Here is a 59,335-nt window from a genome sequence, read left to right as displayed (position 1 = left end):
CAGAGGGCCGTATTACACCCTGTGGCTCAAATATATATATATATATATATATATAAAAAATTGTAAAATATATATGTATATTTTTAAATTAAGCTAAATAAATATACTGTATTACGAAGTTACATTGCAAACACTTGACGTTGGTGTTGCCTGTGTTTAGTTACCTGAGTGTGTTTTCTTTTGTGAGGTTGTGTTTGTGTGAGTGTGTGTGAACAAGTGTTGATAATGACATTTGATAAAAAATGCTTTACTGTGTAAATATTCATATTTTATTGACTTAATAATTAATTATTCTTGCAGATTAAATCCAGACAGAAATGAGTTTGCATGTTCTCCCTGTGACTGCATGGGTTCTCTCCAGGTACTCCAGCTTCCTCTGTCCAAAGACATGCTCGTTAGGTTAATTGGTGATTCTAAATTGGCCGTAGGTGTGAGTGTGAATGGTTGTTTGTCTCTCTGTGTTAGCCCTGCGTTAGACTTGTGACCTGTCCAAGGTGCACCCCGCCTCTCGCCAGATGACAGCTGGGATAGGCTCCAACACCCCCCGTGACCCTTCACAGGACAAGCGCTTACAGAAGATGAATGAATGAATGAATCATAATAAAAATTGTAAAAACGCCAGAAAATGTATTATAATTAAAAAATAAATAAATAAAACACATCTCACCTGAACACTTTAGGTAACCCTTTATTCCCTCCCATAATCTTTTTGAAGGTATCCTATATTTCATTGTTGTTCATTTCAAATTGTTGTCGGAATTTTCTGGCTCTAATCTAAATTATTGCTGAAGTATAAATATAGTTGATATATCCTTATATTTCTTTACACTGACAAACTACAGAGGATGATGTCTCCCAACCTTTTTGGCAGACAGAGGTTTCTGTTTATGTCACCTGGTCCAGTCTGTTCTTGTAGACAAAGAACCACAGCACTGGAGACCGTGAGAATGAGACAGCTGAGAATGAGAATCTTAACACAGATTGGTATGTTCCACCCTGGTACCACAGCAACGCCCTCAAGGTTATAGCGGTCCTCTAAACATAAGGTGTGGAAGCTGAGCTATGAGGAGTGCTGCGCAAGATCGCCAACATAGGTCATTGTACTTTCTCCAGTTATATTTCTCCAGTATAGGGTCACATTATCACTCTGTAGACAGACTGGACACTTACCTACAGCATACTTTACAACTCAGATGACCACATTTGTACCAAATGACTAAGCAAAATAGTGTAAAATATGCAAAATACCCTAACAAGGAGAACTCCTTTATTCCACAATGAGATATACCAACAAATGATATGGATTGTTATGTAGTTTGAGTCCCTAGAGGCCTAGGGAAGAAAGAAGAACCTTTTTAATTCATCATTAAAAGAGTACAGCAATGCACAGGTTCCATTACACTCTGACAAAAAATGTTTTCAGGGAACGTTATGTAAAGGCTTATAAGACTACTCGAGGTTAAGACCTTAAGTATGGAGCCATCAAGTGTTGAAAAGGTCTTGTTATACGGTGCAAAGGTCTTGGAGGAGAAGATTGTCTGACTCTGAGACGGTTTATCACCTTGTAGACAGCCTCACACTTTGCATTGCTCAGAAATAGCTCTCTTGATCCTTCTGTTGACTGCAGACACTTGAGCATCCAAATGATTTCCTCAAAGGAATCCATGATGATATATTAGACTTCTGACCCTTTAATGGCCTTTAGTCACTGGAAGTTGATCTAAGACACAATGCTCCTTCTGTTCTTGAGTAAAAATGTCTCATATACAATTACTTAGGGCTGGTAGCTTCTCACAGCGCAAGCATGCCTTTAGCGTTTAATTATATGATAAGATCGTAAAAGCAAAACAACAATCTTTTTTGTTCCTGTTTAATAGCTTAGACACACAGACACACAATGGTGTCACTGATGAGAGAGACAAATGAAAGTGAGGAGGGCCTCATTTCACCTAAGCAGAAGGAATGCCAAAACAATTTCACAGGTTTATCTTTGTCCTCAAGGGTAGACGGAAGGAAACAATGCCAAGCCAACAAGATGGCCGGTGAAGTATGAAGTAACACTCAGTGCCAGCATATACGGCGATGACCACGGCTTGATTAACAACAGCTGCAACTGTCCCTGAATGTCCCCTTGACATTCAGAGACAGTAAATAAAGAAAACTCAGCATAGAGCTAGAAAGATTTTCAACTACATCATGCACATACACAGGGGGCCAAGAGCTTTGCTAAGGGTATGGAAAGAGCTGGATGGACCAAATATAAAAATGGTTTTATTTTCATTTAGTTGAAAGAGCTTTCTTGTCTGATGTCATCCTTAGAAAATAGAAGGTAAAATGATGTGTCATCAGTGTAACAAGTGATATGAGATATTGTATTTTTTTGATAAAGTCATGGTAACATGTGTGATGGGAATGTGAGCTGGGGATGATCAACTATTTTGACCATTTTACACTGAAGACCCATTCAGTCTTTGATGCATGAATCAATAGTATTAAATGTTCGAGCACAACTGAAATACCATGAGAACTCGAACCGGCATCATTATGGACACTGAAAAGAGTAGACTCTGTGCGATAGAACTCTAAAACCATAGCATTTGTCTGCAATCATATTTCAAGACAAAAAGGGAAGAAAACTTGTTTAAAAATCTTCTACATGAACTGAAGCTTAGCTATCGGCCTTATTATTATGTTATTAAGGTTATCAGGGCCTAGGGTTTTTAATTTTTTCAGTAAGTTTTAACAATTCGAACCTTTAGAGAAGGTTTTGTTAAATAGGTGGGAAATGTATTGCTAAAGAAATTCAGAAACATTTTTACAGGCTTCAGTCCAGGGAGATGAGGTGGCCACAGCAGCAGCAGCAGGATTTAGGAGTCAATAAAGGCATATTCAGTGTTAAGAATTCAATTTAAGGATTGTAAATGCAGAGATGGGAAGAAGAAGTAAGTCTTAATTAAAAAATAAAACGAAACCTTCATCAATACAATATTGAGGCAATAGTCAAAAAAAAAAACTTAAGATGTCCTGACCCCTTGTCTCTAGTTTGGGTCATAGTCTCTTCAAGTAAATGAGGTAATCATGAGGTGATGTTCATTTCTTGTAGAGTTAGATGGTGACTGACATCCCTGTCATGTAAGATAAACAACCACAAGGCCGTTTCCCTGAGCATGAAGCAGGGGGAAACAACTGGCTGCTCAGAACTTTAGAGTACCCATGAGCCTCAGCTTCTGTTGCCATAGAAAAGATGCCAGTCAGAGTCAGCGGTCTTCAACGCTGCAACTGACAACAAAATCTGGTGCTAGCATTATTCATGTACACCTGAAATTAAAGTAGTTGCAGACATTTAAGCAGCACATTTGAGTTTTACAGCAAGTGTTGTTTAATCTACAAAACAACACAAAATGGACACCTGTATGTTCACCTTCGTTATGTGGACAAACAAACCCACTACATGAATCCATCATGTCTCATGAATCCGAAGCTCCATCAACAAGTGTCGACTGCAAAAGGACACAAGACAGCTGGGAATGAAAGCCTGATTGCTGGCCTGAGGAGTGGTCTGTCGGGTGCAGACAACCAACTGTGAAGACTTGTAAGGTCACGGTGAACCCCTCGAGTGTTAAGTTGTTGACGTCAAAAGGGCTGGTGTGCTTCTTGAGTAGCTTCTTGACGTAGCCCGTTCAATAAACACGTCACTAAAGGATCTCCTCCGATAATGCGACAGTTATTACAAGTACTAACCTTGCTGCCATTAGTAATGTGCACGGGGGGGGGCTTCTAAATGTATTTATCTTCAGTATGGGTGATGAAACCTTTCAAAGGAGGCAGCTGTCATGCTCGATCTTTCATTATAGTTGGACGAGGGTCAGCTAAGGTCTACTGGGAGCCAGAGAGGGTAAAGGAGTCCAAGTCAGAGTCCACAGGTTTATCTTTGTCTTTGTCTTCTAGGAAAATAGAAGTCAGACAATTGTAGACATCCTGCTTGTTGTAGCTATGACTACAATGTCTTTTTACTTTTATTTATTTTTTCTGTACAGCACTTTGGTTCCCCTTGGGTTTTTTTTAAAGTGCGTTATGAATAAAATTGGATTGGATGAATAACTGTTTTATAAGTAAATAAATTCATCTCACTTCTATATAGGAAATATTGCCACAAGAATTGTTCTCAGAAACAAATGACAACAAAGCCACATTCACAATTCTCCCTATAAAATGTGTTGGATTTTATTTTTTCTTTAATATAATGAATTGTTTTGTTTTCTGGCTTTTCGGTCTCTTGAAGGACAGAACTAAAATAGATACTGATTTAGTTTCAGCTAATAGGCTTCAGTTTCAATAGCCAATAGTAACGGGACAGTTACAGTTGTCCACACCTTTATCTCCCTATACAGATGTTCCTTTTTTATCCTTTGTATTGTTGCTCCGTCCTAATAGGGCAGCTGTGTGTCAAAGCACTGCCTCCCTGGTGTATAAAAAGAGTTCAGAAAGGGGGATAAGGACAGGAACACAACACCTGCAGGTAGGCTTACATATATCTGATGACAACCTTATACCATTACAAATTAAAAATACAGTGTTACTTTTGTTTTTCTAGAGACTCAACAAAGAACTCTATCAAGCGGAAGAGGAACAGTAAATAGGTAAATAGCTCCATTCTGTTTCTATTTCATAACAAAGTGAACAAGCTGGATGGCGACAACATTTTTTCTTTATTTAATACCAATCACAATCCTTGTAGTTTAGAATATGTTCATTTTTACCATTTACTATCTATCTAGATATAAATAGATATATATGAAATCAAATCGAAGAAAAACAACAGTAGAACTCAGGGCTATGTATTAATAGTGAAAGTAAGAGTATTTTCACACAATGCAAAGGGAATTCAGGGGATTGGGACTGAACAGCTGTGTAGCCTTAAGAAAACCACTAATCAGTGACGCTAACCGGAAAAAAGGCTTCAATTTGCTAGGGAGCATAAAGATTGGATTCTGGAGCAATGGAAGAAGGTCATGTGGTCTGATGAGTCCAGATTTACCCTGTTCCAGAGTGATGGGCGCACCAGGGTAAGAAGAGAGGCAGATGAAGTGATACACTTAATGTCTAGTGCCTACTGTACAAGACTGCTATGATCTGGGCTTACTGCAGTTGGTCAGGTCGAGGTTCAGCAAAATTATGTGCCCATAACCGGTCTTAGTCTCGAGACCGAAGAATAGATAGATAGATAGATAGATAGAAGAAGATAACTTCTTCTCCGCCATTACATTTTTAATCTCGCGCACCCCCTAGAGGCAGCTCGCGCACCCCCACCAAACTTTGGGAATCCCTGCCTTAGATGATCAGCTGTTATCTGTCATAGAAGATGTGGGATTTCGTTGGCATAATAATTTCTTTCGGTGTTTTGTTTTTCGGTTTTCGGCCTTGGTTTCCTCACTTCTGGTTTTCGGTTCCGGCCAAGAATTTTCATTTCAGTACATGCCTAATATAAAGCAATAACATAAAGATAATTCAAATTGTTCAACCAATGTATAGGCCTATGTCTGTGTATAACCATCTGAAAAACTTGGTTATACCCAGGGCTCTCAAGTTATGAACTTAGCTTGGAGATTTTCTTTTTGTTTGTTTTTTGACGGGGCGAGGGTGAAGTGTATTTGAAGATTGGCCAGCTGGCCTTACCAACAGTTTGAAATAAATGTATTTTTCAATATGACAAATATACTAATGCTTCTGTTTATTCAGTTCGGTCTCGGTCTTGGACTTGGTCTCGCCCCTCCTCGGTCTTGGTCTTGACTCGGTCTCGCCCCCTCAAAGTCTTGGTCTTGTCTTGGTCTTGGTATGCTCTGGTCTTGGTCTTGGTCTTGACTCGGTCTCGGGTTAGGTGGTCTTGACTACAACACTAGGATTTATTCTTCCCTGATGGCACGGGCATATTCCAAGATGACAATGCTAGGATTCATGGGGCTCAAACTGTGAAAGAGTGGTTCAGGGAGCATGAGACATCATTTTCACACATGGATTGGCCACCACAGAGTCGAGACCTTAACCCCATTGAGAATCTTTGGAATGTGCTGGAGAAGGCTTTGCTCAGTGGTCAGACTCTCCCATCACCAATACAAGATCTTGGTGAAAAATGAATGCAACACTGGATGGAAATAAATCTTGTGACATTGCAGAAGCTTATCGTAACAATGCCACAGTGAATGTGTGCTGTAATCAAAGCTAAACGTGGTCCAACGAAATATTAGAATGTGTGACATTTTTTTTATTTGGTGGTGACTTTTCTTTTGGCCAGGCAGTGTATATATACTTTCTTTTCTTTATGGAAATGTATGAATTTATGGTTCACAGCTTTCAAGATGTCGGGCGATGCCTTGATGGCGGAGTTTGGGGCGGCAGCTTCCTTCCTGAGAAAGTCAGACAAGGAGCGCCTTGAAGCCCAGACCCGACCCTTTGACATGAAGAGGAATTGTTTTGTGCCCGACCCCGAGGTGGAGTACGTCAAAGCCGTAATATCCAGCAGAGACGGCGACAAAGTCACCGTTGAAACTGAGTTTGGAAAGGTAAGTGGAAGTGGCTGTGAGATGATTAACCTAAACCTTTGGTGGCTTTTACAGCAGTATAAACTAAGATATTACTTAAATCCTTGCAGACTGTAACCCACAAGGAGGCAGATATCCACCCCCAGAACCCGCCAAAGTTTGACAAAATTGAGGACATGGCAATGTTCACCTTCCTTCATGAACCTGCTGTGCTGTTTAACCTCAAAGAGCGTTATGCAGCATGGATGATCTACGTAAGTATTGACCACAAACCTGCAGATCTCAGCACAGCATGAAACCTTTAGTCCAGTCAAAAAACAAAGTTGTTGTGTGTCCACAGACCTACTCTGGGCTGTTCTGTGTGACTGTCAACCCCTACAAGTGGCTGCCAGTGTATGACCAATCGGTGGTCAACGCATACAGAGGAAAGAAGAGGAGTGAAGCTCCTCCTCACATTTACTCCATCTCTGACAACGCCTACCAGTACATGCTGGCTGGTGAGTTCATCTCTGGCCATTTTCAGACATGCTATTAGCATGCGTCTTGACTGATTCGATCATAAATATCTAGCTTTAAGTATGTGTGTTCTCATAGACTGATCAGGTATAACATTATGACCACCTTCCTAATATTGTGTAGGTCCGCCTTGTGTCTCCAAAACAGTTGTGACCCATCATAGAATGGACACGAGCCTTGTGAGGGTGTCCTGTGGTGTCTGGCAACACAATGTTGTTAGTGGGGGCCTTTGGGTCCTATGGGTTGAGGGGAGGAACGTCTGTGGATCATTCCACAGATACTTGATCAGTTTGGGATCTAGGCCAGCATCAACACATTGTTCTGATCTTTTTGTTGTTGTTGTTTTTTTTTTTTTTTTAGTTGTTCCTAAACTGTTTTTGTGTGTGTGCCTGTGTCAGGCTGCATCCTGCTGGGCAGTGTTGTGCATGAACGCATTCATTCAACATTCATTCAACATTCATTGAACTAGTTCTTGTTTAATGTGAACTTGCACAACACTGCTGACCATCTTACACTGCAGGGGATGGCTGCTGACATCAAGGAGTGCCATTGCTATGGTCTCCTGTCAGTGGTTTTAATATTGTGGCTGGTGAGTGTTGGATATATCCATATAAGCATATAAACTGACATACGGATAAGCCACGACATTAAAACCACTAACTGTGAAGTCAGTAACATTTATAATTGCATTACGATATAATGTTCTTCTGGGAAACTTGGGTTCTGGGATTTATGTGGATGTTACATTGATGTTACAACGTAAACACAACCCCATGGAGCCATATGTGCACATGATGTAAAAGAAAACGTGTTTCATGAGTCTGGGCAACATTCCTACATGAACCTGGGGTCCAGTTACGATGCTCACATGATCATTGGAGGCACTTTCGGCATCCTGATTGATCCACAGCTAGGCAGCCCTGCACAAAACAAACTATGATGCACTGTGTGTTTGTACACCTTTCTATAAAAAACAGCTTTAATTTTTCACCTACGGTAGCTCGTCTGTTGGATTGGCCCACACAAACCAGCCTTTGCTCCCCACATGCCTCAGTGATTGGTTGCATATCTCCCACTGCAAACCAGTAACATTCCAGAGCTGCAGTTTTTGGTGATGCTCTGACCCAGTCATATATGGTCAAAAGTGGCCCAGACGCCCTTCTAATTTTGGTCTGAGTGATTGGATTTCAAATGCGTCCACAGAGTAACTTGTTTACACCTGTATGGTCAGTTACTTAACATTGGATCTGTTAAGGTCTGAACAGGTCCTCTGCCACACTGCTTCACGTTGTAATGACTGGTCTAATACATCCAGACATTTAAAGAAAGCTGTCCTAAGGCTGAATGTTTTCTTACATTTTGCAGACAGAGAGAACCAGTCAATCCTTATCACGTAAGTCAGTCCTGATATGCCATTATCATGTTTCCATTATGAAGGCCATGTCTACGTTGTAAGAGGGGTTTCTTACATGTTGACCTCACATATCATTCACAGTGGAGAATCTGGTGCAGGAAAGACTGTAAACACCAAGAGAGTCATCCAGTACTTTGCCAGCATTGCAGCTGTTTCTGGCAAAAAGGATGCAAATCAGGAGAAAAAGGTGATATTGCATGTATGATTTGATATATTATATGTATAATAAATGCAACTGTAGTGACTAAATTCTTACAACAATGGTATCCACAGGGCACCCTGGAAGATCAAATCATCCAGGCCAATCCTGCTCTGGAGGCTTTTGGGAATGCCAAGACCATCAGAAATGACAACTCCTCGAGATTTGTGAGTTTCCTAAATTCTTATTCATGATAAACTTTGTTTATTGTTATGTTCAACAGTGTCCCCAACCTCCTAGCGTCTATTTGATGCTTCATGTATCAAGGAATCTAAGTTTCAAACCATCAATACTGAGGAAAATGTGTGAACTTGATTAGTCCTATGACAAAGTCACTGGTTACAACTTTATATAACTATTTGATATCGAACTGCCTCTTGTAGGGTAAATTCATTCGAATCCACTTTGGAGTCAGTGGAAAGCTGGCTTCTGCTGACATTGAGACATGTAAGTAGACTGTGACATGACAGAATCACTTGATGAAGCAAGCTGCCAAACGTTTAAAAGGTTTCTAGCAGTAACCTCTACCTGGGGACTGCAACGTTTTAACAAAGCACAAAATCAAGTGGTAACATGAAGAAGTGCACAATATATACTGTAGTTGTCAATACAGTGACTTAAAACTGATGTTCTTCAGATCTGCTGGAGAAATCTCGTGTCACCTACCAGCTCAAGGCTGAGAGGGACTATCACATCTTCTACCAGATTCTGTCCCAAAAGAAACCTGAACTCCTGGGTAAGTATTGAACAAAACACAGAACATAATTGTTGCTAAAGTAACATCAAATACACATTAACTGCAAGTAATTTTCTTTGACAGAAATGCTGCTGATCACCAACAACCCCTATGACTACGCCTACATCTCCCAAGGAGAAACAACCGTAGCCTCCATCAATGATGCAGACGAGTTGATGGCCACTGATGTGAGGAAGAAAAAGATTCACAGTTTTCTTTTAAAAAAAATCCACACATGCAGTTGCACCACTAACTGCAATTTGGTGTTTAAGGAAGCTTTTGATGTCCTGGGCTTCACCCAAGAGGAGAAGAATGGCATCTATAAGCTGACTGGTGCCATAATGCACTACGGAAACATGAAGTTCAAACAGAAGCAGAGGGAAGAACAAGCAGAGCCTGATGGCACAGAGGGTAAAGAAACATTATTACACTTTTTGGCATAACATATTAAAGTGCATGACAATGCAACCCAAAATTCATTACAGATGTCGACAAAGTGGCATACCTTATGGGCCTAAACTCTGCTGACCTCATCAAGGGACTGTGCCACCCCAGAGTGAAAGTGGGCAATGAATGGGTCACCAAAGGTCAAAATGTGCAGCAGGTGAATTGAAAGAAAAAAAAGAGGTCACTCTGTTGAATTCTGTGTTAAATAGTGAATTCATATATTTTCATGCCATTGTTTTAGGTGAACTACTCTATTGGTGCTCTGGCCAAGTCAGTGTATGAGAAAATGTTCCTGTGGATGGTGGTGAGAATCAACCAATCTCTGGATACCAAACAACCTCGCCAGTACTTCATTGGTGTGCTGGACATTGCTGGATTTGAGATCTTTGATGTGAGTCTCAACAGTTTGGTGGATTTCTGACATATTCATAATATGTCAGAAATAGAAATAGAATTTTTTCCTTTAAATTTTCCTTAAAGGACTTCTGACATATTCATGAAAAAAATGTTGGAATTCATATATGGAGTCTTTCTCTTTGCATGTGGTCTCTAGTTCAACACCTTTGAGCAGCTGTGCATCAACTACACCAATGAGAAGCTGCAGCAGTTCTTCAACCACCACATGTTTGTGTTGGAGCAAGAAGAGTACAAGAAAGAGGGCATCGTGTGGGAGTTCATTGACTTTGGAATGGACTTGGCAGCCTGCATTGAACTCATTGAAAAGGTTGGTGCTTTCAAACTTGCTTATTGGCACAGTATTTCTCAATATGAGTCTAACATGAGATGTTCTAACGTGTCTCTCCCTGTAGCCTATGGGTATCATGTCAATCCTTGAAGAGGAGTGCATGTTCCCCAAAGCCAGCGACGCAACATTCAAAGCCAAACTGTATGACAACCATCTTGGTAAAAGTCCTAACTTCCAGAAGCCCAGGGTTGTAAAGGGAAAACCAGAGGCCCATTTCTCCCTGGTTCACTATGCTGGCACTGTTGATTATAACATCACTAATTGGCTGGTGAAAAACAAGGACCCACTGAATGAGACCGTGGTTGGACTCTATCAGAAGTCCACTCTGAAGTTACTGGGTGTGCTGTTTGCTGGGTATGCTGGAGCAGAATCAGGTAAGGGGTCTTTGGTCATAAACTATTACTGTCTTTCAATTGTCTAGAATATCATGAAGACGACAAATATTAAAATCTATGTAACTACAACTTCCATCCAGCCCAGGAATCCGGAGGCAAGGGAGGAAAAGGAGGAAAGAAGAAAGGTTCTTCCTTCCAGACTGTGTCTGCTCTGCACAGGGTAAAAATGTCTCAGGTTTGGTGCATGATCTCTTTTGGGTATACAGTATGGAATTGTTGCTTATACATGGTTTACATGTACAGGAGAATCTCAATAAACTGATGACCAACCTCAGGTCAACTCACCCGCATTTTGTACGCTGCATCATCCCCAATGAGACCAAGACTCCTGGGGCTATGGAGAATCCTCTGGTCATGCACCAGCTGCGCTGTAATGGTGTGCTGGAAGGCATCAGGATCTGCAGGAAGGGATTCCCCAACAGGATTCAGTATGGAGACTTCAAACAAAGGCAAGACAAGCAAAGTTTAGTCATTGCTCTTTCACATAATATCAGCATAATATCAGGGATACACAGACTTAGTATTTCAGGTCTTTAGATTACATGTCTTCATCCAGGTGACCCATTTTTAATGACAGAAATGTGAAATATTGCGAAGTTGTTTAGCTAAATGACCAGTATACACAATGAATCCCGCTAACTTGACTTGCATCCCACTATCAACCTGCCATAAGGTGTCCCCTGTGAAAAGGGTTATGAAGGACATCATCAGTCAAATGCTATGTAGTTCTGCCTCTCAGGAAACATCTTTAAAAATATATTTTCAAATTTCCCCAGAAACTGTAATGATGTTGTACATGTGTCATTTCAGATATCGTATCCTGAACCCTAATGCTATTCCTGAGGGACAGTTCATAGACAACAAAAAAGCCGCAGAAAAGCTTTTGGGCTCTCTGGACATTGATCACGAGCAGTACAAGCTGGGACACACAAAGGTTGGTTCTATAAATACATAAACTAACAAAATGCGAATTGACTGTTGAAGAAAATATAAAAACCTTTATGTCTCAGGTGTTCTTCAAAGCTGGTCTACTGGGTGTTCTTGAGGAGATGAGAGATGATCGTCTCGCTCTCATCATAACTGGAATTCAAGCAAGAGCCAGAGGATTACTGGCCAGGATTGAGTTCCAGAAGATTGTTGAGCGCAGGTTGATGTTTAACTTCTTACATTTACCATAAAAGATTCTTTTGAAGAATATTTCAAATTCAAACAAATGTTATCCACAGGGATGCCTTGCTGGTGATCCAGTGGAATGTGCGTGCCTTCATGGGTGTCAAGAATTGGCCCTGGATGAAGATGTTCTTCAAGATTAAACCTCTGCTGAAGTCAGCTGAAACTGAGAAAGAGATGGCAAACATGAAAGAGGAGTTCACAAAGCTCAAAGAGGCTTTTGCAAAATCCGAAGCCCGAAAGAAAGAGCTGGAGGAAAAAATGGTCACCCTTCTCCAAGAGAAGAATGACCTACAGCTCCAAGTCCAATCTGTAAGATAAGTCAGTCTTATTTAAAACAAATATGCAAATAACTTTTATGAATTAAAACATTGATTTGATGTTCTGCCTTTAGGAACAAGACAATCTTGCAGATGCAGAGGAGCGCTGTGAGGGTCTGATCAAAAGCAAAATCCAGCTTGAGGCCAAATCCAAAGAGCTGACAGAGAGACTGGAGGATGAAGAGGAGATGAATGCAGAGCTGACTGCCAAGAAGAGGAAGCTGGAGGACGAATGCTCGGAGCTCAAGAAGGACATTGATGATCTGGAGCTAACTCTGGCTAAAGTGGAAAAAGAGAAACATGCCACTGAAAACAAGGTATAACTTACATAACATAACACGATTTGCCAGTGTCCACAGCAGGTTTGAAGATGTTTTATGGATTTTCATGAATAATCTTTCTATAAAGTAAACTGGATGCAACTGCGTGATATATTTTCCAAGGTAAAAAACCTGACTGAAGAGATGGCAGCTCTGGATGAAATCATTGCTAAGCTGACCAAAGAGAAGAAAGCTCTTCAGGAGGCTCATCAGCAAACACTGGATGACCTGCAGAGTGAAGAAGACAAAGTCAACAGTCTGACCAAGGCAAAAGTCAAGCTGGAGCAGCAAGTTGACGATGTGAGTACTTTAATTAACTGCAATAAATTGCATGGCCAGGAGATGTGAAGTAAATGTTTGTGATGTTTTGTTAATTAGCTTGAAGGATCCCTGGAGCAAGAGAAGAAATTGAGAATGGATCTGGAAAGAGCCAAGAGAAAATTGGAAGGGGACTTGAAGCTAACTCAAGAAAATGTAATGGATCTGGAGAACGACAAACAGCAGCTGGAGGAAAAGCTCAAAAAGTAAAACTAACCATTTGAAACCTCAAAAATATCATACAGTGTGCTACATAAACTGGTTGCTAAAATAAAAGACTTTGTTGTTCAATGTAGGAAAGACTTTGAAATTAGCCAGCAGCTTAGTAAAATTGAGGATGAACAGGCCATAGGGGCTCAGCTCCAGAAGAAACTGAAGGAGCTACAGGTAACTGTACAGACAGGATTCCATTTAATGAAGTTTTTTTTTTCTTGATTATGTGAATTCATATTTAAAGTTTATAATAATCTGGTGAATATCATCAAGGCCCGTATTGAAGAGCTGGAGGAAGAACTGGAGGCAGAGCGAGCTGCCCGAGCCAAGGTGGAGAAACAGAGGGCCGACTTAGCCAGGGAGCTGGAGGAGATCAGTGAGAGGCTGGAGGAGGCTGGAGGAGCCACTGCTGCCCAGATCGAGATGAACAAGAAGAGGGAGGCCGAGTTTCAGAAGATGCGCAGAGACCTTGAAGAGGCTACTCTGCAGCATGAAGCCACTGCTGCCTCCTTGAGAAAGAAGAACGCAGACAGCGTGGCTGACCTGGGAGAGCAGATCGACAACCTGCAACGAGTCAAGCAGAAGCTGGAGAAAGAGAAGAGCGAGCTCAAACTGGAGCTGGATGACTTGGTCTCCAACATGGAGCAGATCGTCAAAGCGAAAGTAAGATGTACAAATCAAACAAATGTTGCATTCAACCATTGCAGTATAATAGTGTAAAACTCCAGTAAACCACAATCCATTTACCTTACTGCAGTGTTAATTTTGACAGCAAATTTTGATTTAGTTTTAGTCATAGTCTTTTGACGAAAATATCATTTTAGTTTTAGTCATAATTTAGTCATTTAAATCATTTTAGTTTTAGTCTAGTTTTAGTCGACTAAAAATCTTAGGATTTTAGTCGACTAAATATAAAGTTATTTTAGTCGGCTAAAATATAAAGTGTTAACGGTAATCCATGTTTTTTAGATTAACTTGTATTTCTGAAGATAAAATAAAAAACATCTGTTATGGAATGGTATTAATGTTTAAATGTGCAATGCTTATTGGCATAGATTCCACTCATTCTATTTGAACAAACTGCTATGACTAACATGCTAACATGCTGAGCTACAGCTCGTTAACGTAACCAGAGTTGCTAGTTATTGCACCTGACCAAATTCGATTTGGGCCTCAGTTGTATTTGCACTTGATAAACCAAAACTAGCGAGGGTAGCAACTCTTAACAAACTTAAAACACTGAACAGCACATAGTAGTAGATACCGTAGACAGCCATGACATGCATTTTGGAGCTAACGAGCTAACTAGCTTACCTTCGTATGGATTTCAGGATAACTCGCTTGCAAGTGTCGCTTCAAGTTCGTTGTGTTTTTACCGGCGATAGTAGGTCCACACGGTTTGCAATGCATCTTGTTTTCAGTAATGGTAAACTGGAAATGAGTCCATATATCTTGCCTCCGTTTTCTCCCCGGCTGTGACATATCGCGGTGTTAATAAAAAACTTTGAGTGCATGCATATGATGACCCTTGTAGCAGTCTACCGACCATCAATGAGCGTCTTACCGCTCTCCAGAGTTTGTTCTGATTGGTTGTCTTTCCAAGTCGTCCTGATTGGATTTCATCCTTGTCAAATATTTTAGTCTCGTTTTTATTCGTTGACGAAAATGTCAATAACTTTCGTCATAGTTTTAGTCTTTGAGCATATTTTTTTATTTAGTTATCGTCTCGTTTTCGTCAGAGAAAAAAAGGTCGTTGACTAAAACTATGACGAAAAATTTTCGTCAACGAAATTAACACTGCCTTACTGCTTGTGGACTTTGGCTGTTTGACTTTTGTAAGTAGCAACTTCTTAAATTTGTACAATACATTGTTTTATGGCTACACAACCAAAAAACAAATTAAATCTCGTTAGCCTCAGCTATATTTTGTGTTTAGTGATATTTAGAAAATGCTATCATGCTACCACACTAAAGTAACATCACTAAGGTAACTGTTGTTATATTGCTAGCGATAGCATTTAGCTCAAACCCGTTAGCCTTGCATGAAGTTCCCAAACCAATGATTTAGATCATAGTGAGTCAGATTTATATTTAAATATGAAACTTCTTTTACTCAGACCAACGCGGAGAAAATGTGCCGCACTCTGGAGGATCAAATGACTGAATACAAGACAAAATCAGAGGAGGCCCAGCGCACCATCAATGACTTCACAATGCACAAAGCAAAGCTTCAAACTGAAAATGGTAAAAAGATACACTCATAAGTGGAAGAATTTACTGTTAATGACATGTACCTTATGTCCGGATGCTACAACAGAAATATGTTTAGGATATGGGTTTATCTGTTCAAAAGAAACTCTGAAACCTAAACATTTACTCCACAGGTGAGCTTTCAAGACAGCTGGAGGAGAAAGACTCCTTGGTCTCTCAGTTGACCAGAGGGAAGCTGTCATACACTCAGCAGGTTGAAGACCTCAAGAGACAACTAGAAGAGGAAGTCAAGGTAAATAAAACTTAAAAAATACAGATCCCACAGTTTCCAAGCAAAATAACTTGACTTCATGTTATTTTATCAAAGGCCAAGAATGCACTTGCCCATGCGGTGCAGTCATCTCGCCATGACTGTGATCTGTTGAGAGAGCAATTTGAAGAGGAGCAGGAGGCCAAAGCTGAGCTCCAGCGTGGCATGTCCAAGGCCAACTCTGAGGTGGCTCAGTGGAGAACCAAGTATGAAACTGATGCCATCCAAAGGACAGAGGAGCTGGAAGAAGCAAAGTAAGGACTGAGTAAATTGAGAATGGAGTCTTCTGTAGCATTTTTAATGTTTAGGGAGGTTATACTAGAGGCATTGATATTGTGCTTTTATTGTTTTATCCCATTAGGAAAAAGCTAGCTCAACGCTTGCAGGATGCAGAGGAAGCTGTTGAAGCTGCAAATGCCAAATGCTCCTCCCTGGAGAAAACCAAACACAGGCTTCAGGGGGAGATTGAGGATCTCATGGTGGATGTGGAGAGATCTAATGCTGCTGCTGCAGCTTTGGACAAGAAACAAAGAAACTTTGACAAGGTGACATTACGCGGGAAAGAAGAAAACATATATAAAAATATATTTCAACACATGACATAACTGAACCATCTGTTTCTTGATCAGGTCCTTGCTGAGTGGAAGCAAAAGTATGAGGAGTCCCAAACTGAGTTGGAAAGTGCCCAGAAAGAGGCTCGTTCTCTCAGCACTGAACTCTTCAAATTGAAAAACTCCTATGAAGAATCTCTGGATCATCTGGAGACCATGAAACGAGAAAACAAGAATCTTCAAGGTTGGAAGATATCTTTGAACATAATTTGTATCTTAAGGTACACTGAATAAGACAAGTTAGGTAATGGTAAAAATAATTAATATTCCTAAAACAGAGGAAATTTCTGACCTGACTGAGCAACTTGGTGAGGGAGGAAAGAGCATCCATGAGCTGGAGAAGATCCGTAAACAGCTGGAGCAGGAGAAGGCTGAGATACAAACTGCTCTGGAGGAGGCTGAGGTGAACACATTTTGAATATTTTTATGTGCTCTTTGATACTTTTCTGTAGGATCTTACATTAATTTACTCTTTTTACAGGGCTCCCTTGAGCATGAAGAGGGCAAGATCCTTCGAGCTCAGCTGGAGTTCAACCAGGTTAAGGCTGACATTGAGCGCAAGCTGGTGGAGAAGGATGAGGAGATGGAGCAGTCCAAGCGTAACCATCAGAGAGTGGTAGACACTCTGCAGAGCTCTCTGGAGGCTGAGACTCGCAGCAGAAACGAGGCTCTCAGAGTGAAGAAGAAGATGGAAGGAGATCTGAATGAGATGGAGATCCAGCTGAGTCAGGCCAACAGGCAGGCAGCTGAGGCTCAGAAGCAGCTCAAAGCTGTCCATGCTCACCTGAAGGTGACACTAAACAATTCAAACTCATCAGTCAGTCAAGATTTTTTTTATAAAAGCATAAAATTCATTCTCTGAAACACATTTTTAATATTTTGCATCGACAGGATTCCCAGCTGCAGTTGGATGACGCTATCCGTGGCAATGATGATCTGAAGGAGAACATTGCCATTGTGGAGCGGCGTAACAACCTGCTGCAGGCTGAACTCGATGAGCTGAGGTCTCTGGTGGAGCAGACTGAGAGAGGCCGTAAGTTGGCCGAGCAAGAACTGTTGGATGTCAGTGAGAGAGTTCAGCTCTTGCACTCACAGGTATCATCAGCTATTTTGTAATCACTGTATTATAGTTTGCAAATTTTATAGTTTTGCACACTAAAGTTTCCTGATCTTCCCAACAGAACACCAGTCTGCTGAACCAGAAGAAGAAGCTGGAAAGCGACACCGCTCAGCTTCAGAATGAGGTGGAGGAGGCTGTGCAGGAATGCAGAAACGCTGAAGAGAAGGCAAAGAAGGCCATCACTGATGCTGCCATGATGGCTGAAGAGCTGAAGAAGGAGCAGGACACCAGCGCTCACCTGGAGCGTATGAAGAAAAACATGGAGCAAACCATCAAGGACCTGCAGCACCGTCTGGATGAAGCCGAGCAAATAGCCATGAAAGGTGGCAAGAAGCAGGTCCAGAAGCTGGAGGCCAGGGTAAATTTTTCTAACCACTAGGTTAAATTGAATTACAGGTGTACAATACATGAAATTAAATATGTTGTTTTCCAGGTGAGAGAGCTAGAAAATGAGGTGGATATGGAGCAAAGGAGAAGTGGTGACTCAGTAAAAGGTATCCGCAAGTACGAGAGACGTATCAAAGAGCTAACCTACCAGGTATGATCTACAGGCTCAGTTCCCCTGTGATAAACCTTAATTAAAAGGTAGAAAGTTGTGGTTTAATGATCAATAAGTCTTGTATATCAATAATTTCTGTCAACAGACGGAGGAGGATAAAAAGAATCTGAACCGTCTGCAGGACCTGGTGGATAAACTGCAGCTGAAAGTTAAATCCTACAAGAGGACTGCAGAGGAGGCCGTAAGCTAAAACACTACAGCTCAGTTTGTCATTGTTATATGTGATAGACTCACTTTAACAAATTTCCTTACTCTTTAATTTTAAGGAGGAACAGTCCAATACTAATCTTGGCAAGTTGCGCAAGTTACAGCATGAGCTGGAGGAAGCAGAGGAGCGGGCCGACATCGCGGAATCCCAGGTCAACAAGCTGAGAGCGAAGAGTCGTGACACTGGAGCTAAGGTCAGCAATCATACAAAATTCTGTTACTATAAAAGCAGCTAGTATAAAACAGTTGGTATTATTCTTTAAAATGTTCATTACATTTTCTCTTTGCACAGAAAGGGCACGATGAAGAGTGAAGCCTTCCATGAGACCTTCCTAAATATAGTTAAGATGTAGTTTGTCTTTATTCTCCATGCAACATGAGCAGAATAATGAATAAATGAGTTTTGAATGCACTGTCTTGCTCTGTTGTGTGATTAACACAAGACTGAGATGGAGAGAGGGATATAGTTAATGACATGTCATACATTTAAGGCAGTCTTAATAAGCATGTAGAATGTGAAGAGCATTGGTCCTAGCATAGAACCCTGGGGAACTCAATGACTAACTTTTGTAATACGGAAGAATAATTACTGACCAAAAAAATGGGTCTTTATGGGTCTGTAGTTAGGGTTAGGGTTAAGGTTAAGGGCTAAGATAGTTGGGTCTAAAATAGGTTTTCTAGGGTTAGGGTTAGGGTTAAGTAGGTTTTCTATCCAAAGGCTTAAATGCAGCTACCATAAAAGACTGAAGATAAACTGATTTGGGTGAATATGGTAGCTTAATTAAGGGTAAAACATCCTTGAGCAGTTGAGATGTGCTCTTCAAGACATGTTGACAATTTAGATGCAGTAACTGTTGATGTTAAGTCATCACTGTAATGTATCTGCTGTAATTAAATGTATTGCTGCATTGTCCATCACTGTAAATTCCAGCATTATTAGAAAATGTCTAGTATCGATGAAACAAGTCACTTGAGTCTAGTGATGAATTAAAATAGACAGACCGGATTCAAACCAATTACATGTGGTTCCTTTCAGATCTCTGAAGGCTATCATTGTCAATGTCCACATTACTGTTAAAAGTCACTCACTAAAATTACTTCAGTAATAACTTCAAGACTAAATCAGATAAAATGTTTTAGTTTAGGATCAATTAATAAATTGAAGATTGCTGCCGCCCCTCTTGCTTCATGGAATGTGATAATTAGTATGGCTGGGTGGTGTTAGCTCATTTAAACTGACCTATTCATCATGGTGCAGCTACATTTCCAGCAGATAAAATTAATTACAGACAAGAATGATCTAATATTTTAAAATCGACATAGTTTCCTCAGTTTTTCTGTTTTACCAAATGATTTATATTGATTTTCATTAGGTTCTTATGATTAACTCCTCTTTTGTTGTTGTTGTTGTTTTTTTTTTTATTATTTATTTACACAATTAGTCTCTTTTGTTTGCAGAGGCTGGCTGTTTCGAAACTGTTGGAAACTTGGAAATGGAAAGTTTGTCTGTGCTCACCAACAAAACCTTTAAACAAAGAAAAGATATCAAAACAGTCATCAAATTATGATCCTGGAAAGTACAGTACATCTGCTATAATGCAAACTATTGCACAATAATCATTTTGACTTATTATTTTAAATCTAATTTGCTCTTAGCTATACCTAAATAATCCATCAGAGTGCAGTGTAGTCATAGTAGTTTCACTCAAATAGATTCATGTCACCACAATAAGGGGGAAAATAAATAAGGAAAGAAAACATCCTGCTTTGTTTTCCCTTGCAAAATATTTAATTGGAGTTTTGATTTATATTTGCTGGTTTATGTATATATAATTTTGTAGATATTACTCTGAAAACAGTGTGTAACAATCGGTACTACAATACAGTGAAATAAGGCCAGAGTAAAATTATTTGTAACATACTAAATCTTTCACATGGTTTACTTAACTTATAATGTCATCTTGTGAGAATATACACAATAATATCATTATAATGAAACCCAAAACAGTTCTTGGTTGGTAACGTCTGTTGTGTCACTTTAAACAGCTGCGCTACAGTAACACAAGTAAACATCCTCCTCGCCTGTTTGAAGTCACCCTGCAATGTTCAGTCCATTTATTGTTAGATGAAAGCTGATACTGCAGTCATGTGATTTGTGTACTTTTCATTCTGCAGAGCTTACAGCGCAGTAACTCTACAATAGGATCCTTCGGGCAAAGCACCCTCAAATCTTTATTATTCTTATGTATTTTACTGGTTTGAAGAATTTCCAAATTTATCCATAAAACATGAACTATGGTACGCAAATCGACACTCCAGTGCCCCCCATGGCAACAAACAGACCATTGCATTGATTAAATATTGACCCTTTTGATCTTTTTTTAGAAAACTGCAGAATACAAGTTCAACATAAGCTTCCTGTCTGTCATTTATGAGCAAGTCAAGCTCTGGCTGCATACCATGAACAAATATTTATGCTGAGAGCAGAGGGCTCTGCACTAGGCTACTGGCTGGAGCAAGTGTTTCATCAGCGCCACACTTTCCTTTTCATGACATAAGATGGAAATGCAGATTCAGAGTCAGCGCTCTGAAGGCTATAATGTTGTAGTTAATAATACAAAGCTAATTTTACCATCTTAGTGTGAAAGAATCTCCGGAAAATTCAAGGACACAATGTACATTGCCAAAAATGTGATAAGTATTTTACAAGCATTCTAATGGATGTTTAATCTAATCATCACCACAACATGTGCATGTGTTGCCACGGCTACTAATTAAAGGGGACACCCACTTGAATAATGGGAGGCTAAAACGGCCCTATATACAGCAGACACTATTTAGAGCAGACTGCAGCAGAGCACTGGGCTACACATGGTCATGCTGTAGATTAGCAATGGAAATACTAATAAAGATACAATGACAAAAAAAATAAAAATTAATTAAGATGTTTAATTTTATTTAACTTGACATAAAGCAGCAGGAAAACTGTACACAGCAAAATCAGCATACCCAAATCAACACCATCAGAGTTCATTTCAACATATTTAAGTGTTTGTATGGGTCCACACCACAGTGTTGAGGTGTTGGCATCTTAACACTCCCAAAGTGTCGTTATTGACTCTTCTTACAGTTAAAATTGAACTCCTCTCAACACTAACCACTGTAGTGTATAGTGTTAGATATCAACTTTTTCAATATCAATTGTTAACTACTACAGATGGTTACTCCATATTTACATTGTATGCATGGGGCATGCAAGATTAACAGTCCATATTTACATCAAACATAACATTATTACAAAGTGAATCACTTTTACTCACCAATGTTTTCTCATCAATGAAAATCAGTCAGTAATTCTCGGGATGACTGTCCAGGTCCGGGTATAATCAATGGGCAAGACTAAGAAATTAACACCTTGGGTGTTAAAGAAAGGTTCAGGGCTCATCGTAGAAATTAAGATAGTTAAATGTGTTGCACTGACACTTAGAGAGTTAATCCACAAACACCCCATTCTGACACTCCATTTTAACCCCAACTATTTGTCCTCAGAGAGGACAATTATACTCTACAAAATTTGCTAAGATTTCGCCAACACCATAATTTTAACTCCACAGCATTTGCTGTAACTAATTCAAAAAACTCTCTAAACATACACGCTCTTGTTGGCAATATTACATTTATTTATAGACTTCCATTTATACTTTTACAAGTTGCATGCAATTTTGAATTAGGGAAACTTTGCTATTAAAGTGGACTCTTTCCATCCTGCAATCCGCCAAAAACATTATAGCTTACTCACCCTAGTCTCCATGTTCACATGCCCCATCAACTCCCTCTTCAAATAAAACACCTGCATGTCATAATACAGCCGCAATTTTGTGAAGGAGATGTCAGCAACATGTCCATCATTCATTCAGCGCTGCAGTACAGCTGAGAACAGGACTGCAGACAGGGAACGTAATGTAAAGGCTAATAAGACTACTAAGGTTAAGACCTTAAGTGTGGAAACGTCAAGTGTTGAAAAGGTCTTGTTATACGTTGCAAAGGTCTAGGAGGAGAAGATTCTTGTCTGACTCTGAGACGGTTTATCACCTTGTAGACAGCCTCACACTTTGCATCGTTCAGAAATAGCTCTCTTGATCCTTGTGTCGACTGCAGACACCTGAAAATTCAAACTATTTCCTTAAAGGAATCTATGATGTGCTATATACGTTTGATCTCTAGGGGTCAGATACCATAACACTCTTTCTGTTCATCAATAAAAATGTCTCGGAGGAGTTCACACCTTTCTAAGAAGTTCCTTCCTACATTATTTCCTCATACACAGTTATTACTTATGGCTGGTAACTTCTCCTCATGTGACACGTCTTTTAGTTCATGCCACTGCTCAGAAGGGCAAGTGAAAGTGAGGAGGCCCTCCTTTCACTTAAGCTCAGCAGAAAGAATGCCAAAACTATTTCACAAGTCTAATTTTGTCCTCAAGGGTAGATGGAAGGAAACAATACCAGGTCAACAAGACAGCGCGTGAAGTATGAAGTAGCAGTCCGTGCCAGAATATACAGTGATTACCCGGCCTTGACGGACGACAGCTGCAACCCTGATGACGTTCACACTCAAGTTTGTCTGTTGAGTGTGAACATATGCTGCTCTGCTGGCTGTTATTAAAATTCAGAGAATAGTCAAGTAAAGATTCAGACAGGATGAATATATTTAACACTGATATCAGATATATTTTTTTGAGGATAGGTGACAGCATGTGTGGAGAGACTTTAAGTTGCTCTAAGATAGAACCTTGAGGGACACCACAATTAATGGGTGAAGAGATGAGCAACTATTCTAACTCATCCAGTGTCAGGGAGGAAGTAGACCGTTTCAACCAATTCTGCCTTCTGGGCATTTTAAAAATACGATCAAATGTATCAAATGCTGTCCTGAGAGTGAGCAGCACGTATCTGAATGTCAATAAATATCTATGTCAACATGTGGAATGAGATCTGTGTTAAGACAACTTATTTCAAAACATTGTACATAAATCGTAGTTTAGAGCCAACCAGCTAGAAGGACAGCATTGGTTAAAAACCCATCCTGTTTGAGGACTTCATCACCAAGCTCTCCCGGTTGAGTGTGCCTGACTCCACCTGCAGGTGTCTCAACTTTTTTTTCCATGTACACCAACAGCTGGACCTCCAGTCACACCAGTCTGTCAAACTCCTGAAGTCTGTGGACAACAACCACCCTCATTGGACTAATTTCTGATGGAGATGAGTACAGGTGGGAGGTTGACCATCTGGTGTTCTGGTGGGATATGAACAACCTACAGAAGAGAGAGAGCGACTCTTATCCATTCCAATCATTGACCATAATATTATATCAATGCATTGCATTAACAGACTTTTCCTGCGCTGTTACTGAATTACACCTAATATTTTGTACACTCCTTCGCACTTTTTTGCACATCCATGCACAATATGTACAGCACCATCTCTATATAATACCACACTTCTTATATATACTTTGTATATTTTATAGTGTTTTTTATTTCTTACAATGGTAATTGCACAAACCACCAAGACAAAATCCTTGTATGTGCAAGCACTTAAATCAATAAATCAGATTATGATTCTTGGTGAGTACCAGTTTGCTTTGTTGACATGCTAGCAAAGTTTCAGTAGTCGGTGATTAGAGTTCAGTTCAGGGTGCCCAAATGTAGACACAGGAAGTTAAGTCTAAACATAAAAATTAATTAAAATATTGAAGGAGGGCGGCACAGTGGGGTGGTGGTTAGCACTGATGCCTCACAGCAGGAAGGTTTGCATGTTCTCCCTGCATCTGCGTGGGTTGGGTTCTCTCCAGGTACTCTGGCTTCCTCCCACCGCCCAAAGACATGCTCGTTAGGTTAATTAGTGATTCTAAATTGGCCATAGGTGTGCATGTGAGTGTGAATGGTTGTCTGTCTCTCTGTGTTAGCCCTGCGATAGACTGGCGACCTGTCCAGGGTGTACAGTGCCTCTCACCCGATGATAGGTGGGATAGGCTCCAGCACCGCCCGCGACCCTTCACAGGACAAGCGGTTACAGAAGATGAATGAATGAATGAAATATTGAAGGAATAGTGTAAAAAAAAAAAAAAAAAAAAGCAGCAAGGAACAGGTGAGAACAAAAATCACAGAAAAGTTATAACAAAACTAATAACGAAAACCCAAAACCACAAAATTCAGGATTTTCATAGTACATTTTCATGTAGTTTGGGCAATAGTGAAAAACAGATATTTTTTTAAATAATGATCTTAATAAGAAGAAAATAAAGTCAGTTATTATGCAATAAAGACATTCCTGAAATACAGGTATATGGTTCATGCTTTCCATGGAGAGGAAATTAGACCACTGAGAGGAGAATTTGATCATTTAAATATAAAGTTCTGGCATGGCAGTGCAATGGTCAAATTTGAAATGGTTAATTCATTAACAACCTCAGTATCACTGCTTTTTATTAATGCAAAGTAGTCGCCCTTACATCCAAAGGTGCATTGCAGTGTGCAAGCTGTCGATTGTACTTTTAATCTCTCAACACTATATACTAATACCAAACCCTTTACAGCTCTTGCAACTCTACATCTAATATATTACAGAGGTGCGGTGAAGTGTTAAGTTGTTAATGCCGCGTGCTTTTTGAGGAGGTCTTCAGGTGGCCCGTTCAATAAAGAGGTCACTGAAGCATCACCTCCGTTGATGCACGGACTGTGTTGTCTTTAGTAATGTGCTCATGGGGCAGGTGCTAAGCAGTGTTCTGTCTGGGCTAAATGTATTTATTCACCGTATGCTAAAACCTTTGAAAAGTGGCAGCTGTCACACTAGATCTTTTATTATAGACAGAGGAGGGTCAGCTGAGGTCCACTGGGAGCCAAAGGACTGGTAGAAGGAATCCAAGTCAGAGATTCACTGGCTTATCTTTGTCCTCTAGGACAATAGAAGACAGACAATAGGACACATAGTAGACACCCAGACACGACTTACTGTAGTAATGACAGAATAACAGTTTCAGAGTTCAGTTAATAATCACTAAAAATGAAAGGTTTAGACTTTTTATATTATATTTTAGAAAGAAAATCTCCAAATAATCAAGAACACATTTCTCCCTATAAGATGTATCAGAAGCATGCGTATTGTAATAAAAACAACAGTTTTTATATGTCAGCAAGAAATAATTTTACATTTTTATGTTTTTCAACCTTTCTGTCTTTTGAAGGACAGAACTAAAATAGATGCTGATTCAGCACCAGCTAATAAGCCTCGCCGTCAGTGGCTGAAGGTTAAAGGACAGTTATAGATGTCCACACCTTTATCTCCAGTTACAGATTTTTGATCCTTTGTATTCTTGCTCGGGCCTTGTAGGGCAGCAGTGTGTCAGAGCACTGCCTCCTTGGTGTATAAAAAGCGGAGTTCGGAAAGAGGGATCAAGACAAGAAGACAGCACGTGCAGGTAGGCTTACATACATGTGATGCCAACCTTATACCATTACAAATTAAAAATATAATTTTACTTTTGTTTTTCTAGAAACTCAACAGAAGAAAAGTCCACAGAGGAGGAAGAATAAACAGGTAAATAGTTTTGTGTGGTTTCTTTCAGTCACAGTGATGTCTCTCTTGTCTCTCTTGTGATGGTTTATGAACGTTTTGAACTTTAAATGAAAAAAGAAAGAAAGCTGACATACAGTATATAGCTACCATAACACCTTCTTTAATTCCAATTATTATTCTTGCAGTATTTGTTCCTACTTGGTTGTCTTATTGTTTGTTAAATTACTTAACTACATTAATTCCTGAGGGGCATTTCTTCTCTGCGGAGAAATAAATTAGAAATACATCATCTTCAAATTACCTCCAAGTCACAAGTGAGGAGCTTGTAATCAAACTGTTTCCAAACCACATCCATGGTTCACAGCTGTCAAGATGTCGGGTGATGCCTTGATGGCGGAGTTTGGGCCGGCAGCCTCCTTCCTGAGAAAGTCAGACAAGGAGCGCCTTGAAGCCCAGACCCGACCCTTTGACATGAAGAGGAACTGTTTTGTGCCCGACCCCGAGGTGGAGTACGTCAAAGCCTTAATAACCAGCAGAGACGGCGACAAAGTCACCGTTGAAACTGAGTTTGGAAAGGTAAGTGGAAGTGGCTGTGAGATGATTAACCTAAACCTTTGGTGACTTTTACAGCAGTATAAACTAAGATATTACTTAAATCCTTGCAGACTGTAACCCACAAGGAGGCAGATATCAACCCCCAGAACCCGCCAAAGTTCGACAAAATTGAGGACATGGCGATGTTCACCTTCCTCCATGAACCTGCTGTGCTGTTTAACCTCAAAGAGCGTTATGCAGCATGGATGATCTACGTGAGTATTGACCACAAACCTGCAGATCTCAGCACAGCATGAAACCTTTAGTCCAGTCAAAAAAAAAAAGTAGCTGTTGTGTGTCCACAGACCTACTCTGGGCTGTTCTGTGTCACTGTCAACCCCTACAAGTGGCTGCCAGTGTATGACCAATCGGTGGTCAACGCATACAGAGGAAAGAAGAGGAGTGAAGCTCCTCCTCACATTTACTCCATCTCTGACAACGCCTACCAGTACATGCTGTCTGGTGAGTTCACCTCTGTCCCTGCATGCTAATAACAAGTCTGTACAGGGCCACTGATGCACTGCTTTACTTTGTAATGATCTTTCATTACCTGACACTCATTTAAAGAAGACTGTCTTTACCGAATGTTTTCTTAAATCTTGCAGACAGAGAAAACCAATCAATCCTTATCACGTAAGCCAGCCCCGATATATCTGTCCATTCTGCATTGGTCTTACATGTTCACTTCACAAATAATCGCTTTCATTCATAGTGGAGAATCTGGTGCAGGAAAGACTGTGAACACCAAGAGAGTCATCCAGTACTTTGCCAGCATTGCAGCTGTTTCTAGCAAAAAGGATGCAAGTCAGGAGAAAAAGGTCTGACTTATTCAATAAATTATAAGCACAATAAATGCATTTTTTTTAATTCTTTGACATCAACAGGGCACCCTGGAAGATCAAATCATCCAGGCCAACCCAGCTCTGGAGGCTTTTGGAAATGCCAAGACCATCAGAAATGACAACTCCTCCAGATTCGTAAGTTACTGTGTTTATTATAGAGAAACGCCCAGATCATATTTGGAAATTTGTGTGCTATAACAAAGTCACTGTTTTCAACTTTATATAACTATTTGATATCGAACTGCCTCTTGCAGGGTAAATTCATTCGAATCCACTTTGGAATCAGTGGGAAGTTGGCTTCTGCTGACATTGAGACATGTAAGTAGACTGTGACATGACAGAATCATCTGATGAAACTACAGTGCTTAACTTCCTACAATTTGCTTGTAACTTCTTCCTGTGGACTGCAGTTTTTTTTAAGAGGGCACCTAACCAAGATCTAGATTGAAGAAATGCATAGTATATCCTGTACATTTCAATAAAGCTATTTAAAACTCCTTTCTCCAGATCTGCTGGAAAAATCTCGTGTCACCTATCAGCTCAAGGCTGAAAGGGACTATCACATCTTCTACCAGATTCTGTCACAACATAAACCTGAACTGCTGGGTAAGTGCTGAACAAAACACAGAATAAACTAGTTTGTCAAGAAACATCATATACACATTGACTTGAGCTTCTTACTTTTTCTTTGTTTTTTGGCAGAAATGCTGTTGATCACCAACAACCCCTATGACTATGCTTACATCTCCCAAGGACAAACAACCGTAGCCTCCTTAAATGATGCAGAGGAGTTGGTGGCCACTGATGTGAGGGAGAAAAGGTTTCACAGGTTTTGCAAGAAACCCTGCACAAAATAAATTCACAACTAACCCCAGTGCAATTTTGTTGATTAAGGAAGCTTTTGATGTCCTGGGCTTCACCCAAGAGGAGAAGAACGGCATTTATAAGCTGACTGGTACCGTCATGCATCATGGAAACATGAAATTTAAACAGAAGCAGAGGGAAGAACAAGCAGAGCCTGATGGCACAGAGGGTAAAGGCTCATCACAACAATAAAAACAGTTTACTTGTACTTTTCATAATAAGAGGAGAACTACCACCAATCCAAGTTTTTCTGACATTAATATTATTGTAAATGCTTTAAAATGTATTTACAGATGTCGACAAAGTGGCATACCTTATGGGCCTAAACTCTGCTGACCTCATCAAAGGACTGTGCCACCCAAGAGTGAAAGTGGGCAATGAATGGGTCACAAAAGGTCAAAGTGTGCAGCAGGTGAATTGAAATAATTTCATTCTCAAATAAAGTGTCAAATAAAGTGAATTCATATATTAATCTTAATGTTTTTATGCCATTCTTTTAGGTGTACTACTCTATTGGTGCTCTGGCCAAGTCAGTGTACGAGAAAATGTTCCTGTGGATGGTGGTGAGAATCAACCAATCTCTGGAGACCAAACAACCCCGCCAGTACTTCATTGGTGTGCTGGACATTGCTGGATTTGAGATCTTTGATGTGAGTCTCAAGAATTTGGTGGATTTCTGGCATATTCATAAAATTTATGGAATTTATATATTGATTCTGGCTTTCTCTTTGCATGTGGTCTCTAGTTCAACACCTTCGAGCAGCTGTGCATCAACTACACCAATGAGAAGCTGCAGCAGTTCTTCAACCACCACATGTTTGTGTTGGAGCAAGAAGAGTACAAGAAAGAGGGCATCGTGTGGGTGTTCATTGACTTTGGAATGGACTTGGCAGCCTGCATTGAACTCATTGAAAAGGTTGGTGCTTTCAAACTTGCTTACTGGGACAGTTTTGCTTAATATGAGATGTTCTAACTTGTCTCTCCTTCTAGCCTATGGGTATCATGTCAATCCTTGAAGAGGAGTGCATGTTCCCTAAAGCCAGCGATGCAACATTCAAAGCCAAACTGTATGACAACCATCTTGGTAAAAGTCCTAACTTCCAGAAGCCCAGGGTTGTAAAGGGGAAAGCAGAGGCCCATTTCTCCCTGGTTCACTATGCCGGCACGGTTGATTATAACATCACTAACTGGTTGGTGAAAAACAAGGACCCACTGAATGAGACCGTAGTTGGGCTCTATCAGAAGTCCACTCTGAAGTTACTTGCTTTGCTGTTTGCTGGGTATGCTGGATCAGATTCAGGTAATGATTATCATAATGACTATTACTGTCTAGAATATCCAGAAGACGACAACAATTAAAATGTATGTACCTACAACTTCCATCCAGCCCAGGAATCCGGGGGCAAGGGAGGAAAAGGAGGAAAGAAGAAAGGTTCTTCCTTCCAGACTGTGTCTGCTCTGCACAGGGTAAAAAATGTCTCAGGTTTGATGCATGTCCTCTTTTGGGTATACAGTATGGAATTGTTGCTTATACATGGTTTACATCTGCAGGAGAATCTGAATAAACTGATGACCAACCTCAGGTCAACTCACCCGCATTTTGTACGCTGCATCATCCCCAATGAGACCAAGACTCCTGGGGCTATGGAGAATCCTCTGGTCATGCACCAGCTGCGCTGTAATGGTGTGCTGGAAGGCATCAGGATCTGCAGGAAGGGATTCCCCAACAGGATTCAGTATGGAGACTTCAAACAAAGGCATGGCAAGCAAAGTTTAGTCATTGCTCTTTCACATAAACTCAGGGATACACAGACTTAGAGTATTTCAGGTCTTTAGATTACACACCTTCATCCAGGTGACCCATTTTAATGACATGAAGACAAAAATACACAGTAGATCTTGGTAAATTGACCTGCCTCCCACTATCAACCTGCCAGAAGGTTGTCCCCTTCTTATATCGTCATTTGCCACTCTCAACCCCTGTGCAGTTTTTGTCTGGTTGTGCCTTCTGCATTCGGTTGTGATACGACTTGTAGAGCCCCATTCTCCAAGGTCTTTACATAACAATGAAAGATATCCACTTGGAGTACTGTTCTCTGGCACATTGGTATCTAGTTGTTCTTCAGCAGTTGAGCTGAATAGGCTGTATGGGCTGTGAAGGACATCGTCAGTCAAATGCTATACACTTGGAATAGTTCTGCTTCTCAGGAAATGTGCATTTTCAAATTCCCACAGAAACTGTAATGATGTTATACATGTGTCATTTCAGATATCGTATCCTGAACCCTAATGCTATTCCTGAAGGACAGTTCATCGACAACAAAAAAGCCGCAGAAAAGCTTTTGGGCTCTTTGGACATTGATCACGAGCAGTACAAGCTGGGACACACAAAGGTTGGTTCTTTATTTATGTTAAATGGCACAAAGATCAGGATTGAGTGTTGAAATCAATCATTTGGGAGTGTTTGGGAGAAATGGTGAAAGCCTTTCGTCGCTCTCAGGTGTTCTTCAAAGCTGGTCTACTGGGTGTTCTTGAGGAGATGAGAGATGATCGTCTCGCTCTCATCATAACTGGAATTCAAGCACGAGCCAGAGGAATACTCGCCAGGATTGAGTTCCAGAAAATTGTTGAGCGCAGGTCGGTGCTTAACTTCTCATATTTACCATAAAGGATTCTTTTGAAAAATATTTCAAATTCAAACAAATGTCATCCACAGAGATGCCTTACTAACAATCCAATGGAATATACGTGCCTTCATGGGTGTCAAGAATTGGCCCTGGATGAAGATGTTCTTCAAGATTAAACCTCTGCTGAAGTCAGCTGAGACTGAGAAAGAGATGGCAAACATGAAAGAGGAGTTCACAAAGCTCAAAGAGGCTTTTGCAAAATCTGAAGCCCGAAGGAAAGAGCTGGAGGAAAAAATGGTTTCGCTTGTCCAAGAGAAGAATGACTTACAGCTCCAAGTCCAATCTGTAAGATCATTCAGTCCGCTTATTTAAAACAAATATGCACATAACTGTTATGAATTACAACAATGATGTAATTTTCTGCCCTATAGGAACAAGACAATCTTACAGATGCTGAGGAGCGCTGTGAGGGTCTGATCAAGAGCAAAATCCAGCTTGAGGCCAAATCCAAAGAGCTGACAGAGAGACTGGAAGATGAAGAGGAGATGAATGCAGAGCTGACTGCCAAGAAGAGGAAGCTGGAGGACGAATGCTCGGAGCTCAAGAAGGACATTGATGATCTGGAGCTGACTCTGGCTAAAGTGGAAAAAGAGAAACATGCCACTGAGAATAAGGTATAACCGGTCATTGTTACACTAACAAATGATCAAATGACTGATAATACCGAACACTTTGCATCATTCAACTCTTTGTTTAAGACTGAGAGACTGGTTGAGCAAAGCTAATAAACTGGTAGATAGCTCTCTTGGGAGTTGATACAAACCAAAACCAGAGCAACAAGGAAGTAAATATTGGGATTTGATCGGGTAGCCAGAGACAGCAGGATAAAACATTTAATGTGATCCATTTTCCAAGGTAAAAAACCTGACTGAAGAGATGGCAGCTCTGGACGAAATCATTGCTAAGCTGACTAAAGAGAAGAAAGCTCTTCAGGAGGCTCATCAGCAAACACTGGATGACCTGCAGAGTGAAGAAGACAAAGTCAACAGTCTGACCAAGGCAAAAGTCAAGCTGGAGCAGCAAGTTGACGATGTGAGTACTTTAATTAATTGCAATAAACTGCAAGGCCAGGAGACATGAAGTAAATGTTTGTGATGTTTTGTTATTTAGCTTGAAGGATCCCTGGAGCAAGAGAAGAAAGTGAGAATGGATCTGGAAAGAGCCAAGAGAAAATTGGAAGGGGACTTGAAGCTAACTCAAGAAAATGTAATGGATCTGGAGAACGACAAACAGCAGCTGGAGGAAAAGCTCAAAAAGTAAAGTGTTATTTTATACTCACATAATGTTGCCCTCCATACTACAAAAACTAATTACTAAGGTGACATATTTTGTCGCTAAATGTAGGAAAGACTTTGAAATTAGCCAGCAGCTCAGTAAGATTGAAGATGAACAGGCCATGAGCACTCAGCTTCAGAAAAAGCTGAAGGAGCTACAGGTAACTGCACAGACAGGATTTCATTTAATGAATTTTTTCTTCATTATGTGAATTCTTACTTAAAATGTATAATTATCTGGTGAATTTCATCAAGGCCCGTATTGAAGAGCTGGAGGAAGAACTGGAGGCAGAGCGAGCTGCCCGAGCCAAGGTGGAGAAACAGAGGGCCGACTTAGCCAGGGAGCTGGAGGAGATCAGTGAGAGGCTGGAGGAGGCTGGAGGAGCCACTGCTGCCCAGATCGAGATGAACAAAAAGAGGGAGGCAGAGTTTCAGAAAATGCGCAGAGACCTTGAAGAGGCTACTCTGCAGCATGAAGCCACTGCTGCCTCACTGAGAAAGAAGAACGCGGACAGCGTAGCTGACCTGGGAGAGCAGATCGACAACCTGCAACGAGTCAAGCAGAAGCTGGAGAAAGAGAAGAGCGAGCTCAGACTGGAGCTGGATGACGTGGTCTCCAACATGGAGCAGATCGTCAAAGTGAAAGTAAGATGTACAAATCAAACAAATGTTGCATTCAAACATTGCAATATAATAGTTTGACACATTTTGAAATATAGTGCCGCTGAAAAGTATGTTTCCCTCAGAATTTTCTACATTTCTGCATAAAAATTACTTAAAACATCCAACAAATGAAACAGAAATATTATGCTTTTTTATTTGTTTATTCAACAAAATAAATAATTTGTACATATCTGTGAGTTGCAAGGACGCAAACCCTTGTTTTCAGTATCAGGGGCAGCAATAACAGTAACTAGACATTTCCAGTAACTGCTAGTCGTCTACAGTGGCTGGGAGGGTTAGGGTTTAGCGTTAAGATTGTCCACATGATGTTTACCATATTGCAGATGGACAGGAATGCTGTGGCTTACATTTTAATATGGATGTCCTTTCACTCAGACCAACGCGGAGAAAATGTGCCGTACTCTGGAGGACCAAATGATTGAATACAGGACAAAATCAGAGGAGGTCCAGCGCACCAATAATGACATCACAATGCAAAAAGCAAAACTTCAAACTGAAAATGGTAACAAAATACAGTCATAAGTGGAAGAATTTGTCGTTGCATTTAATGGCCCCTACCACTGAGAAACACATCCCAGAAGATTAGTATGCAGTTCAAAGTGCTGCTATGTCATGATGTTTCAGTAGGGGTTCATCTGTTTCCAGTGCTTCACTCTAAACTAAACATTTACTGCACAGGTGAGCTTTCAAGACAGATGGAGGAGAAAGACTCTTTGGTCTCCCAGTTGACCAGAGGGAAGCTGTCATACACTCAGCAGGTTGAAGACCTCAAGAGACAGCTAGAAGAGGAAGTCAAGGTAAATACAACTTCAAAAATACAGAGCCCAGGGTTTCCCAGCAAAATAACTTGACTTCATGTTATTTTATCAAAGGCCAAGAACGCACTTGCCCATGCGGTGCAGTCATCTCGCCACGACTGTGATCTGTTGAGGGAGCAGTTTGAAGAGGAGCAGGAGGCCAAAGCTGAGCTCCAGCGTGGCATGTCCAAGGCCAACTCTGAGGTGGCTCAGTGGAGAACCAAGTACGAAACTGATGCTATCCAAAGGACAGAGGAGCTGGAAGAATCAAAGTAAGGAGTAAATTGAGAATGGACGCTTCTGTAGCATTGGTAACGTTTAGGGAGGTTATACTAGAGGCATTGATATTGTACTTTTATTGTTTTATCCCATTAGGAAAAAGCTAGCTCAACGCTTGCAGGATGCCGAGGAATCTGTTGAAGCTGCAAATGCCAAATGCTCCTCCCTGGAGAAAACCAAACACAGGCTTCAGGGGGAAATTGAGGATCTCATGGTGGATGTGGAGAGATCTAACGCTGCTGCTGCAGCTTTGGACAAGAAACAAAGAAACTTTGACAAGGTGACATTACACGAGAAAGAAGAAAACATATATAAAATATATTCCACACATGACATGACTGAACCGTCTGTTTCTTGATCAGGTCCTTGCTGAGTGGAAGCAAAAGTATGAGGAGTCCCAAACTGAGTTGGAAAGTGCCCAGAAAGAGACTCGTTCTCTCAGCACTGAACTCTTCAAGTTGAAAAACTCCTATGAAGAATCTCTGGATCATCTGGAGACCACAAAACGAGAAAACAAGAATCTTCAAGGTAGGAAGATATCTTTAAAATGTTATTTATATTTTAAGATACATGGATCACGGCGAAAAGGTTTGAAAAATATATTGATTTTCCCAAAACAGAGGAAATTTCTGACTTGACTGAGCAACTTGGTGAGGGAGGAAAGAGCATCCATGAGCTGGAGAAGATCCGTAAACAGCTGGAGCAGGAGAAGGCCGAGATACAAACTGCTCTGGAGGAAGCTGAGGTGAACACATTTTGAATATTTTTATGTGCTCTTTGATACATTTCTGTTGGATCTTACATTAATTTACTCTTTTTACAGGCCTCCCTTGAGCATGAAGAGAGCAAGATCCTTCGAGCTCAGCTGGAGTTCAACCAGGTTAAGGCTGACATTGAGCGCAAGCTGGTGGAGAAGGATGAGGAGGTGGAGCAGTCCAAGCGTAACCATCAGAGAGTGGTGGACACTCTGCAGAGCTCTCTGGAGGCTGAGACTCGCAGCAGAAACGAGGCTCTCAGAGTGAAGAAGAAGATGGAAGGAGATCTGAATGAGATGGAGATTCAGCTAAGTCTGTCCAACCGGCAGGCATCTGAGGCTCAGAAGCAGCTCAAAACTGTCCATGCTCACCTGAAGGTGACACTAAACAATTTAAACTCACCAGTCAGCCCAGAAGACTTATAAAAGTATAAAATTCATTATCTGAAACACATTTTCAAAATTTTACATCGACAGGATTCCCAGCTGCAGTTGGATGACGCTGTCCGTGGCAATGATGACCTGAAGGAGAACATTGCCATTGTGGAGAGACGTAACAACCTGCTGCAGGCTGAACTCGATGAGCTGAGGTCTCTGGTGGAGCAAACTGAGAGAGGCCGTAAGTTGGCCGAGCAAGAACTGTTGGACGTCAGTGAGAGAGTTCAGCTCTTGCACTCACAGGTATCATCAGCTATTTTATAATCACTGTATTATAGTTTGCAAATTTTATATTTTAGCACGCTAAAGTCTCCTGATCCTCCCAACAGAACACCAGCCTGCTGAACCAGAAGAAGAAGCTGGAAAGCGACACCGCTCAGCTTCAGAATGAGGTGGAGGAGGCTGTGCAGGAATGCAGAAACGCTGAAGAGAAGGCAAAGAAGGCCATCACTGATGCTGCCATGATGGCTGAAGAGCTGAAGAAGGAGCAGGACACCAGCGCTCACCTGGAGCGTATGAAGAAAAACATGGAGCAAACCATCAAGGACCTGCAGCACCGTCTGGATGAAGCCGAGCAAATAGCCATGAAAGGTGGCAAGAAGCAGATCCAGAAGCTGGAGGCTAGGGTAAATGTTTCTAACCACTAGGTTACATTGAATTACAGGTGTACAATACATGAGTCAATGTTTTTACAATCTGAATTTGTTTTAAGGTTAGAGAGCTGGAAAATGAGGTGGATATGGAACAAAAGAGAAGCAGTGACTCAGTAAAAGGTATCCGCAAGTACGAGAGACGTATCAAAGAGCTAACCTACCAGGTATGATCTATTGGCTCAGTTCCCCTGTGATAAACCTTCATTAAAAGGTAGAAAGTTGATCAATGATCAATAAATCTTGTACATTAATCATTTCTATCAACAGACAGAGGAGGATAAAAAGAATCTGACCCGTCTGCAGGACCTCGTGGATAAACTGCAGCTGAAAGTTAAATCCTACAAGAGGACTGCAGAGGAGGCCGTAAGCTAAAACACCACAGCTCTTTTCATCACTGTTATGTGTTACAGACACACTTGAACACATTTCCTTACTCTCATTCTGATTTCAAGGAGGAACAGTCTAATGGAAATCTTGGCAAGCTGCGCAAGTTACAGCATGAGCTGGAGGAAGCAGAGGAGCGGGCCGACATTGCGGAGTCCCAGGTCAACAAGCTGAGAGCGAAGAGCCGTGACCCTGGAGCTAAGGTCAGCAATCACACAAAACCCTGCAACAGTTAGTAACTACATAGGTTTGATTATTTTGTAAAATATGATCTTTTTTTTTTTTTTTGTCTTTGCACAGAAAGGTCTCAGTGAAGAGTGAAGCCTTCCATGAGGCCTTCCTGGAAACACTTTAGATGTAGCGCTGTAGTTTGTCTTTATTCTCCATGCAACATGAGCAGAATAATGAATAAATAAGTTTTGAACGCACCACCGTGCTCTGTTGTGTTATTAAAAATCATGCAGAACCTCCTGTTACAGTAACAAACCATAAACAGAGTGGCTCTTCGTGCTTCCAAAAACCTTTTGTTCTGAAAGACAATACTCTGCACTGCTGTGCTGGTGAGTTGAGCAGCTGACGGCACAGCTGAGAACGAGCTGTAACAAAGCAAGTTTAATCTGAAAACAACGCAGCCTACAACACAGCCTTATTAGCTGTGGAGAGAACCGATGAAGCAGACAGAAGCAGGACACTCACAGTAAACTGATAAAGACAATGGCTTCAAGCATGTCATCTAATCACGGGGTGAAAAACATAAATCAAATGTTACCTCTTCCAGATGTTCCCTGTACAGAATGACGAACGAGCAGAGTGTGGAAGTGGTCAAATGAACCCGTTGAAGAATATGCAACACTACAACTAGCTGGAAGCTAGAAGTCCTGTCCCAGTAATTAAGGTTCACATCTACAATACAGTAGCCGCAATAAAAAGTGAGAGTGGACAGACCAGCTGCTGCAGTGGAAATAATCCTATTACTTTAAATGCTATATCTAAATAGTCCATCAGAGGGCAGTGTAGCTTAACATATTTTAAAGCACAACTCTTGATTCAGTCCCTTAGAATTAAAGAGAAACACTTTTCTTTTATTTCACCATGTAAAATCTTTTACTTGGTGATATTGTGTGGTAACGTTATATTTAGATGGTTTCAGTATCCTTCGTTCTGAATGTGCAGTCTTTTGGAAATCTTACAGCAGCGTGTAAATCGCAAATTGCAAAACATTAAATCATTCATGTCACCAGTCAAATGGTTTACTTACCTTACAAACAACATTTCATGGGATTACACCCGATGAAATGATGATGAAATCCAAAGCCGTTCTTCTTGTTTGGTAACGCCTACTGTTTCACTTTGAACAGCTTCACCTGCAATAAACTCTGAACAACTTGAGAATGCACAAACACGCACACACACAAACACACAAAATCACCTTCCTGGTCCGTTTGATGTCGGCATGACCGTGCGCATTGTGTCGCAGCTCTGATATTGCTGCCTTTTCCTTTTTGTAGATCGCATACTCCACCATCTTGCAGCATAATAACTCCTGGTAATGAGATGCTCTGAGCGAAGTTGCTTCAAAACTCAGTTCTTCTAATGCAAGGTCACTGAGTTGAAGAATTTAAAAATCCATTCTATTATGTAAAACACAAACTGTGGCATGCACATTTACACCAGTGTTTTAGTACATAGGGTGTAGATGATTATGCCTGGATGTAGCACATTTTACAAAAGAAGACAGTTGTTCAGTTCATACACTGAACAAAAATATAAATGCAACACTTTTGTTTTTGCTCCCATTTTTCATGAGGCGAACTCAAAGATCTAAAATATTTTCTATATACACAAAATAACCATTTCTCTCAAATGTTGTTCACAAATCTGTCTAAATCTGTGATAGTGAGCACTTCTCTTTTGCCGAGATAATCCATCCCACCTCACAGGTGTGGCACATCAAGATGCTGATTAGACAGCATGAATATTGCACAGGCGTGCCTTAGGCTGGCCACAATAAAAGGCCACTCTAAAATGTTCAGTTTTATCACACAGCACAATGCCACAGATGTCGCACCAGAGCTGTTGCCCGTGAATTGAATGTTAATTTCTCTACCATAAGCCGTCTCCAAAGGCGCTTCAGAGAATTCGGCAGTACATCCAACCGGCCTCACAACCGCATACCACGTGTAACCACACCAGCCCAGGTCCTCCACATCCAGCATGTTCACCTCCAAGATCGTCTGAGACCAGCCACTCGGACAGCTGCTGCAACAATTGGTTTGCATAACCAAAGAATTTCTGCACAAACTGTCAGAAACTGTCTCAGGGAAGCTCATCTGCATGCTCGTCGTCCTCATTGGGGTCTCGACCTGACTCCAGTTTGTCGTCGTAACCGACTTGAGTGGGCAAATGCTCACATTCGATGGCGTCTGGCACGTTGGAGAGGTGTTCTCTTCACGGATGAATCCCGGTTTTTAATCCCGATGGTAGACAGCGTGTGCGGCGTCGTGTGGGTGAGCGGTTTTCTGATGTCGTGGATCGAGTGGCCCATGGTGGAGGTGGGGTTATGGTATGGGCAGGCGTATGTTATGGACGACGAACACAGGTGCATTTTACTGATGGCATTGTGAATGCACAGAGATACCGTGACGAGATCCTGAGGCCCATTGTTGTGCCATTCATCCACGACCATCACCTCATGTTGCAGCATGATAATGCACGGCCCCATGTTGCAAGGACCTGTACACAATTCCTGGAAGCTGAAAACATCCCAGTTCTTGCATGGCCAGCATGCTCACCGGACAGGTCACCCATTGAGCATGTTTGGGATGCTCTGGATCGGCGTATACAACAGCGTGTTCCAGTTCCTGCCAATATCCAGCAACTTCGCACAGCCATTGAAGAGGAGTGGACCAACATTCCACAGGCCACAATCAACAACCTGATCAACTCTATGCGAAGGAGATGTGTTGCACTGCGTGAGGCAAATGGTGGTCACACCAGATACCGACTGGTTTTCTGACCCCCCCTTCCAATAAAACAAAACTGCACATTTCAGAGTGGCCTTTTATTGTGGCCAGCCTAAGGCACACCTGTGCAATATTCATGCTGTCTAATCAGCATCTTGATATGCCACACCTGTGAGGTGGGATGGATTATCTCGGCAAAGGAGAAGTGCTCACTACCACAGATTTACATAGATTTGTGAACAATATTTGAGAGAAATGGTTATTTTGTGTATACAGAAAATGTTTTAGATCTTTGAGTTCAGCTAATGAAAAATGGGAGCAAAAACAAAAGCGCTGCGTTTATATTTTTGTTCAGTGTACATTCACACTCCCATGGCAACAAAAAGCCTGTAGCAGTGAGCAAATATTGACCCTTTCAATCTTTACAATACAAGTTCCACCTAAGCTCCCCGTCTGTCTCTTTATCTGCTAGTCCAGCTATAGCTGCATACCACAAACTAAGCTTTACGCTGAGAGCAGAGCGCTCGCCACAAGTCTACTGGCTAGAGCAAGTGTTTCATCAGCGCCACACTTTCCTTTTTATGACATAAGATGGCAAAGCAGATTCAGCGTCAGTGCTCTGAAGAATATGACACTTGATGTGAAGCAGCCATGCCCTTCCCAGATGTCATGGTTAATAATACAAAGCAGGTTTAACCGTCTCAGTGTGAAAGTCTCACTAGAGAAACGTTCTGCGTGGGAAAGTTAAGGACACAACGTACAGTGCCAAGAAAACTTGAAAGCATTTTACAAGTATTCTAATGGATGTTTAATCAAATCATCGCCACAACAATGTACGTGTTGCCACGGCGAATAATGAAAGGGAACACCCACTTGAATAATGAGAGACCATAACAGCTCCACCTACAATAGACACTATTTAAAGCAGACTGCATCCAACAGAGAACTGTGATTCATATGGTCACTGAATATCTCTGCAAAATAGAATGTGGCCTCAGGCAACCAATCTTCTGTTTGTTGAATTATTAACATACTGTTTCGCTTGTTAGCAATGTAAATGCTGCAGTGGGAAATGCAATGATAAAATGACACCAATAAAAATCTTGCTGGTTAAAGCTGGATAATTTGAGATAAAGCAGCAGCATTATTTTGACCAACCTGTTATCAAAAATCCCCAAAACATGAGCTTTTCTTGGAAATATTACATTTATTTTAAAAAGATATATTAAAACTTTAGATTTAGACTGTACAAATGAGAGCAGTCACTGCATAGAGCACTTTAAAAATGTTAATCATTACATGATCATATTTCATCCCAAAGTACACCTTTTAAAGCAACACTAAGAAAATCTGTTAATGTTTACAACATTTACCAAAACTTATTTCAATCTTCAAAAACAGAAGAAAACAGATGAACTTGTTACAGCATATTTAGCCACATTACCTTAGTACTCAGTAGAGAATGAAATGCAATCCTAAAGCCTAACTTAACAATGTAATTCGTTTAAAAACAACTACACAAATAAATAGTATAGACCTCACTACTGCCATGCAACCGTCTAAAGTGTAAATGTTCAACAACAATTATTTGTAATCCATTAACTGCAGGTCTGCAGTCTAGTACAAATATATTGCACACACTTACAACATATTTAAGTATCTTGATGCCCATGGAGTGTAATGTCTTTTTACGTTGACTGCAACTACCACTTTCAAAAAGCAAATCATGCAAGCAACCTACTGACCCAGATGACCTCACAACTCATGAGAGAGTCACCAAAATCAGGAGACAGGCAGAGGTCATCATACAAAAAAGATTATAGTCCATCTAACTTATTGTTTTGGTCTCAAGTCCTTGATTGCAGAAACGTCAAAGAAGTCTTTACAGCAATTGCTGTTGTGCTTTTATAATTCTGTCTCCTTCTCTATGTCTTCATCTGATTCTAAGTAATATTCATCATCTGTTGTCGTATCCGAGTTGCTGTCAGAAGACTCTTCAAAGATGCTAAGACTGGATACATAACCTGTGTAGGGCAAACGTCCTCTCGAGGACTGGCCGTCCACTTGCTGTAGTGCTCCTGATGAGCAGGGAAAGGTAGGAGAGGAAAGGCTGGGAGGTTTGGACATGCGTCTGGAAACTGGGGACAGTGGGGGTGTTGGAGGAGGGGTTGGCGGACCCTCTGGATCCCATGTAAAGTGACCAGAGTTCATGGTAGGGCTGCGAAGGCGCGTTGGCTTTGAGGTTGTGGTAGTTGCAGGTTGAGAAGGGGAGACTCCTGAGCTCCAGTTTGCCAAGCATCTTGTCAGTGATCGAGGTAGAGACCTCGATCTCATTTTACCAGGGTCACTGGAGACATATGACTTTCGAGAGTCATTGGCAGGCCCACAATTAAATTTGGTCGTCCAATCAGGTGTGACTGACCACTGATCAAAGTCTCTGCCATTATCTTGACAAGACAAAGTAGACTGAGAGAGATCACCCACACTCATGAACCTGGATCCAGTGGATATGCGTCCAGGTCCAGATGGTCGACTAGAGAGAACAGAACTGACAGAAAAGGATCTCCCATTCCCGATGCCATACTTTAAGTCTGCATATGAAGATGCCATGTGTTCCTCATTCTGTCCTGGACTTATACTTGGAGGGCCTGTAGATGCACGGCTTCTTCTTGAACCCCCCAGACTAATTCCTTCTCCTTGCTCACATGGAGAAGAGGATTCTCTGCGACGCTGCAGCTTTGGGCTGTAGAAGACATTATCGTCTGTTACATCAGAAGAGGAAAACGGGGAGTGAGGTGAAAGAGAAGAGAAGGGGGAGAATGGGCTCCTGGGGCTGGGTGTGGACTTCCTGAACTGAGTCGAGTAAGCAGCAGAGGAATTGGGACTCCTAAGGGTATTGGAATCTCTACAAGAAAGAAGCTGGTTTGTTGCTTTAGAATCCGTCCCACTGTCATTGTAAAAGTCAAACTCTTGCACTGTTGGGCAGTGCACTTTCAGATGAACCTGGGCTTTATTTTCAGCCATGTGTTCTGCGAAAGCATTTTGTTCATCTTGGTCAGTTTCCAGAGTTGATGGACAAACGGAAAACTGGTCTCCTGCTAATGTGCTTCCAACAGCTAAGGATGGTATGATAGTGTATCTATTTTTTTTCCATGTACTAGTAGCCTCTGTTTCCTTTTTATTTTTTTTCTGCACCAATCCTTTCTCCTCCAGAGTTTTGGTACTCTCAACACTGATATCACTGACATTGCTGACATCACTGGATCCACTAACAGAAGGTGTTTGTGAGGCCCGCTTCCATTTCCATGGAAATGATAAATCATCCTCAGACCATCTAGAGCTGAGTTTTTGTTTCAGTTTGTTAATGACCTGGTCCATTTTGTTATTACTCTTGTTGGCTCTTTCTGATTCTGACCTTGATAAATTGTTAGGCGTGCTGACACTTTTTTTCAGTGCAAAGCGGTTTCTCTTTGGGTTTTGTTCATTATTACCTTCCACTGAAAAGAATCTACTTTTACCCAGCACTCTCTCCTTGACTCTTCTGCTGCAGCCTTCACCACCCTGGGACTGACTCTCTGTTGAACTGCCACCACTGGAGCTCTGATCTGAATGACTACATGATTCAACTGCTGCTTCCTTATTCTGCATTGTCTGTAATTGTTGACTTAACTTGGTCTCCACAGAAACCTGTGTGTTTGCGGTGTGTTGCAAAGGTTTAGGTGTGGTATTCTTTGGGGCAGCTGTAGCTGTATCTACTTTAGATTTAATGCTGTAAACAAGTGTCTCAGTTACATACGTTGAGGAGTTGTGAGCCTCTTCACCCTGCAAAGACTGTGAGCTGATATTAACTCTGTTGTCAACAAGTAATATCTGACTATTTTGACAGTCGCGGGTGACATTTTTGCAATGCTTATTGCCGTTTTCATCTCTTTGTGAAACCTCACACGTTGAAGTTCCTTGCATGGCAAGTCTTTTTGCGAAAGGCATGGGCTGGGGTGGCCTGATAGATGAAAGAGGAGGTTTAGACTTGGATAAGGACATGACATGACTGACTTTGTCAGTCTTTGAGGAATGTTGTTGGGTTACATTAGACTGATATGTTTGAGGGAACAGGGGTAATCTGGGTGTTACGGTCTTAGTCTGTCCCTGTGTGTGCCTGCTAGACTTGAGTGCGGAGTAGGGTGGGGAGCTGTAACGGATCTTATAATCATTTGAAAAATCAGGAGGGAGTGAAAGAGGAGCAGAAGAATGACACTGAACTGTGCCAGACTCAAATGATAATGTTCTTTCATGCCTGGGTGTGGCTATGTCCTGCCTTCTCTGGTCAAAGTTCAAAGAGTCACCAGTTTTTTGCTTGTCTCTCTCACGCTCTTTCAATGCCTTATCAGCAGAGTCAGATGATAAAGATCGATATTTCCCTCCTTTCCCTACCTGTATGCTGGAAGTCCTAGGGGCAGGAGGACATAGAGGAGATGTGTTTTTTGTTGTACTGCTTAATCTCAGAGAGGAAAAGATGGATGGAGACATATGGGGGAAGCTAGAGGGAGAGAGGGAGTTTGTTGGGACTTGAGATGTATCTGGTTTCTCCACTGTGACGTGTTCTGGGCAATGCGGATCCACTGAATCCTCCCATGTTACTCGTCTTGCTCTCTTGCCTACTATGCCAGGGCGTAGTTTCTTTGGGCTGCTTTCTGGGCTGGGAGTTTCTGGGCTAGGAGTTTCTGGGCAGTTGGGGCTGGTATTGACTGGGGTTGCAGGGGGAGTTAGTAGAGAGGAGGTGATGACAGAAGAACTAAGAAGTCCTTCAGTCCTTACTACAGGATGACTGTGTGTTGTAGAGGAAGAAGTGGTAGAAGTAGTAGAAATGGGGCTAGAGTTCGTTTGAGAGAACATATTGACTTTAGGAATCAAGCTGGACACAGTTCTAGGGTGGGAAGGTTTGGGAATGGAGGCATATTGCCTTTCAAACCCAAGAGGGGAGGTGTTGGCTTTCTTCATGAATGTTGGTGTTTGGGATGAAGAGCCAGTGTGTGATGAAGCATGAATACTAGGCTGAGAAGAGACTGGACAAGGATAGAGGGAGGCACTACTTATAGTGTTTGGGGCTAGGAGGAGACCAGAGGTAGTTTGATGAGTAAGAGCCTGACTGCTGAGAGTGGTGGCAGAATCAAGAGAAAGAGATGGTTTGGTAAACTTCTGTGAGTCCATGTTGTGAGGAGATATATGAGTGTTGTTGTTTTGGGGTGAACAATGAATATTTTTGTATTTGTTGATGATCTCAGTGGATGGCACTGGTGGCAAGGTGGGTGGCAATTCCGTTGCATTTGCTGCACTATTGCTTACATCACACTTGCTGTAGTCGTTTGGGTGAATGAGTGTTGTTTGTGCTGTAGCTCTGCTAACTATACAACCTGACAAAACATCAGGTATACTATGATGCCTCTGTGGTTCTCTGTTGTTTACAGTTGAAACATGTTGGTTCTGGACAGGCCAGTCTGATATTTGGTCAGGTGAATTTTCAGCATTTATTTGACTGAGATTGAGAGTCCCCCCCTGAGTGTTCATAACAAAGTTCATGTCACGTTTGTAAACTGACTCTGTCATGGTATTGTTGTCTCTGTTGTTGGGTACTTGACTACCCAGTCTTTTGTTATCACTCAGACTCAGAGAGGCCATGTCACGATTGTCATTACAGGGTGGAACTGGTGGTGTGTTTGGCTTGTCTTTGGTGATAGTTTTATCGCAGAGGTTTAGAGGAGAACCACCGTCCTGGGTAACTTGTTTCCACCAAGATGTGGACGTCAGGGTGGTCCTTCTAGGAAGTGAATGTGTTTTTAGTAGGGCAGATCGGTCATATGTGGAATGTCTGGGCAAGGGGACAGAGGTCTGTGACAATAGGTTTGTACTATTATCTGAACTCCTGCTGTTCTGTTGCATCTCTGATGGCCCTTTACTTAGAAATGCTTGTTTGGAAGAAGTAGGACTAGACTGGGTCCTGTTTGTTGTGTAAGGCTGTTGGGAAAAATTACTGTCTTGTGTTTCTCTGTTTAATGGTGAAGATGTAAAGAATAAAGAGCCAGAAGTGTTCCTTTCTCTGTGACTGGAGGAGGAAGGAGAAAGGGCAGGTCCAGTTTCAGTTGTCCTACACTGAATTGACGATGGAGAGAGGAGAGGTTTTGGCCTCTCCTGCTCATTATTATTCACAAAGGATTGAGAGTGATGTGGGGAGAACAATATTCCATTTTGTTCACTTAGAGATCTGCTCAGCGGGGAGTGGTTTCCCTCAGAGAAGTTGGAGGCTCCATTAGAGTCCCTGCTATTGGAATGGAATCTTCTTAAAGACAAAAGAAAGCTGCTGGTTGTTGGTTTTGAGCTTGAAGATGAGATGCCTAGCTCGTGGACAGTTTGTGGATTTCTCCTTTGTTCATTGCGGTCAAGAAAGAGGGGAGACTCTGAAGATTTGTCCATTCTTTCAGAATTTACATCCAAAGACAGAGATTGACTCTTTCTTCTAGATTCATGGTCTAAGTTTGAAGGCACACTTTTAGTTGAAAAGCCCACTCGATTCATTCTTGAACCCAGATATGGGACCCTCAGCTGGGCTTCCGATCGACCCAAAACCCTCTCCGCACCATGTTGATTCTGAGTCACCTGGAAGCCATGTTCACTGTTTGCCACGTCCTGTAAATTCTCCATGGTTTCTGAATTGCCACTTCCATCAAATCTTTTGGTCCGTCGTAGTCGGCCGTTCCAGGGAGGTGCAAGAACTGTTACCACAGTGGAAGACAGCATTGTATTGGATGGGTGAGACAGCTCCCCGAGAGCAATTTGGTTTTCAAGTTTTGTATGGTCTTTAATATCCTCTTCTAGTCCTACTCCAGTTAAAGATTCAGTGCAAGTTATTGGTTGTGACCCACGTGGAAATATGTTCAAGCCATCACGCTCGTCAATGTGAGTGTTACTCAAGTCTGTGGTAGTTGCTGGTTCATTGCCAACAACTGTGGAAACCTCTTCCCCCTTCCTGGCTGGAACTGGTACTGTCTCTGATGTAGGATAGACAACTGGATTCACTTCTTTAGAGATGTCTTGTGTTGTTGTTTTACCATTAGCCTGTAAAGATAAAAAAAAATATTTACTGCCAGTACTCATATGTTCGTTACAATTTGCTCAACAACTGTATTCACCATTTTCAATTATTTAAAATGGGATTCCCTATTTGAATACATAGTAATTCTAATGACTACACAACTTTATATATGTTTTGTAGCCGCAGGTCAGGTAGCCATATCACATCAGCCTACTTCTTTTCATATGTCAACTGGACCTTAATCTGTGACACCAATGCAAATTCTGCACACAGTAATGTTACATTCTTTCTGGCTCTCACAGCAAGCAAACTACAGTCATCTGCTATCAGAATTTCAAATTGCATGCTGGCAGGAGCCAGAGTGTTTCTAAAGCTTCTGTTCCCATGGTGTAGCTATTTAAGAGATTCAGGTCTTGACAAACAGGTTATTTTGGAAGACGCCAGAGATTCCCGAGGAGAGATACACAAAAGCACACACACCCTGTCCCTTCTAACTGTTAAAATAATAATTAATCCAAGAGGACATATGATGACGTTTTCAAAGATAGAACTTCATGAGGATTTAAACTTGTCGTCTGAATGCTTGATCAGACTGAGAGCATTTTGTAAGATGCAGAATTAAACTTTGCAAATTAACATGTGTTCTATACTAGATTTTAATTTAGTTTCCAATAATTAAGTAACGATCAAAAACATGGATCTATACCTGAGAGCTGCTGTCCTTGTTCTCAACCCGTTGTGGTTCAGTAAAACTGTCAAAAGAAAATGGAGAGAGGAGTTTATCAGTCTTTGAAAAACTGGGCATCTGTAGGATTTCTTAAAAACAGATGGTCACACATTTCGTCTAGGATTTGGTTCCTATGGGCTATTTTGACTGGTTTTTGATTGTTACTGATTGTAGTATTGTGTACGTAACGTGTGGTACATGATAAAAAGAATAAATAATAAACTACAGACTTCATTTAATTGATTGCAGAAACAATAAGCAGTGAGTATCTCAGTAAAAAAAAAAAAAAATCATTAACAAAGCCTATCCTATTCACTTCTGCTCTCAGCCACACCCAGTATTCCCATGGTGTAGTGTAGTGTTTTCGGTGGGAAACATTTGAAGGATTATATGTCTAACAATTGGTACAACAATGTTGATCAGCAGGACCGGCAGCATTCCTTTCACTCTCTTTTCAAAACAGACTTCTCACTGCCACATGTGCAAGTCACACCTCATTAACACTCACTGAAGCACTTACGCATTTGTATATTATACGTGGGAGAACATGAATTGCATGTCTAAATAAGGTCATGTTGGGCTGCCATTATTCCAGGTGGCTGGTAGACAGTTAACAGGGGCGTGTCTTCGATTGGACCTGCTCGATCAGTGGCCTCTCTTAACAAGCTTATCATTTTTGGCACATCCCACAACGGCATGCAAATATGCTGAAGGGGAAATGTACACCACAATCTCATTAAAACTTTACCCCACTAGACGCAGTGTCAAAAGGCATTATAGCGTCATCTTAGATTATATCTAAAGAACAGTTAAATATTTTCTCAGACAAACAAGGCACCAGAAACCTGTAATTCTCTTGCATTGCTGACTTAAGGAAGTATCTCTGTGCAAAGAATCAGCCTGCAGGTAGATGACTTGTGATGTGACAGGACACATTAACCGTGAGAATGCACAGTTCGGCATCCTGTAAGGGGAAGAACTCCACCTCTCAGGAGACAGGATTTCGGATTCCAGAGTGCCAACTTAAAACATATCAAAACAAGGGTACAATGCATGTATACTGACAAGACGCACGCTAACGCAGTTACCCACGAAGGCCTCTTATGAAGTAGACTTCCTTGTTTATGCAAGGAGCTGACCGTTCCAGACGGCGTGATACAGGCGTGGCAGTGCATGCAGGCAAGGTTTAGTGGTTCAGTTACTGATTGATTGAAACACGTGAATTAAATGACTAATCACTAGTTGCAGTTTTTCCAATTCCAGACGTCAGAAACCGTTCCCGGGCTATACCTTCGTCTGTGCAGTTTACCAAGAAAAACATTCAGCTGTTGGGAAAGTTTAGGAAATGGCAAGGTCTACTTTAGGTAAGATAAATCAAGAGGTCAGGTCAAGTAGTGGTTATACGTCAAAAGACATAACTGATCTACTGAACAGCTGAAGAGGAGGAGACATCTGTAGCTTCCAGTCACAGTGGATACTTCATAGATTAAGTCATGTATTCTGTTGCTCTATAATGAAAACTCAGCATAAATATTGGAGTGTTACAGTAACTCAGCAACATGTTTTACAGTCAACAGTGCAGAATGAGTGCTTGTAACTGATTTTTTTTACTCTGCTTGAGCCTGTCACGAGTTTTGACACAAAATCATGTCATGAACAAGCTGCTTTGTATCAAATATTAAATCATCCGGTGAAGATGATTACAAGACATTAAAATGCGGTGATGTCTTCATTATGCAGTGCCAAAGAAGTCTGCTTGACACCACTATGTCCACAGTGTATCTCAGTTGTTATTAATTGTCTCTTGAGCTCTACCTTACTCGAGCTAAAGGCGCCTAGTCAAGTGGAAACTGAGTGAATGTTAATGAGCGAATTCATGCTATGAATCTCGTTTGCCGATGAGTGTGTGTTATTCTGTTGGGGAGTATGTCTCACAAACAGATGAACAGCACAATGATGACATAACGTGCTGCATGCCAGAGCAGAACAGACTGTACTCAAAGAAACTGAATATTTGAAATGAGCCTGTAATCGAGGTCATAAACTAATATGTGTCATGGAGTAGCTGTATACCTTTTTCTCTCTTACCTGTGTAGACGGGGGTCTGAGCTCTTCTTCAGTTTTTCGGCCGGTTGGTCAAAGTCAAGGTTGCCAGATGGTCTCAAGAAGATAGAGGAGGGGAATCTGGACTTGAGTGGCTTCTGAATCTGGACATGTGAATCACTGCAATCACTATCCTTGCCTTTTCTCAGGTGGTCCGCTCTTAAAATGAGTTCTGTAACAGATTCCAAATTCATCGATTATGCTCAGGTCAAAGCTGTAAATTGAGATAATAAAGCTGAATAGATTACTAAATCTTAAATGTGCACAACGTGTCAAATGTGTGTGCGCTTCACCGTTGTGTGTTTCTTCTTCCTGTCTGATGGCTGATCTGTGACACTGCTGCTCGGCTGGAGTTTCATCACGGTGATGATTCTCCTGCTTGAACTTTTCACTACATGTTTCATCCTGGTGATCTCTAAAAAAACAAAGAACAAAACAAAGATGGTATTGAGTAAACTTTAGTTGTGATGATTGACTTCCAACTTCAGTCTTTAACTTGCGCAATATGGAATAATATTGGTAATACTGGTCTTAAATGTGTATTTTCCATCAATATCAGATCTGGCGAATTGCAATGGATGATTTCCATCAATTTTGTTAATTTTGTATATTTTATAAACTTAGTTACTGACGTCTCTGGACAAGAACCTTTTACAGTGGCCCAGCCCAAGCAGGTTTGTACTGCTGGTGACTGAAATCTCATAAAGCTGGGCATATGGGTGGAGTAAATGGAAGTCCACTGCCTACACCTACTGTGTAGGCTGTAAATTATGGTTGCCACCACAGAGATACACGACATCATTTTGTTCTCTAGTTGTACTGACTACATCCTTTCTTGATAAAAGCAACAGTGGGAGGTTTTGCCGGGGCATTGCTGAATGAGATTTTATTCTGTGCAGTCGCCACATTACGGTTGCTTTATCCCTGCGTGCAGCAGAGGGTTAATGAAGAGGGCCTTGCCACTTGTGTCAACAGGATTCATGTTGTCAAACAGTCAGAACAAGAAGCTTGTACACGAAAACACAAAGTGATTTTATCTACAGCCGTCAAATCTTACTGGTTTATGTGGTATTTATGAGCCGTGACCATTTTCTGTCTACACTGATAAAAATGATTACCATTAACGTCATTGAGGATTCAGCTACATTACGATATAGCATGTAGAACTGCTCCTCCTTCCTCTTTATATCTATGATTACAAATATGTGAAAGTCAACTGATAATAATTACAGACATTTAAACCAGTTTACACCCATTAGTAATTACAGGAATTTAACGCCATTTACCACCTTTAGTGATTACAGACATTCACACCCATTCGAAAGTAAACACCTGCTTCAGAGAAGTGAACCGGTCTGAGAAAAGAGCACCCAGACTGCACCGGGCAGTTTTCAGGACTGACGGATGGAAACCAAATCAAAAAAAATTTATTTTAATTAAAGAACGCTTCTCCTTGGGGTGACTAATAATCTGATGATGATGCCTGCTCCTTAACACAGGCAGGGAAATAAAGTAAGAGACAGACATAATCACCAATCACCATAAGGACAGTTGCAGCTGCAATTTTCTTTTATTTTAACTGGGTGAATGTTTTAGCTAGAAAACAATAACAGCGGTTGTTTAGACTGTGTTTTGTTCAAAAGTCTAAAACCCAAAGACATTCATGTTTACTGGCAAGTTGCTTAGTTGCATCATTTAAGTGCTGTTGTAATCTAATTCCTTTGGTATGCAATCAGGAAACTCAAACAGCCGAGCTTCTCTCATTGTATTAGTCCGAAATTGCTGGAGTGATAAGCGGTGGTTATATAACAATTCCACATTGATCACTCCACACTTTCTCTTACAAGCAGAGTACAGAGCTAACACACCCACTCACTCAGTCACTAAAGCATGCATTTGCACATTTACTGCTGCAGCCCAGCGCTGAACCCACGTCGGCGTGCCAACTGCTGATCACGACGACGACGACGACACGAGAACCAAGACGAGGCCGTTTAATCTAAATATGAACGCATGTGTCACTGCCTTCGTTCGGTAAACACAATAAATTAGACAAGAGCAATTATCTCTCATGACATTCCAGGATCTTTTTTATTCAGTTTGGCAGAATAGATGTTGATGGAAACTGCTGATTAGGAGCTTTTATGTAACCTTTAGCGCTTTGTGTGATCACAAAATGAAGCAATCTGATTTTTCTCTCTTGACCTTCTTTAATAACATGGGCCATCATACTAATCTTTAGCTCCTAATACCCACCTTGCCTTCAGGGGGAACTCATTGGCCTGATTAGAGCATGCAGTACTCTGAGAGGCTTTTATAAAAGCCTGCCACGACATGACATTAAAGGGATATGTGAGAAGGGAGGAGAAATCTTCATGCCTTACTGCCAAGGTTAACACACCTTCAGTGTGTTATTAGGCTTAACTCAGCCGGAGGCAGCAGGAGGAATCTTATCCCATCACAGCTATATCAGAGCATGTAAACCTGAAGGAACTAATGTTTGGTAGGTGATAAGTCAGCGATGGAGGACGACGAGGAGATTATTCCTGCAAAATGAGACTACATAGTTTATGTAAAAGTCATCAAAGATATATAGAGTCTTAAGAAATGGTGCAGTACTGCTGAAATGATCCGGAAATTAATGCAATAGCCGAGTGCTTTGCCATTAAATAGGTCCCTTCCTTGTTAAACTTTCTGCAGCACTTTCTTAACTAATGTTTACCATCTAAAAAGTGAGTCAACAGTGATTTGGAAAGCGCTTGATCACACAAAAGTACAGATGTATATGCACCCAAGAGGTACTGACGACAGATTGTGATCTGATCAGCCATCACCCCTCCAAAGATGGTGTAGAACTCATTCCGAACAACTTGCTGTATATGTAAATCCATATGTGGGCAGCTACAAGCAGTCATCCACTATGGACACTACTCAAGACAATCATGGATGGAGTTAGGGCTGAAACGATTCGTCGAGTTACTCGATTAACTCGATTACAAAAATTGCTCGAGGCAAAAACTCTGCCTCGAAGCCTCGTTAAATTCCTGTGACGCGCACTATACGCGCAGGGATCTGATTGTTCCACACGGACCGTTGTTTTGGAAGCACCTATGCAAGCACACCACCAGCGCGATACATTTTGAATTTAGTTGGCGCGATGGCGGAGAGTAAAGATGCCCATAAACGGCAAAAAATGTCTAAAGTTTGGGATCATTACATTCTAAAAAAGGAAGAGAACAAAGTGCAGATACTGCAAAGTAGACCTGGCGTACCACAGCAGGACAAGCTCAATGATCCAGCATCTGAACAGAAAACATCCACATGCTGTTTCACCAAGCGTCGCTGAAACAAGGTAACGTAACCTAAACCTGTAATTAATTAATGTTCGCTGATTTTAATCGCATACTGTATGTAGCGATGTCATGATGCGGTTTGACTAGATATGATGTTTAGCTTCAGGGGCGGAGTGGCAATCGGGACGACCGGGCCGGCCGAAGGATTTACGCAGCGGATCAGAAATTGAGCGGCCGCGAGGCGAACGCGACCGGCCAGAGCTTATTAGAATCATTGACGTTACTAAATTCTCCGCGAATAGCGGCCAAATACTCCCATATACTCCCCTATCATCACAAATTGAGCGGCCGCGAGGCGAACGCGACCGGCCTGAGCTTATCAGAATCATGGACGTTAAATTCTCTGCACCCTCATCTCTCTCACTCTTCCTGACGCACAGCACGCGTTCACAAACAAACACACAGGTTGCTAGGTTACCATAGCAAATAGGCTCACCCCAGAAATTATGTATTATTTGTTAGTAGCCTAATGGTAAATGCTGCAGGTGTAGAAATCTACATAAAACGGATATTTACTTTGATGTCAGGGCTAGATTACAACATGAAACTTGTTGTGCATATTAATAAATTAAATTGCTTTTTGGTTTTACAGTAAGTTCGCTTAACTGTATTGTTATGTAATTGTTGGCACTGGCACTTTTAATGGGTAAATTGCAATACATGGGCTTAGTTTTGGAGCCAAATGTTGGAGTTGGAGTTCTCTGTTTTTTTGAGAAATAAAAGGCAAATGCTTGATCATTTTACAGCCACATAATTTTCGTTATGCATCATTTGTTTTGGTTGTTTAAAAACGTAAAAAAAATATCCGATTAATCGATTAATCGATCGATAAAGTGCTAGATTAATCGATTACAAAAAGAATCGATAGCTGCAGCCCTAGATGGAGTTTATGGATAATGTTCTGGACCTGCACACAGGAGAGGAGGATGTGCTGCTCAGATGTCAATGAGGACACTGTAGACGCATATTTGTGTAAATGCTTTCAGGTTTAAATCGTTTCCAGACATTATCTGATGCAAGTCTTCCTCCAGCCAACAGTACCAAACCCGAAGCGATTCCTTTAATTATTATTGGGAAAAGTAACATTTTGAGAAGACTAAAACATCAAATGTTAAATACTGAAGACGGAATATTGAAAGTCTTGCTCACTATCATTGAATTTGCTAGTTTTATCCCCAACTGTATTCCACCAAACAGAAACTTATGTGCATATGTACATCCACAAAAACACAGAGATCCTCGAATTCCAAAATTAAACGTGATAATCAATAGTGGTTGATAATTGTCAAAAGAAAAATACCAAAAGTTCACCAGCAACTTCTAGCTTTTTAAGTCTCCATTGATAGTAACCTGATTATGTAATGGTTTTTAATTGTCAGAAACAAAGAGTGAGTTAATAGCACTGTTTCAGCCCGAGCTTATTAACTTATTATAATTCAATAATTTATAATAGTTTAATTTTACCAAAGGTTCAAATCCCAAAGATAAAATATACAGGAATCCACTTTTAGTGTATTTATCTAAAGCATTTCACAGAGTCAGAGTCTCAGTACGCCCTGCAGTAAAAGTTTCCCGACTGGGAATCCCTGATTTTGTCCAACTAAGCAAAAAAATAAACTGATTTTTGATGGTTTGTTTGACTTAAATAAAATGTAGGACACTCTTGTTGTATCTTTTCAAATGAGCAATTTGCTGCTTTTATTAGTTTCATATCCTTATTACTGATTGTTGGTCATTCAAACTCTCGTTACCTGAACATTGTGTCCTGTGAAAAACTATAACGACTTTATGTTTTACTATTTCAACTTTATAGGCTTAACAACCTGAAAATGCATTTACAAATTCATCAATAATCAATGTAACATTGCTACATTTCTCTATTAGTTAATCTAAAAGAACAGCACAAGAAAACATGCATCTAATCTCAATTGTCTCCGTGTTAACGTCAGACTCCCTGTTGATAAAACCGTCACGCAACCATCAGACATTGCTGCAGACATAAAACATGCAAGTTATCTGACCTGTGCGAACTGCGTCTCTGTTTGTTTTGATGGTGCCTGAGCTGATGACTAATTGCTTTTTTTTCTCTCTCTCTCTTTTCTCTGAGGTGCTTCGGGCCTCACACAAATATGTTGGCGTATTCTTCACCAGAGGTCAGCCTGGCTGTGGGTGTGGGCCCATATCTGCCAGCTAACACTTACATAACCACAAGGTTCCAGCCCGTACTAAAGTGTGGGTGTGTGCTCAGCACTGACAAACGTTTGTAATGTTCCAGCTCCAAATGATTTACAACCTGAAACTTCTTTTTAAGTCGCATCCAACGGGAATTTAATGTTTTTATTGTAGTCAGTGGCAACAAAAGGTGTCCGGGGCAAAGTGAGACTTGTTCCGTCACAGCCACACCTACAGTGCCTGTCAGATTTCCAAAGGAGCAGTTTATCCGTCACCCTGTATAGGTGGATAGGTATACAGTAGATTTGACAGGATGTGGTGCAGATAATAAGCGGAGCTGGAGCTTCAGTGCTGCACAGATAGAAGCTTTGTGCATCTGAGGTAGGAACTCTGTAGACCTGCGGGCCTGGCATGTGTGAGCTCGCCTGCGATGCCACTGAAGCTAAACTACAGCAAAGCACAACTTATACCTTAAAGTAGAAGGCTGATGTGCACGCACATGAATGGTTGTTGTCAAAACAGTTCGATACATAATTGATGCACACAGTCAGTTTACACCTAAGCTCCTTGGATTTTTCCTATCTTCAACCTTTGGAAGTAAACTAGAGTCCAGATACGTTTTTGAAGAAAGAGCATGTCAACCAAACCGTATTCAAAAATCTGACAACTTTCGCAAACCAAAACCAAACGAAACAAGAGATTTATGCAAATCTCTAGCGACAGGTTTTCATCCGAAATAGCATGAACACACACGTTAGTCATATAACACACATTTTAGCCAAATTTCCACGTTGCTTACTAAAATGAGTCCCGCTTCCCTTCTCTGTCAAATGCAGCATTGTGCGCAAAATCCAGCCTTCAAATGAGTATAAAAACGTGAAAGTACTGTAATATATGTGGGCCGAATGCACTAAAACGAAGCCATGAATCGTGTCGAGGTTTCGTTTAGCTGTGCGACTTGCGTGTGTTTCCAGAATAGCGTTTCATCCTTAAACGCGCAGATTTTTACACGCAGTTTGGCGTGAGGGGGATCTTCCAGGAGGACGCGTTGCAGCGACATTAAACCGCAAAAATAGGCACGTAGTGAGCGCAGAAACACTTAAAAGGTCGACAAAAGCATAATAGAGACATTATAATAGCACATTACAAACGTTAAAGTGAACTTTAAAGACGCTTTCGCATACCGTGCAGTCCGCGTCGTCCGTGCTGTCCCGTACAGTGGCGTACTTGTCTCTCCTCCTACAACTCTGAGCTCCAACTCTGCTGCGTCACTTGTTGACATCCTATTTTAACCGGCCCAGTAAGCCCTCATTATTCAGGCTGTCAGTGCGGTGCATCTTGCAAAAACAAAATATAGATAGGAATGTGTCGATAGGACTCAAATGCGAACAGGCCAAGCGTCCGAGAGCGACGATGGCACTGCGGGTTAAAGTTCAACATCACCTGACCGACAGGTGAGCGACGGCACTCTTGGCTGCAATTACAGTTGGCTGCGTCCCATTTCTGGAAAATTTCCCCCCTCCCGCCACTTCCTTATCGGGGCATTTCTTCTGCATGTTACTCACTCTGAGAACATTTTCAAATTGTCTGCGGTTTACTCAGGCGCAGAATAACATGAGGACATAGTTCTGTTACCTGTTGCTTTGTAAGTGGCCATTTAAGAAATTAACCTGAATTACCACACATAATTTAAGTTTCGGACACATAAAGACTCAAATCACATGCCTGTAATCTGAAAACAAATAATCTTATACTTTGTGTTGTAGCCTACAGCCGATTCTTCAAACATTCCCTAACGCCAAAAAGTTTATGTTTCCCATAAAAGGGGAAGAAATTCAGTAATAAGGCCTATACCAAAAAAAGTCAGGTGCAAACAAGCATGAAGATTTTCGACAAATTGCTAGTACGTCCATGCTGTGCAAAACTATGGAGAAAGTTCTGGTGGGCCTCCTGACCTCCACGGTGGCTGCCGTTTTAGATCCACTCCAGTTCACTTACAAAAGCAACAGAGGTACGGATGCTGCTGTCCTGACTCTGTTAGATTCAGTCTCAAAGCAGTTTACGCTTCCTAAAGGATACGCAAGGGTTTTGTTTGTAGATCTCAGTGAAGCTTTTAATTCTACGAAGGTGCATATCCTTCTGAAAAGGCTGGTTGATCTAAATGTTGATAAGGGCCTGATTCTTTGTATCAGAGACTTTCTCTCCTGCTGCCCTCAAAAGGGTGTGTGTTAATGGTAATCTTTCAGAAGAGGCTGTCATAAGCATAGACTGCCCACAGGGTAGCGTTATTCCACCTTTGCTTTTTTCTTTGTTCACAAATGAATTTGCATTTATTGATTGTAACTTAAAACTGATTAAATATGCAGATGCCATGGCCTTAGTCGGCTTGTTACAGAGAACGGACTCTTCTGGTGAGACCTCCTGTCTTGTTCACATTAAATGGGAACTACTGTTTTTTCAACGGGGAATAGCACTAGCGTATCATAACAAAATATTGGTGAAATGAATGAGTTTTGCAGCAGATAATGCGTTATTTAGAGGCTGCGTTTTGGTGCCCCAGTCACTCCCACTGTATGGATATACACTAATCTAAACATCGTCCGAATGACTCCAAATGACTCCAAAGTTATATGGGCGAGTAAACGATCGTATTTTATGCCACAAATAAGGTCCAGGTTGTAAAAAACAGTAGTTCCCCTTTAAGGCTTTTGAAGCATGGTGCTTCAAAAGCCAGCCAGAAATCAATGTTTCAAAAAGAAAGGAGTTGGTCATCTGCACAAAACGAAATGTGACAGTAGTGCCGGTTCCACTTGATGGTAAACTCGTTGAAGGTGCGGAAACTTTTAAATACCTTGGCACAGTTCTGAACTGCCAGATAAACCTCTCTGAAGTCTCAGACTTTGTTTTTAAGAAATGTTCACAGCGTCTTCGCCTCCTGAGGTGACCGAGCTGTCTTGGTGTCAGTCCACTGATTCTGGAACTGGAAAGTGTCCTGACATTTCATCTCTCTGCTTGGTTGGGTCGCTTAAGCTGTAAGTGCAAGAACAAATTAAATAGGATTGTGACAAAGGCAAGTAAAATTGTGGGAAAACCCCAGAAGTCGCTGATCCTCACTGAAAGGAAGGGAAGAAAGCTAGGAGAATCTGGCAGATAACTCCTATCCTCTTTTTAATCAGTTTGAATTTTTGAAGTGTAGGAGGCACCATAGAGCCCCTCTGGCCATTGCAAATGTCCATGCAATGCTGCGTGGACATTTGCTGCACCTGTACACGTAAACTTTTGTGTTTTAGCACTGTCTGTCTTCTGTGTTGGTGAGCCGAAAACAAATTTCCAACTCGGTAGACAATAAAGTTCTATTCTATTCTATTTTCTATTGTATTCTATATTCTATTGTATTTGCTTGACAGAGAGTTGGAAAGTGGTGCATGATTCATGAGATCTCCACAAACAAAGGCCATTAGACATGTCTGTGTTGTCTTAAAGACGCCTCATCACTCATCCAAGTGGATTCTTTTCTGCCATTCTCACCTTAAGTCTGGAGTTTCTTTCCACTAATCACCACCTCTAATTGGGAAACTAACAGGACACCACCCAGTTTAATCTCAATAACTTCTTCTAATCACAGGTGAATATCTGGCTGTCAACAGGCCCTAGTCATGTGAGTTTAAAGCGTGCACCACCCAGAGGTGTTCCTAATTAAAACAAACTGAAGAAGCAGATAAGAGGTGAAACTTCACCGAGGAAATTTAGACAAGATATGCCATGAGCTGCATGACTGAGTATCTTTGCAGACCTTCACATTTTTATTTGACTTTATTTCATTTGTTTCTTCTTCTTTCTCCTTTGATTTCTTTTTTCTTTTCTAATAATATCTCTTCTAGCTTTCAGAAACCCATGAGTAACTTTGACTCAGTTTCTGCAGCAGAACAGCACCCTCTTGCTATTCTGACTCATTATTCTTGTTTGTGGTGGCGCGAAGCATGAAGCAGTGCTAGTCATCAAAATTCGTAGCCTTTGCAGTCACACTGGCTTTCGTCAGGCAGTGAGAAATGTGCAAAAAAACAAAAAACAAAAAACAGGCCCTGTTTGTGGACAAAACCTTGAAACAGATGAAGGCTGAGAACACTTTGCAGGGTTGTCACATTTACTGTCCTTGTGCATTGCAGCAGTGGACATCAGTTTAACTGAACGAGAAAAAAACAGAGCTGATATCAGGCTGCCATACAAACAGGTTACAGGATAAAGCCAATGGTCTGGTCTCTTAAAAATAATCCCAACCCAAATGACCACAGTGACCGAATAAACTGATCCGGGACTAAATTAGGCTTGGAATGAGATCACCGCCTGTTTGTGCATCAGGATGAGACCTGGTGCACAGACACAGCTCAGGCCTCTTTATTTAATTTGATTTGAAATAATCTGTTGCATAATCTCACTGGAAGCTTTATTTATTTTTATTTATTTTGTTTCCAAGCTGAACGCCAAGGCGTGTGGATGCAAAGGTGCAATACAAAAACGAACCAGAGGATGTCAGTGTTGCTTCATAGAAAGAAATAAAAAAGAGAAACGAAATAAAAGTTTGAGTCACGCTGGGCGTTTCAGTGATGAAACCTTAAAGCTGAATTATATCCTGGTAATCATTATTATCACATTATAATTACAAGGATATGTAATGGAATGACATAATGTGCAAAAACGACAAACGATTAATCTTAGTTAGATGTGCTCAGATGATGTAAATGGTGAAAGAGAG

General features: G+C 41.1%; 2 protein-coding genes and 1 pseudogene across 3 annotated transcripts; 2 read left to right on the top strand and 1 right to left on the bottom strand.

The window, feature by feature from the left end:
- The first annotated feature begins 6,356 nt into the window (after nt 1–6,356).
- Nucleotides 6,357–17,263, top strand: LOC311503167 (myosin-6-like; annotated as a pseudogene). The gene is made up of 31 exons: nt 6,357–6,560; nt 6,650–6,793; nt 6,880–7,036; nt 8,421–8,448; nt 8,551–8,656; nt 8,743–8,835; nt 9,052–9,115; nt 9,306–9,404; nt 9,489–9,592; nt 9,677–9,815; nt 9,890–10,008; nt 10,093–10,242; nt 10,405–10,575; nt 10,661–10,950; nt 11,072–11,151; nt 11,235–11,440; nt 11,802–11,925; nt 12,002–12,138; nt 12,218–12,473; nt 12,556–12,798; nt 12,925–13,101; nt 13,180–13,325; nt 13,416–13,506; nt 13,606–13,995; nt 15,450–15,576; nt 15,717–15,835; nt 15,911–16,107; nt 16,215–16,398; nt 16,483–16,648; nt 16,743–16,867; nt 16,946–17,263. The product of its transcript is annotated as a myosin-6-like (transcript).
- An 8,316-nt stretch (nt 17,264–25,579) lies between these two features.
- LOC311503166 (myosin-6-like) lies at nt 25,580–37,033 on the top strand. The gene is made up of 36 exons (XM_084565722.1): nt 25,580–26,503; nt 26,593–26,736; nt 26,827–26,983; nt 27,127–27,154; nt 27,234–27,339; nt 27,406–27,498; nt 27,618–27,681; nt 27,871–27,969; nt 28,066–28,169; nt 28,258–28,396; nt 28,521–28,639; nt 28,728–28,877; nt 28,973–29,143; nt 29,218–29,527; nt 29,615–29,694; nt 29,779–29,984; nt 30,497–30,620; nt 30,728–30,864; nt 30,944–31,199; nt 31,286–31,528; nt 31,770–31,946; nt 32,025–32,170; nt 32,259–32,349; nt 32,444–32,833; nt 33,248–33,374; nt 33,551–33,669; nt 33,745–33,941; nt 34,045–34,228; nt 34,311–34,476; nt 34,569–34,693; nt 34,772–35,080; nt 35,180–35,383; nt 35,470–35,766; nt 35,853–35,957; nt 36,061–36,156; nt 36,246–37,033. The coding sequence occupies exons 1-36, from the start codon at nt 26,300–26,302 to the stop codon at nt 36,411–36,413; spliced, it is 5,835 nt and encodes a 1,944-aa protein (XP_084421848.1). The 5' UTR covers nt 25,580–26,299; the 3' UTR covers nt 36,414–37,033.
- A 2,849-nt stretch (nt 37,034–39,882) lies between these two features.
- Nucleotides 39,883–56,013, bottom strand: LOC311503557 (uncharacterized protein). Its single transcript, XM_084566353.1, has 5 exons — nt 55,767–56,013; nt 49,351–49,472; nt 49,043–49,229; nt 46,934–46,979; nt 39,883–46,250 (listed from the first exon to the last, which is right to left on the bottom strand). The coding sequence occupies exons 1-5, from the start codon at nt 55,862–55,864 to the stop codon at nt 41,046–41,048; spliced, it is 5,658 nt and encodes a 1,885-aa protein (XP_084422479.1). The 5' UTR covers nt 55,865–56,013; the 3' UTR covers nt 39,883–41,045.
- Between the last annotated feature and the right edge of the window lie 3,322 nt (nt 56,014–59,335).

The sequence above is a fragment of the Chelon labrosus genome, assembly GCF_963514085.1.
Source record: "Chelon labrosus genome assembly, chromosome: 18".
In the NCBI taxonomy this organism is placed as follows: domain Eukaryota; kingdom Metazoa; phylum Chordata; class Actinopteri; order Mugiliformes; family Mugilidae; genus Chelon; species Chelon labrosus.
Note: the sequence above shows the minus strand (reverse complement) of the source record. Positions and strands in the feature narration are given on the sequence as shown.

Coding starts and splice junctions, on each gene's coding strand:
- LOC311503166 (XM_084565722.1), top strand. CDS start 26,300: ATGTCGGGTGATGCCTTGATGGCGGAGTTTGGGCCGGCAGCCTCCTTC. Junction 27,499..27,617: donor ATGACAACTCCTCCAGATTC/GTAAGTTACTGT, acceptor TGCCTCTTGCAG/GGTAAATTCATTCGAATCCA. Junction 31,529..31,769: donor AACATGCCACTGAGAATAAG/GTATAACCGGTC, acceptor CCATTTTCCAAG/GTAAAAAACCTGACTGAAGA.
- LOC311503557 (XM_084566353.1), bottom strand. CDS start 55,864: ATGTCAACAAGTGACGCAGCAGAGTTGGAGCTCAGAGTTGTAGGAGGA. Junction 49,473..55,766: donor CGGACGACGCGGACTGCACG/GTATGCGAAAGC, acceptor TTGTTTTTTTAG/AGATCACCAGGATGAAACAT. Junction 49,230..49,350: donor GGAAGAAGAAACACACAACG/GTGAAGCGCACA, acceptor AATCTGTTACAG/AACTCATTTTAAGAGCGGAC.